The sequence below is a fragment of the Zonotrichia leucophrys genome, chromosome 8 (genome assembly GCF_028769735.1).
Source record: "Zonotrichia leucophrys gambelii isolate GWCS_2022_RI chromosome 8, RI_Zleu_2.0, whole genome shotgun sequence".
NCBI classification, from domain to species: domain Eukaryota; kingdom Metazoa; phylum Chordata; class Aves; order Passeriformes; family Passerellidae; genus Zonotrichia; species Zonotrichia leucophrys.
The window spans coordinates 2517333-2578280 of NC_088178.1; the positions used below are offsets into that span (position 1 = coordinate 2517333).

General features: G+C 46.2%; 5 protein-coding genes across 11 annotated transcripts; 2 read left to right on the forward strand and 3 right to left on the reverse strand.

Moving 5' to 3' along the window:
• Positions 1-10623: 10623 nt before the first annotated feature.
• NUF2 (NUF2 component of NDC80 kinetochore complex) lies at positions 10624-22348 on the reverse strand. 2 transcript variants are annotated; one of them, XM_064719689.1, is made up of 13 exons: positions 22117-22348; positions 21070-21144; positions 20261-20337; positions 20047-20108; positions 19124-19221; positions 18132-18205; positions 16855-16951; positions 15894-15956; positions 15099-15236; positions 14110-14250; positions 13166-13341; positions 11635-11770; positions 10624-11431 (listed from the first exon to the last, which is right to left on the reverse strand). In XM_064719689.1, the coding sequence occupies exons 1-13, from the start codon at positions 22237-22239 to the stop codon at positions 11282-11284; spliced, it is 1410 nt and encodes a 469-aa protein (XP_064575759.1). In that variant the 5' UTR covers positions 22240-22348; the 3' UTR covers positions 10624-11281. The 2 variants fall into 2 exon arrangements, with proteins under 2 accessions (XP_064575759.1, XP_064575761.1); XM_064719691.1 differs by lacking the exon at positions 21070-21144 and having other exon boundaries at positions 22117-22321.
• A 1800-nt stretch (positions 22349-24148) lies between these two features.
• LRRC52 (leucine rich repeat containing 52) lies at positions 24149-26931 on the forward strand. Its single transcript, XM_064719195.1, has 2 exons — positions 24149-24767; positions 26663-26931. Exons 1-2 carry the CDS (start codon positions 24149-24151, stop codon positions 26929-26931), a joined length of 888 nt encoding a protein of 295 aa, XP_064575265.1.
• Positions 26932-28590: 1659 nt separating this feature from the next.
• MGST3 (microsomal glutathione S-transferase 3) lies at positions 28591-33651 on the forward strand. 6 transcript variants are annotated; one of them, XM_064719234.1, is made up of 6 exons: positions 28591-28768; positions 30788-30911; positions 31676-31749; positions 32370-32427; positions 33078-33150; positions 33441-33651. In XM_064719234.1, the coding sequence occupies exons 2-6, from the start codon at positions 30795-30797 to the stop codon at positions 33554-33556; spliced, it is 438 nt and encodes a 145-aa protein (XP_064575304.1). In that variant the 5' UTR covers positions 28591-28768; positions 30788-30794; the 3' UTR covers positions 33557-33651. The 6 variants fall into 6 exon arrangements, with proteins under 6 accessions (XP_064575304.1, XP_064575306.1, XP_064575307.1 ...); XM_064719236.1 differs by having other exon boundaries at positions 30791-30911; XM_064719237.1 differs by lacking the exon at positions 28591-28768 and adding an exon at positions 28965-29108.
• A 208-nt stretch (positions 33652-33859) lies between these two features.
• Positions 33860-41858, reverse strand: ALDH9A1 (aldehyde dehydrogenase 9 family member A1). Its single transcript, XM_064719229.1, has 11 exons — positions 41620-41858; positions 40837-40982; positions 39636-39765; positions 39228-39362; positions 38576-38772; positions 37685-37825; positions 36850-37038; positions 35849-35936; positions 35398-35539; positions 34805-34917; positions 33860-34701 (listed from the first exon to the last, which is right to left on the reverse strand). The coding sequence occupies exons 1-11, from the start codon at positions 41810-41812 to the stop codon at positions 34607-34609; spliced, it is 1569 nt and encodes a 522-aa protein (XP_064575299.1). The 5' UTR covers positions 41813-41858; the 3' UTR covers positions 33860-34606.
• Positions 41859-41969: 111 nt separating this feature from the next.
• On the reverse strand, positions 41970-60729 carry TMCO1 (transmembrane and coiled-coil domains 1). The gene is made up of 7 exons (XM_064719230.1): positions 60506-60729; positions 59708-59785; positions 56208-56267; positions 52766-52812; positions 52100-52167; positions 48487-48631; positions 41970-42296 (listed from the first exon to the last, which is right to left on the reverse strand). Exons 1-7 carry the CDS (start codon positions 60573-60575, stop codon positions 42198-42200), a joined length of 567 nt encoding a protein of 188 aa, XP_064575300.1. The 5' UTR covers positions 60576-60729; the 3' UTR covers positions 41970-42197.
• Positions 60730-60948: the final 219 nt, after the last annotated feature.

Here is a 60948-nt window from a genome sequence, read left to right on the forward strand (position 1 = left end):
TCAGCTGTAGATTAAATTAAAAAAAAAAAATCAAGCTAAAAATATCTGTTTTGAGCAAGACAGAAAAGACAGAAGAGCTATTAAGCAACTTTGAATTACCCAGCCAAGAGTGTCCAAAGCTTGGACAGAATTTGGCAGAAAAAAGGGAATAGATCTCTGTAGCTCCTGAGGACTTTGTGTGCTCACCCTACATATAGATATATATATTTAAAAAAAACACAAAACATTTATAAACATTATCTTAACTATAAATTAATATCACAGCCCCCACACATATATATAGATATCTATATAAAACCCCAAAACATTTATAAACATCACTTTAACCATAAATTAATGTCACTCCCCTCCACACACATATATAGATATATAAAAACCCCAAAATATTTATAAACATTATCTTAACTATAAATTAATCACCCCCCTTAACTATAAATTAGTCACCCCCACAAACACATATATAGATATATATAAAACCCCAAAACATTTATAAACATTATCTTAAGTATAAGTTAGTGTTGTCCCACATATATGTTTTTTTTTAAAACCCAAACCATTTATAAACATCACCTTAATTGTAAATTAATGTCACCCCACACAAATATATATTTATATATTTTTATCTATTTATTTATATATATATATATAAACCCAAAACATTTATAAACATTATCTTAACTATAAATTAATGTCACTCCACATATATATATATTTAAAAAATCATAAGACATTCACTAAGGTTAACTATAAATGAATGTATTGGTTTTGTCGGAAGTATTCACATTACTTTAGCAACAATTCACAATTTTAACAAATAATTTGCACCAAGTCTGTCCCTTTTTCATAGCTTTGTGTGGCTTTAGTCCTGCTCATTTGTGTTCTCAGGACTGCACCTGCATCCACACTCCATTCACACAGAGCTCCAGAACTCAAAGGCAGAGAGCTCCAACAGATCAAGCTGCAGCTCACCCAAAAATATTTCTGCACAAACTCCTGCGTGGTTTTAGATACATTTCTATCTAAAGATCCTACATAAACAAAGTCCTTACAGGGGAATGTATCAGTAATAATAGGGATATTAACCTTCTCTCTGTTTTTGTCCAGGAGATGGTTTGCCAGCTGTTCCCAGGTCAAACATTTCTAGCACACAGAGCACACAGCATCAATAAATACACAGATTTCTTTGTGCCCTGCTGGGTGCCTGCCCTCCAAGGCAGCCAAAGGCCATAAAAAGCAAAAATCTCAGCCTCCCTTCAGCCTTTCAGAGCTGCCCAGCCAAGGTAAGAAGGTTCTGCTCCACCACGAGCAGAGGTGGCCGTGCCCTTGTCCCCAGAGCCCTCCTGCTCTCTGCTGGGGACAAGTTTGGGTGCATCAGCGCCAATTCCATTTTCAGCGCTCAGAAAAAGTGCTTCATAACTCTCAACTTCATAACTCTTCCCATTTTGTCACTCTTAATATTTATAAGCCGCGCAGGAAATGATTGATTTTTCCTTCGGACCCCTTGTCATTCACAGTTGCTTATCTCCTGCGTGGAGGGGGCAATCAACAGATTTATAACAGCCCATAAAAGTTGTTACCAAAAGTACAGCTTCTTTGTGTGTGATCATTTCTAATAACTCTCAGGCATGATAGCAATTACTGACAAAAGTCAGCCTCTGTTAATAGAGTTTATCTCAGTTCATCATATATCCTTTGTCAGTGGAAGCATTTTGACAAGCCTGGGGTTAATTAAAACCAAGAAGACAATAAAATACACCTAATCAAACATTACAGGTACAGAAATCAATTAGCAGATTTATGGCACTTTGGAGCCCTCTATAACGTGCAAAATTCAAAGAAACTGTCAGTTCCATCCCCCCCAAGACAGAGTAATTGAATTTCTAATTGAAACTATTTTTCAATAGGTAACACAATCCGCAAAGTTTGATTTGCATTAAAGTGGCATCTGCAAAGGACAGAAGAATCTAAAAAAAAAAAAAATAAAGAAATCCCATGCTGCTCCTGTTATTACCAGCAATAATTATTATTATTATTTGCATATTTAACATTTTGCTGAAGCCCTTTAGAGTGGCCAAGTCTTTTGCCAAGACAGCTCTAGGCACTGAGATTTCTGTGGGGAGAGTTCATTTGGGTGAAAAGGGGGAAAAAGAAGATTCAGGGTGAGCAGAAATGGGAAAGAAATGGGAAAGAAGGCGGGCAGAAAACAGTTTGGGTCTGGTGATGGGCAGAACAGAGTCCAAGGGGTGATGGTCCATGCTGAAGGGATGGACACTGGGACCAGAGTGTGGCACAGGGCATGCCAGCAGGGAGGGAACAGAAGGACAGAGGGACAAGCTGTGTGCTGGAGGATGCTGCTGAGAGCCTGGGGACATTCAAACACCTTCACTGGGATGTTTGGCTCTTGTGTCTGAGTGCAAACCTTCCCACAGAGCAGTTGTTGGCAATTTGGGGGCAGTGAACACACCCATCTTCACAGGAGCAGCGCAGTTCAGGTGGGACTTTCAGGAGATCACCCAGCTCCAAAGTAGATCTCGACAAGAATAACAAAACAGGTTCTAAAAGGCCAGGGAAACAGGGGTTTTGCCAGAATTTCCCTCTGAAATGCAATGAGACAGAAAGCACAGGCTCTAGTGCCTAATTGCAGTCTATATTATCTATACTTTACACTGCTTCATTTCTCCTGCTGCTTGTAAGACACAGCTAGGAGCTATCTCTGAGTAATTTACTGGGAAATGGGAAAGACTAGAAATGAAAAGTCAGGAGAAATGAAGATACAAGGTCAACAGAAAGCTTTCCAGCACTTGCATCTCTTTCAGTGCAGTGAACCAGATTAACCTCTGATTTCAGCACTCTGATATCCAGAATCCAATATAAACAAAAGTATGGTATTCAAAATGAAATATTAGCTGAACTTGGAGTAAAATGTTCATTAAATTTCTTTATGTTACACAATGAAACAAAAGGAAAAAAATGAAAATTGGCTCTGTTGAAATATTGCAAGCCCAAACTCCATTTTGCTGGGTCCTGCTTTGTGAGAACCTCAGCAGGAATAAAAGATTTTAAGAACAACACCGTGGACAAAACAAAACAGCAAAGAGAAAAGAATGAATCAACAGCAAAATGGGGCTTTCTGGTGATTTTCTGCTGTTTTAATGAAATGCACAAGGCTCTTAAATTCCACCCAGTTTACTTTTCCTGCTGTCTCAGCAGCATCTCATCTGGAAGAAAAGCACCTGCAGAGAACACATCCAGAGGAGCTTCCCAAGGCAAAAACCTTATCCCAGAGAGGAAGGGCATTCCCAGGCAGGATAAACCAGCAAGCAAGGCACCGGGATCTGCTCAGAGGGAGAACAGCCACCTGTGATAGGGATGGGGTTTGCAGAGGAGAGATCCCCCACGTTAGCAAAGGCAGCTTTTCATCTGGATAGCACTCGCTGTGAAATTAAATCCTGGCACATTTGGGAAATGGTCCATGGAGAGGTGATTAATTCTATTAGAGGATGTGGAGGGAACTCGTTCTTATTTCCTTTGTTAAGGAACAGAACAGGAGTTCAGAATTCAGACTGCAGCAGGGCAGATCCTTGCAATTGTCACTGCCAACCTACACTGCCCACCATTCAAACTGTTCTGGAGGTCCCAGATGGCAAGGAAGCCTCACCTTATCATCAACTCCATGAAGGGAGACATTTTCTGGTTTCATTGGGGTTTGAGTTGGCTTTTTTTGGGTTTTTTCCCCCCTTGTTGTGGTTGTTTGTTGTTGGAGTTTTTTACTTACTTTAGTTTCTTTTCCTTCCTCATCTTTCATTCCCTTCCACTACGAGTACATCTTCTATTTGCACTGCTCCTCACACACATTGCTTGTTCCAAAAGAACTGGAGGATTCCTGGCCCTGAGAAATCAAACCTTTCCCCTGGCCATCAGCAGGAGCAGCTCTCAGTGCCAGCCCCCACTGGAATTTGCAGCTAAACCAGAATGAAAAAGGCAGCAGGTGGGGAGAGTAAAAGCAGGAGGGGCTGGGGGGCACAAAGGGCACATCCAGAGGGTTCCAGGTGGGCTGATAGGTGAGAATTGAAGGTTCTGCTGGAGGTTTTCCTGGTATCAGCTTAATTCTCTCCTGCTGCAAGTGAAGTTTAATTTTCTCCCTCTGTAAGGCTTGTCATTACTTATCCCCCAGATCATGATTTCCCAGCTCTTTCCCCATTCTTGCCTTTTGAAATGCAGGCTGCAAGGCTGGATCCGTTCTGCCAGCCTTCAGCAAGCAGCACAGAGCAGTCATATCTCTCCCCCGACCCCACAACTTGCTCCTGACACTCCTATTAATGCTTCCAGGAACGAGATTTCTGTTTAAAGGCACATCACTGACTCACTTGTCTGTGATTCACTCTGAAGCCAAACCCTTCCCTGCAGTACTGCTTGCCTAGGCAGCTGTTTCTCATTTTTTTAATCAGATGTTTCCTCCCTAAAGGTAGCATTTGTCATGAATTTCATCTTATTGATTTCTAACCATTCCTGCTGTATAGATAATATTGAACTCAAAGCTTTCTCTCTGCAGACTGCTGGTAAACTCACACCTCACAGCATCTTCCTGAGGCATTGCAAAGGATTATTTCCTGGATGAGCCAAGATATTCATGCAGGAGAACTGAACTCAGTGCAGGGAATTTGCAGAACTAGGGGAAATTTTTTTTTAATTAAAAAAAAAATTTAAAAATCACTTCTTGACAGTGAGCCAAGGGCAACTGTTCTTTGAGAAATGTTCTTCCAATAAATAAGTGTGATCCCACTTGCTAAGCAAATTCAGTTTATGCTGATTTTACAGTGGTGTCCTCAAGGAGAACCACTGCAGTCAATAGAGGCATTGCAGCAAAGCCCCTTCCCTCACCCACCCAGCAGCCCAGAGGAAAGATTCCTTTTGGATGATCCCCAGTCCAAGGAGAGAGGCTCAAAATTCTTCCTTATCCCACCCAAATGATAACAACTCGATCCTTCCTCTCTGGAATTTCACAAGCCTTCAGAATCCCAGTGGTGTGGTATTTTCTGAGTTCCCCAGATGGAGGAGGAATTGAGAAGCTGACTCCATGTTCTTAGAAGGCTAATTTATTATTATATTATAGTATAGTATATTCATTATATTATATTATACTATACTAAAGAATAGAGAAAGGATACAGACAGAAGGCTACAAAGAATGATAATGAAAACTCATGACTCTGTCCAAAGTCCTGGCACAGCCTGACTGTGATTGGTCATTAAGTCAAACCAATTCACATGTTGGATAAACAATCTCCAACCACATTCCAAAGCAGCAAAACACAGGAGAAGCAAATGAGATAATTATTGTTTTCCTTTTTCTCTGAGGCTTCCCAGCTTCCCAGGAGAAGAATCCTGAGCAAATAGGATTCTTCAGAAAATATGATGGCGACACAATGGCGCAGAGCTTTCCACACCCCAACCACCACATTCCAACCCAGACAAAAACTCTGGTTTTTAAACTTTATTTCATAGAATCACAGCCTAGTTTGGGTTGGAAGAGACCTGAAAATCATCCATGGCAAGGACACCTTCCACCATCCCAGGCTGCTCCAAGCCATGTCCAGCCTGGCCAGGGATGGAGCAGCCACATCTTCCCTGTGCCAGAGCCTCCCCACCCTCACAGGGAAGAATTCCTTCCTACCATCCAATCCAAAGCTCCTTTCCCTGAGTTCAGAGCCATCTGACAGCAGCACGGAGTGCCAGCACAGCAAAGCCTGACCAGCTGACACATCTCCACTGATACAGGGCAGGACAGCTCAGACAGAGCCAACACGTGCTCTGCAATATGTTCACTGCTGGTTTAGAGCAGCACATTACACCAATGCCCCATTCAGAAGATGTCAGGCTGTGTTGGCACATGGTCACAATGTGTTGTTACATGGTAATTTTCCCCTCAGCCCAAATATCTCTCTAGCTCACATTCTGGCCAGCCGCTGCAAGGTAATCCCAGGCAGAAAGAGGGAAAAAAAATATCCCAAATTCGTTCCCTATTGAGTCTGTGTACAACATAAATCTGTCTCATTTTTTTCCCCCTTGGGTTTCAGCTTTTTGCCTGGCTGCAAGGAGACAGAGGTATAAGAGGAATACATTAAAAAATGCTTTCTTAACAACAACCACAAATTCACCTGTCTCCTCAATGCTGATACATTTTCCTTCAAAAGTTTGCATCCTTTGACATCTTTGCAGTCCCTCCATGTTCCTGCTGCTGTTTCTGAGCAATAGATAAGAAAACTTCAAAACCTTGCTCTGCAATAATGAGATTCAAAAGAAAAGATTTTTTTTTCCCAATCTTTCTACATAAAAAAAGGCCTGAATCAGAGCCCAGCAGTGCACAAATATTACTCATGTCATTGACACTAAGAAAAGGGGAGCTGTGAATAAAAAATGTTAAAAATGAACACAAGGAGCATTGTTTGCATATCAGAAAAATTAATCTACATAGAGAAGTGTAAGAGCCTGCAATTCAGAAAGCAAAGAATTAGGACAGCCCAGCTGAGAATAATTTTCTAGCCAGTTAATTTAATTGCATAAATCATTCCTTTGTTAGCAATAAAGAGATATAATTAAAATGAGATTGCTTCTCATTTCTATTCTCTGGAAACTAAAGGAATTGATTTTGGGGAAAGCATTCTTCCAAATACCAGATCGGCAAATTACATTTACCTTTTTAGAAAGGAGAAATTATTTTGCACTAATATCATGGAGGGTTTAATTAATTATAGATCTGCCATATGATCTTAAAGAAATAATTTACTCAATGCCCACAGAACAGAAGTTTGTAAGTGAGTGCATCCCTCTGATAGATGGTGTGCAGATTTTTACAAACAGGTCACAAGTTGAACAGGTGGCTGTCAGGAGAAATAACAGGAATATAATAAATGTTTAAAGATAGGGGAAGGTTTGTGAAGAGATTATAAAGCACTGCTTCCTATTTATTGGCACATACCTGGATTACTGGCCTTTGAACCCCTCTGAATTGGTTTTCTTTTAAATATTGTAATGATGGTTGTTTTCTACTCACAAATCTTCAGGGCTCAATAAGCAGTAACAGGTTAATAACAGAACAACAGTCAGAGAGGGGAAAAAAAAAAACCAAACATAAAGCCCACCAATTAAACAGAATATTGCTTTTGCTGAATATTGCAGGGGTTGGCCACTGCCAGGCCCCTAACAGGGCTGCAACAAACACATCAGACAGGAGAAATTCTTTCCTGTGAGGGTGGTAAGGTTCCCCACAAGGCTTTGGCTGCCCCTGGATCCCTGGAAGTGTCCAAGGCCAGGCTGGACAGGGCTTGGAGCAGCCTGGGATGGTGGAAAGCGTCCCTGCCATGGTAGGGGTGTTGGAACAAAATGAGCTTTTAGGTCCCTTCCAAGCCAAACCATTCCCTGATTCTATGACAATATACTCAGCATCCCTTGGGATCCCTGCCTTCTCGTACCACCCTTTCTTTGTAACTCCTTACCATGCAGAGGACCCAAAACTGAAAAAATTCTGCCTCTTCCATCCCATTTTACCCCTCCAAGGGCAGCCCCTCTTGCAAAGCCTGCTCAGAAGGCAGGGAGCAGAATTCATTCCCTCTCTGCTGCAGCAGGATGGGGCCTCACATCCACTTTCTCCCTAAAACAGATGCTCCTTTTTCGAGGAGAAAGTGGATTCTACATTTTTTGATTCTACAGTTTTGAGACCAGTGGCCATCTCATGAACATTTGTGGTGCTGCCCACTCTCTCAGCTGTCCTTTTTGTCAGGCAAAAGCTGCCACCCTTCCACCTTCCTCCACAAGAAACTCCCCTGGCCACCAAGGATTCCCAATCCCCACAGCTGGGGCTTTTCAAAGGGCAGAACACCAGGTACAAATTTAAATCAGGGACAAATTGGAGTCAGGATGCTTTGATAAACTCTCCAAACAGTCCCACAAAGTCTTCCACAGATCTCAGCAGGCTGCCCAGGATCAGCACACCTGGTAAATCCTCCCTACACACAAAAAGGTGTCTCTGTCTCATAAACTCTTCCTTTTCTGAGTGCTTTGGAACAGAACAGGGGCAGCCTGGGCTCAGGGACGTCGTTCCCCATGGGGACCACCATGGTGGAGTGGCAGCACAGCCAGCAGCAGGGACTGTGCCCTGGAGGAGCCAAGTAAGGCAAGAAATGGGCTCTGCATGCAAGAGTTAAACAGCAGATAGATTAGATCTCATCAGCTGAGTTTTCCAGGAAAAGCATTGTGTTGCTATGGAAACCCCAACATAACCTGGGTTTTCCCTCCTTTTGTTTGTTCATTTTCTACAAACACTGGCCTCTCCCAGTCCTCCCCAGGTGGACTTGCAGCTTGCAAAAACAGTGATTTTTTTTTTTTCCTTCTAATGCCCATTTCTCTTTGCAAGTACATTTTTCAGTGATTGCCTTTCTCAATATCACTGTCCCAGCCTGCAGACTCTCTCTTTGCAGTAAGGACTGGTTAATGTGCTGCCCATTTGAAACTCAGCTCCTGAACACCTTGCTGTCATTTCTTCATGGGGAAAAAGGGACAAAAGCCTCATGGTAATAAAACTTTTCAGTGAAAAACCACATGGGAAGTTTATCTTGTCACACAGTTTCTCCATTTCCAGCATCTCAAGAAACAGCATTTCCTTTGGAAGAAGGAATTTTGCAGGCAACAAGAATTCGGATGTTCAGCTCCAAGTTTTCTCCTTGGTCTTATTCCCAGGTATCTCCAGCCTATTTGTATATAATATATATATAAAATAAATATATATATATATATAGTAAGTGTATATAATGATACATTTATTTTACTGTATCATAATAAGGATTGCCTTTAATGAGCCTGATGGAAACATCAAGAGAATCTTTCTAAAACATGCAAGATGATACATACAAGAGGCCTCAGCACACAAGTGCCTTTATCTGCCAGATTTCTTTACTCTGCACCTCACAACCTCATGATTTTCACACTCCTTCCTACTTCCCCTGCACCAATAACAGGGAACAGGCTCCCAAGTGCAGGCTCCTTCCTCCAGAGCAGCTCCTGCTTTGGCAGCATCAAGGGTCATATCCTTAGATGGAAATATATGTCAGTGAGTTTGAACTTGTAGCTTACCTGGTGCTGGCTAGTCCTAGGATTTATGGAAGCTGAAAAGCTGTTATCCTGAAGCTGAAGATTCAGCAGGTTTTCCTTTGGCTTCCTCAGCAGAGCTGTGGCAGGAATGGAACATGAATCCAGGGCCACTCTCCGTGCCAACATCCCCACCAAGTGGCCAGCTCCCAGCTCATCCCTCTGTCCCAGCAGCTGAAAATGTGAAAATACAAACCTGGCTCGCCTGCTCTCACCCAAAACCTACAAAATCTGACTTTTGAGACAGCTCTGAAGAGCTTTCCAGCCATACTCTGGAGTAAAGGCAAGAGAGGAGTGATAAAGAGATTTCTTTCCATCCCTTAAAAGGTGTCCTGTTAACCCATTTCCCACCTTAGCCACTGTTATTTTTTTCTGCTTGCAGAATTTAATAGCTTGTGTACAGATAGATTATTGTTAATAACTCCACACATTTCAAACAAGTGTGGCCAGCCCAACTTCCTACAAGCTTTATGTTGTATATGAAATACTAAAGTACATTAAAAAAAAAATACCTACACTTTTAAACAGTAGCTAAATCAGAAAGATTAGGAAAAAAATAACAAATAAGAAAATTTTGACAAACACTGCCCTCTTGAGGGAAAGGGAGCTGCATTGCCTCAGCAAAACCCTTCTCCCTTCTCTGCTCTCCAGGCCACACTAAACTCCCCCCACTGCCTTGCCATGTGGCTCAAGGTGGGCAGAAGTTTTTGACAAGCAGCAGTAGGAATCAATTCACACCTAAAAATCAATTATCTCTAGATAAATCATACCTTAGTTTGATTTATAACTATCCTAGGTACAAATAAGCAACATTGAAAGCACACGAACCTATTGGAAATACAAAAAACCTGGGAATCAAGAGTTTTTCTTTCTTCATGAATTGCAGCCTTTTATTTTACCCAAAATCTGAGAGCAGGAACCAGACTCCAGCTTTTTCTTTGTCCTGCAAATTCCTCATCAGTGGGATACACAAGCATCATCTCTCCAGCCTAAGGATCTTGATCTGCTGATTGGAATAATCCCCTGCAGTATCTGTTGGAAGTTTTTGGGAATATCTCATTCCCCAAACAGTTTTGATAAGGAAGGAGATGCTGCTGCAATATTTCAGAGTGCACTGGTGGCACTTGGGGACAGGGTTTAGTGCTGGGTCAATGGCTGCATTTCATCTTACAGGGCTTTTCCAACCAAAACAATTCTGTTACAATGGGAAGATAAAAAAATAATAAAAAAAAAAGCTTAAAGCAAAACTTTAGAAGAGTCTGATGCCTCCATAAGAGCTTTAGAAGGAACAAGCACCTGCCCTTCCTAACTAACCTGCTAGCACCTCTAGAGATGAATTAAAATTTTAAAGATGGCTTAAATCCTCTTCCTCCTTTCATCACAAAAGGCTGCTCATAGCAACATTCCTACAAATGCACAAAGCAACATTTTTCAGCTTAAACCTTATGCCAAGTCACTTAGGGGAAAGACACAAGAGAAAAAGGGTTAAATATCTTTATTTTATTTTTTTTCCAAATAATGAAAACCATTCACAAGTTAAGTACAAAACATCAATCTATATTTAAGAGCATCCTAACACAGACTGATGAACACAGATGAGGGTTCAATACCCCACAAAGCAGACAATTCAAGCACAGAGAGGGAGTGTACTGTTAACTAAAATGATATTAAAATTATACTTCTGAGTATTTACAGTTACAAATATTTATGTTGAGAGTAACTTGGCATTTAGATGGATGCTACTGCTCTGTCAGGATTTCATCTTAATTGAATAATGGTGGTGGAGCATCACCTGGTACTGACTTTTCTTGAACATTCAAGGCACCAGGGGTTCCCAGACCAAAATCTGCAGAACAGTTTCTACAAATGCAGGGCTCTGTCCAAAATGTTGAGCAGTTTGGTGATAGCAATATTATCACTAAAACCAAGTGCAGACTGAAACACCAGAAACTGTTTTCTTATCCATATCAGCAAGCTCATGACATCAGGATCAGCCTGGAAAGCTAAACATGTTCTGACAGAGTTTTGGAGAAAACTGGATTTGCCTGGAATTATTATCCCTCCCATGCAAAGCAGGAGCTCTTGAGTTCAGGTATGAGCACAAACACAATGAAAGTAGAACACAAGTTCAGACAGGCTTAAGAATCATTTAGAGAAGATTGAATGCTGAACAGCCCTTCCCTTATTTCATCAATTTTTTCTGCTCTTGAGGCTGCAGAAGCCTTTACTGCCTTAAGGAGAGATTCATGACACTTGTCCACTACAGCCTTGAAAATTAGGTGTATTTCCTGGAAAGAGAAAATAAAGGGGAAAAAAAATCCATCAGCAAAGTTAAATCTTTATCAAGCACAATGTCAAGTGAGTGGTCTGGTGGACTCAAATGATTTCAAGGGTGTCTCATCCATGGCTTAAAAAGCAGCACTAACAGAAGACACTACAACAGGAATGTAAGAAGATTTTGGAGGGGTAAAAAAAAAAAAAAAACCCTCACCTTGGCTTTTTTTGCTTTTTCTTCACCATCTTCCTTCAGCTGCTCAATTTGGTCCTTTTTCTGTTTGATTTCCTTGCGAATGGCCATAACTTTGTCACACACAGCACCCCTCTTCTCCTGGACTTTGTTGAAATGTCTAAAGGTGACAGAAAAAAAAGTTAGTACTGAGCCTTTTCACTCATTCCAGATGAAAGTGAAGCCCACCACAAGCAAACCTTGCATTTTATGAGCATAAAACCAGCAATGATAAATAGAATTTACTTTCTCAGAAATTAATGTGATTTTTAAACTAGAACAACTTATGTACAAGAAGTGAAACTCATACTTAGCAGGAGCCCATATGCACCTTTCCACCTCAAGGGAACAGTCAGGATATTTCTTTTATTCACCAGCAAAAGCTCTTTTCTTCAACCAAGGTTACCTCCCTTCCCCTCTTGCTTATCAAAGCATTTCATTTTATCACTCAAGGGAAATACCTGACACATTAAAAACAGAAATAGGCAGCAACTTTTGATGAAAAGGAGCATAAGATTATGTTGCTTTCATTGCTAAATTAAAAGCTGCTTCTCACAGAATCATTTAAGTTGGGAAAGACCTCTGAGATCAACTATGAACACCCCCTTGTCACTTTGACCATGGCTTGGTCTTTCCTTGAACACCTGCAGAGGCAGTGACTCCACACCACCCTGGGCAGCCCATTCCAAGGTCTAATCATCTTTCTGTCCAGAAATTCCTCCCAATGCCCAACCTATTTTCCTCCCAAATCATTTCTTTTAGCTGGTACAATACACTAAGTGCCACTCTGCACACCAACCTCAAGCCTGACTAAATCTTACTTGATTTTCCCATCCATGTGCAAGCAGCTCCCTTCCATCACAGCCAATAATGTTCCATATTCCCTTTCCTCTCTATCTGTGTAGATGAAAATGGTTTAAAAATCAATTTTCTCCCTAAAAGCTCAGCACTAAGCTCACAGTGAAGCCAGGACCTTCCAGGGCTGCAGTTTGGTGCTGCCTTCAGCATATGGGAGGAAGGAAGAGGGGCTGAGAGGCTTTGATCAAATGACACTTTTCCTTTTGTTTTAGAAGCATCATGTCAGGATAATGCTCCTCTGAGATGCGAGCCCCATTTCCCCATGGGTCTTGAACATCTTTGATAATGAGCAAAAGTGGCAAGGGAAATTATGAAAAATTCATGAAAGGCAAATGGGGCTTTGTTGAAGTCTGATAAGTTGGAAAATTATCCCAATGTGACATTCTCTTTAAGAAGATAAAAGAATCAAGAATAAGCATTATAAATTAAATTAGTGCTCCAATAAAAGAACTGCTGTCAAGTCACATTGCAATTATTGATTTGAGACCCCAAATCCCTGCCTGCAGCATATTCCTGGTCCTCATACAGAGCTGTCCCACACTGCTCATTTTCCCCTCGGTGCTGAGCCGTGTGTTTGCAGCAGCCATGGACTTTGGCAGCACATAACAAAGACATAAAGCAGCAGCAGCAGCAGGCAGAAACATCAGCCCCTCCGTACTCGAGCACGGCGCACTTGTGCAGCTCGATATCTTCGTGCATCTTTTGGAGCTGGATCTCAGCTGTAGCCAGCTTCTCACGTTTTGCAGTCACCACTCTCTTCAGGGACATTTCATCCGTGTTGGCCTTTTTCAGCTCTACCTGAGAACTCTCAAGTTGGTCCTCCAGGTTTCTGATCTAGAGTACAGAAGTATAGAAATAACTGAAATAGAAATAAATTAAATGGGGGCAGGAAATTATCAACACAGCATAGCCTGTAAATGTGCTAAGATTACAAGTTGCTTTTTGAAGATTTGATTGCCAGCTCCCTGGTCTTTCTCTGATTATAAATACATCCAACTGGACAAAACCCCCTCCCCCAGGACAGCTTTCAGAAGTGACTGTGACTTCTGCTCTAGCTTTTTGCCAAGCCTCATTTGAACACATGCTATACAAATACCCAAAAAGACTCCATAACATTTTTCAATTGCTCCTAACAACTCCATTATCCCAAAACCTAGTGGCAAACAGCAAAGGACTGTATTGTGACAAACATTTCATCAGAGAATGTCTGGCTTAGCAATATTAATAAATTTAAAGGCACTTAAGACATGACTCTTCCTTAAGTAACAATTTTTTATTCTTAGTTTTCACTCTCAAGGCAGAAGAAACTCGATTTCACTTTTCTTTTCCCATCATTTCCTACCAACAACCCCAAGACAGCTCCAACTATTTTAGGTCAGGTTTCTATGGCAACAAAGCCTTTGACTATTCAAAGTGGTCAATAGCTAGTGCATAGTACATTAGCTAGTGCCACCCAGCAAAGCAGCAGCAATGTTTTACTGACATTTTTCAGAAAGAATTTGGAAACTTCAAAATGTCATTCTTTACCGTGAAAAGGAAAGAGGAGAACATTGCTTAGACATCAAATTTTCCCTAACAGGATATAATTTGGATAATACAGACCTCTGATAATACACTGGCCAGTCTCTCCACATTTTCTCCCTGTATTTCCATCTTCTTTTGGTATAACTGCAACTCCGCTTGGCATGATGGCAGAACATCTACTAAATCTCTATAACGTTCATATTCCTCAGTAGCTTCTTGCTTTAAAGAGAGAACAAGACTATCAATAAACAGCTTTAGAGTTCTTTACATAGAATTAAAGCATATTGAACTTTGAACCCTCCCCTCATTGTTTAAAGACACTAGAAGTAATATTTAAGAGGTGGTGAAATGAGCTCTTCATAAAAAAATAAAAGAAAGGCATTTATTTGGAAGCATAGAAATAAAGGTGACATACAAGTGTTTTATACTGAATTAATCAGTAATCAGCTTTTAGGAAAAAAAAAAAAAAAAGCTGTGCAGTGAAGAAATTCTACACTGGTAAAACAAGAGTTATGTAAAACTTCATACCTAAAATTACAGCAATTGAATTTACACCTTTGGAACAAAAAAAAACCTTCAGAGGGAAAGTGCCAACCACTGAAGTGTGAGCAATCTCAAGCCACAAAAATGACTGGAGATTATAATTTAAAAAAAGAATAAATAAATCTAGGAGGGAACTCGGTGTTCAGCATATTAGTGAAGACAGCTATTGATTCCAGAAACAGTGAATAACAACAGAAGCATTATGAAACACATGTTCTAAATCCAAGGATATTTGGGAGCTGACAAAATATTGTCTCCTCTGGAGAGCAAACAGCCAAACAGATTCAAGAGTTCAACACCTGATTTTACAAGTGACTGCAATCTTGCTTTTCAAAAGGAAAAATCAGCCTATTAAAAATACACCAACCTTCAATTTTCTGAGGCTGTGATTTCATTTCAGACCAACACCTGTCCTGCTGGTGTTTCACCATCACTCAAGAAGCAGCTCTAGATGATGACAGTCCAGTAAAACATGCTTTTTCTAACAGAATACCTCCTTGTGTGGACAGAGGAGAAAACCTCACCTTCTCTTTCTTCAATTTCTTAATCTTCTCTTTCATCATCTCATTGTTATTCTTCCATTCTTCTGGACTGTCCACAATTTTGGATTTCAGCTGCTCTTGTTCTTCTTTCAAAGCAGCCAGAGACACTTTGCACTCATTCTAGGTAATGACACAAACACTTTCACTATTAGTGATTAGGTGAACAAAGAGGAATTGTGCAGCAAGGTTTGCCATGGTTTTATGACTAGACAGGTTATTTGGTGTGTAGTCATTCCTCATTAGGAAGTTCTAAAAATAAATTCCTCTAAACACCATTAACATCCCAAATCAAAGCAATCAACAGCCAATTTTGCTTCCCACATTTGCTTAAAGGGGTGCAGAAGAACAGCAGCTAACTGGTGTTTTCCACCAAAAGCCAGCTAGCTAATCCTAGAATGGTTTGAGTTGGAAAAGACCTCCAAGATGATCTCATTCCAACCCCCTTCCATGGGCAGGGACACCTCCCACCAGACCAGGCTGCTCCAAGCCCCATCCAGCCTGGAATACTGCCACAAGCTCTCTCCCTCAGAACTCCTGACCTAGGGACACTGAGGCAGTGACTGCAGCATTCCAGAGCCAGCTGTGTCACCTTGGGAGAACAGCAACAAGTTCCAAACCTCCTGTTGTGCCTCATTAGCCCACTCTATGCATGCAAGGTAAACCCACAGCACCTCAGAGGTCCAGATTTCTAGTGACTTCATTCCAAGGATAATCTGATCCTAGAAAGAGAGATGATTTCTCAGCTGATCTGCATCCAGCAGCCAGACATGTACTCACCAGTTTTTGGTTTCTCTCAGCAATATCTGCCTTCTTTTGAAAAGTCTCTTCTTGCAAAGCGGTCTGAAAAAAGAAAAAAGCACCAAGCTTTCAACAAGCATCTCTACAGCTGCTACCTGCCTTATCCTTTTTTATCATAGATCTGTCCATAGGAGAAATCCTATTTTTGGGTCCTTTGGAATGTCCTAACCAGCAGAAAAAACTGCAATCTGTAAGATTTCAAAGACAGGAAAAGAGAATATTGTCACTAAAACCACTGGAAGCACAGCAGTGGATAACTAGGAATAGGGATAAGAAATTGGCCATCCCTATTCTTATTGACCCTGACAGATATTATACCTCCACAACTTTCTTTGCCAGGGTCTCTCTTCTTCAGGGAAAAAAATGATTTAACATAAAGTCCCAAAAAATAGTCTAACACAAGGTTAATAATGCTAATAACAGAGACATGAGTTGACAAAACAAAAAAATCCTAACCATAGATTATTTTCTTTCTCCCAAAGGAGCTAAAAAAGTTATCCAGGAGACCTGAGAGGAAAGTTTGCACTGCTGAAAAGTTACCCCTGCAGTTAACCCCATTCTTTTTGCCAGGCATTCCCTTGGGTCTCATTTCTTGCCATGGCCCACCTCCAGTTCCAATTTTTGGAATTGAAATAGAAAACAAAGAGGAACATCCCTGTGTTCCTGTTTGGAAGTGTGATGTGCATCTCCCAAGTCATTGCAGAAATGCATTTCAAAAAAAGAGTCAACTATACTTTTGTATTCCCCAAGTCTGATTTAAAGCACATTTCACATTCCTCACAGTGAAACAATGAGGGGCCCAACAGCATTTTGCTAAAATTACCATTGTTTTAAATCAAAAAAGTCCCTTTTATCCACTGAGTTAGATGGAAGGGAATAAAATAAAGAGAAGTGAGGGACCCACAGCAGGTTTTCAGAGAAATACAGAACAAGGCCCTACTTGTTTGCGACGATAGTCCTGCCTCAGCTGCTGCTCCAGCTCCCGAATGCTCTCTGTGAGCTGCTTGATCTCTGCCTCATGCTCAGCTGGGATTGTGCTGAGGGAAAAACAAAGATATTGGGCAGTTTCAGCATCATTATAGGCCAGTCAGAGTACAGCAGATAAAACAATCACTGCCTCCACAGAGTTTACAGCCAGCAAAATCAGTAATCAGTGCAAGACAGTCTCAAGTGAATATATCTTATTTTGCTTTGCTTGTAAGATTTTGCAGTTGAAGCATAATCTAAAGAGATATTTTGGCGAGAAGTGGCACAAACACAAAGGACTAAGTTTAAATATCATGTTAAGCAAAGCATGAGAAAGTACAACACTCCTACCAATTTTGGTGGTGACTTTCATTTATGAAATTTGCATATTATCTGTCATACAAATGATTTATATTAATGCAGACCTATCCCAGCTAGGGAACCCCCAGCACACACCAAGAGCAGCTGTCAGAAAAACAAAACAAAAACACTTTGTTTTGAAAGCTCTCTTGGAAACCAGCCATTTCTTCATCCTATTATCCACAAACAAAACCAAAACTTAATGGTGCAAAGACACAGGCAGTAGGGCTAAATGGCCTGAAAAAGAGATATTGTGGCAAACATGTCAAATAACTAAGGAAGACAACTTTATTCATGTATTAAGTTAAAGATGAGCTTCCTCCAGCTGTTGAAGGGATAAAGACACATCACTAAAAGCTAAGTAAGAGCAAAAAGTTTCAACCTAGTTCACCACACACAAATACAGGATTCCCTCAGTGCAACTATACACTGTAAAAGTTTTTGGGATTTTTTTCTCTGCCAGCAGGGAATAAACCCCCTCAGCTCCCTCTCATCAGACTTGTGCTCCAAACCCTTCCCAGCTTCATTGCCCTTCTGTGGACACACTCAATGTCCTTCTTGCAGCGAGGGGCCCAGAATTGGATGCAGCACTCAGGGAGTGCCACAGGGGGATGCACACTGCCCTGTGCTGCTGGCCACACTTGCTGATGTGGCCAGGTGCCATTTCCTTGGCCACACTGCTGGATCTTGTTCAGCTGCTGTCAGCCAGCACCCCCAGGTCCTTTTCTGCTGAGCCACATTCCAGCCCCTCTTCCCCAAGCCTGTAGCATTGAACCAAGTCATTATGACCCAAGGATGGGGCTCTGCACTCAGGCTTGTTGAGCCCCACACAACCAGCCTGAGCAGGAAAGGCAAGCAGAGCATCTCACAGTGCTCACTCCACACACTCACTTCAGTTTTTCCAGCTTCAGTGTTGCCTCCCGATTCACAGCCTCCAGGTGTTGTTTTTTCTCCATAGCTAATTTCTGCAAGTTAAATATTTCATTTTAGAGAAGTGTGCTTTCTCTCTGGGCTTCTATTAGAGCCTTGCTCATCCTTATTTCACATGAATTGCACCATCTCTCAACTACTGAGATGTTCAGAACAGAAGCCACCTACAACCCAACTTTTCTCAAAATGGTACAAGGTGTCAATCCTTCACTTACCAAGCTGAAGTATTCAATAATTTATTGCAAGGGGAAAGATATATATATACACATATACATATATATGCACATACATATATACACATATATATGTATACACAACAACGTACGTGTGTGTACACACACACACACGTACGTGTGTGTCACACACACAGTGTGTACACACACACACTGTGTGTATATATACACACACATATATGTATATATATGTATATATACACATATATATGTATATATATATACACATATATATGTATGTACATATATATGTGTATATATATACACATATATACATATGTGTATATAAAATATATAATATATACAATATATATTACCTTATATTCACTATATTTTATATTATACCTTATACATAAATAATAATGTATAAGAGATAAAATATCTATATTATATATAATATTTTGTATTATGCATGATTATTACGATATATATAGAGTAATAATAATGTATATTATATAAATATATATATTATGTAATATATATATAATTTATATACATATGTAGTATTTCTTTTCTCCCCAATATATTGGAGGGGAAAAAAACCCCTCTCAGTAATACCCAAAGTAATAATCAGTACCTTCCTGAATTATTTGGCTACATTTAACATCCCAACATGTTACAAAAACCTGAAGTTAAAGCACAATCTTCATGCTCCTGGTTCTAGGTTAATATCAGTTGTACTTTTATAGGTGTTTGAAATAAATCAGCATCTAATCTTACATAGCTCTGTTGCAGCTCCAAGTAGGCCTCACGCCGGAATTCGCTGAAGTTCACAAAGTTGAGGATGCCACTCAAGAAGCGAACTGTCCTCTTGGTCTCTGAAACAGGAATTGCACTGAGCTGCTTTCCAAAAGCATTGCAATGGCTTCCAAAAAGTTGGGCCAAGTGTAATTCAAGGAGACAGAAATTACAAAATACAGTCCAAATTAGTTCTTCCCCCACTCAGCTTGCAAAGATTTCAGACTACACAAAACTAGCACCAAGCTGGTTACCAGCACTTAGCAATTCTGTGTAATTTAACAAATGAATAGTGGCACCTGGGAGAAAAGGCTGTTAACACACCAGCCTCCCATTCCAAGAAAAGCCAGACAGAGAAAGAGTGTCAATCTTGAACTACAGCTCTGAAGAGAGAACCTCTCTGTAGCTATCAGCCAAACTGAAGGCAGCAATTTGAACTGCAGGGACTTTCTGTTTTTATTCCAAGCAAACTTTCTGAAAGATGATTACAAAAGCTTCGAATGTCTTAGACAAGACAGATCCAGAAGTGAAAGATTTCTTCAGAGCAGCATTTTCCAAGCTGTCTGTGTTGTGGCAGAATCACAATTGGGTATTGAAAGGAGTGGAGCACAGGCATAAGAAATCCCAAAGCATTCCAGGGTAATTTTCATCCCCATCTATTATTACACTGTCACAGCCCATCTCCAGACCAGCAGCTCAACAGATTCACAGCATTCAAAGCTGCCCTGACTTACTGACTGCACCAGCCCACATAAGGAATAAGAGCTGTCCACTAGAAGCAGCTTGTTTAAGGGCCAGAAGAGCAGCCAGAAGGACATTTCCCCACACCAGACACCCATCTGGCTATGCCCAAGGAGAAAAAGCATCCAGGAAGGAAACACAAGGATTACAAGGCACTTGCTTACTTGGGCTTAAAACATCAGCAATTTGGAAGTCATTGATCCGGCACATGGGCAGCAAGCGCTCCCTGCAAAGAGAACAAAACACAACCTCAGCTGCAGTGATTTTTGGTGACCATGGCTCTGTTCTTGTCCTGTAACCATTTGCTGCAAATTAGATTTTGTCCTCTCATCCCAGAGCATCTGCCCAGCAAGCACAAGGCATGCATCTTCTACTTACATGTGGATATACAAGTTACAGACAGGTAGAAAGCCTTCATGGATCTGTGGGTACATGATGTCAACGTTGAGGGGCATCTAAAGAGTAAAAAGAGTAAAAAGAGAGTCAGTGCATAAGTAGAGAATACTTAAAACAAAAATTATGCAGCATTTTCCACAGCTCCCAATGATATCCCAATAGATTAAGACACTGAGGATGATCTTCCCACCTACAGGAAAAGGATATTAAAGGCTGAAAATGTCAACAAATAGCACACTATTTTAAGGGTCAACTCTGGCTGGAAAAGACAAAAAAAATACAATAATAACTAAAGCAGCAACATTACAAACTCAGGAACTGAATCAAAACTCTGTTTTATTTACTTCCTCACAGCACAGCTTGGCAGCTGCTGGCACTGTGGGAAGAACAGAGTTATCTTGTGCACATACTACTCCTCCCTTTCAGTTTATCCAGAAAAGCCATGAGGTAAAACTATTTATTCTCACTTTCAAGGATCAGTTCTTGCCTACCAGAGACAGTAGGTAAATTAACTGTTGGTCAATTTAGGTATCAGCCTCTCCTCACTTTCCTCTCAGTTAATGGAGGAGTGGAGGTGATAAAATATAAAAAAACAATATTTACATTCCTTCCAGACCAGTCCAACCTCCTCTGTCAGGAGCCCAGTATGTATTTTCAAGGCAAGGTGTCCCTCCAAAAGCTTGTCCACTCCCTCCTGGACCTTACAGACATTTCTGGCACCCTTAGCATCCCAAAGAACAGGTAAATCCAATATTTTTTTCCTTTCACATCCCTGCCACAGGCAGCCTTACCATGTAGGCGTGCTCCACTCGGATCCCACACATTTTCTGCAGGATTCTCAGGTAAATCATGTGTAAAACTTCAAGCTGCAGGAAGAGAGGACATGAATCAGGATTCCATATGTTTGATTACTCAGGGCTGCCAGGCCAGGCCATGAAAGCATTCAGCTTTTAACACATGAAGGCTGAGTTCACTGACCAACCAAGGCAACCAAGTTTCCTTTTCAACATTTTGCAGTTCAAGCATTATTTGCTGATAATTCAGTTTTAAGGGGCAGCAGTCAGCTCAGGCAATTACAGCCCTGACTGTGTGTGTCTGGCATTGGTTTTCATTACACTGCTACTTGCTGAGCAGTTTCCAAACCAAACAATGCCAAAAAACCTAAAAAAGGTCCCAGAAATGATAATCCTGTAGCAACGACAGCCCTTCATAAATTATTAAAATTAAGATGAAAAAAAATCACCTACAAGCCATACAATTATCCATTAATAGCACTAATCAGTGATCAATTCTGCTTCTTAAAAACCATCTAAACAAGCAGGGCCAGACCCCTCTCACCGCAGGCTCAAAAACAGGCAACAACAGCACCGGGAATCACTCGGAGGCATCAACTCTGCTTTAAAGCCACTTTTCTTCACTCACTAACACTAAATGCTCAGAGTGATGAAAAGGGGTGAAGCAGGGAGGGGTTTAAAAGCACTAAATGGATCCGAAAGATGTTTGAACTATTTTGAGTTCCTGGGGAAGACAGGCCATGCGCTGCTTAAACCTGAAGTTAAAGCACAACCTTCACGCCCCTAATTCTAGGTTAACATCACTTATACTTTTATAAGCATCTGGATTAAAACAGCACCTAATCTTACATAGCTCTGTTGTAGCTCCAAGTAGACCTCACGCCGGAATTCTTGAAGTTCCCAAAGCTGACACCACTGCGCTTCCCAGCGAGGCCCGAGGAGAGCCCCGAGCCCACCCCAGCACGTTCCACCCAACCCCGCGGTCCCTGGGGCCGGCCCAGCGTGCCCGTCCCACACGGGAGCCGGAGGGGCCCCCTCACGCACCTTGGGGTTGCCGAACACGTCGCTCTTGACCAGGTTGCGGGCCTCGGCGCCCTCCAGGATGTGCGAGCGGAGGTAGCTGATGATGTCGTCGGGGCTGTAGCGAGGGAAGGTCATGGTCTCCATGGCGGCGGTGGCGGCAGGGACGCGGCGGTGGCGAAGACACGACGGGGATACAACGGCGGCACCGCTGCGCGCCCACTGCTTGAATCCTTCACGCCCCGCCCCCGCACCCTCGCTGACCTATCAAAGATCGTATCGTCATCGGGAGGCGGGGCTCAGCGCGTTCCCGCCCTCTCTTAGCCTATTAGCGGCCGCTGTGTCTGGTGGGCGTGGCTTGGCAGGCCCCGCCCCGGCGCGGCCGTCGGCCGGGAGGGGAAGGGCGAGGTGAGGCGGCGCTGTCCCTGAGAGGCTGTCAGGCGGGGCTGGCACGCCCTCTGCAAGAGTCATAAAATCCCTGGAAGGAGCGTTAAAGTTCACCTCGTTTTCCGTCTGATATGAGCAGGGACAGCTTCCACTATCCCAGGTTGCTCCAAGCCCTGTCCAACCTGGCCTTGGACACTTCCAGGGATGGGGCAGCCACAGCGTCTCTGGGCACCCTGTGTCTCATCACTTTCCCAGGGGAGAATTTCTCCCTAACATCCACTCCAAACCTGCCCTCTTTCAGTCTAAAGCCATTCCCCTTGTTCTTTCATTACCTGCCCGTGTAATGAGCCACTCTTCCTCCTTTCCAAAAACCCTTTGGATGAGGTCTCACCATAATCCTCTCCAGGCTGCACAGCCCCAGCTCAGCCTGTCCCCATACCAGAGTTACTCCAGCCCTCTGAGCATCTTCATGGCCTGTCTGGACCTTCTCCAACACCTCCACATCTTGTGCTGAGATCCCCAGACCTGGACACGCTACTCCACATGGGATAAAACCTCCTGGCTCCTGGAAGGAGATTTTATTCCATGTGGATGGGACGCCAGCCCAACATTGCACAGGCCTCTTGCCTAACCAGTACCACCCCTTGCAGTGTGACACTGTGAAAAGCGCCAATCACTTGTTTTTAAAAGTTTAATAGTAATAAAATGGTTATGAAAATAGTAATATAATTAGAGTAATAATAATTTGGACAATTTGGATTGGGACAATATGAGGCAATAAAGAGTTACGGACATCCAGGAACCTTTTTCTGGGCAAAATAAGCCCCAAAAAATGACCCACATTAACAGAGGATTAACCCTTAAATGCAACAGCCTGTTGCATATTCATACACCTCATGCATGATGCAGAAATTCCATTCAAACACAGGTTTCTGTCTGATCAGTGTCAGCTTCTTCCTCTTAATCCTGATGGTGTCTCCAGGGCTGAGCAAGGCAGGAAGAAGTTAATTTCTGATAATGGAGCAATAAATTCTCTTTCTCTGAAAGATTTAGGTGTCCTGTGGTCGCTATCTCGCTACAAGTCCTTTCTTTAGAAAAAAAATACCTTACATAGCATAGTTTCTATTTTAACCTTATATTATAACCTAAAACTATATCTACCACACTACTTAAGAAAATTAATACAGCATAACTTTCTAACATAGCACATACAATATCTGAATATTTGTGAAAAGCCAATCATAAAATATGCATTTTTCACAACATCATTTCTGACAAAATTTGGGCTGTTCACATTCTCCCCACAAAGTTCCGATGCTCCCACAGCATGCACAGCTTCCCACACCTCCACCGAGCTGGAAGCAGGCCAGCAAGGTCACAGCAGTGTCCCCAAAAGCAGGCAGCTCCTGCAAGCCACTGACATCACGGAGGTGTCACCTGGCGCCGAGTGTGAGACAGAGACGCTCCAGCCACCGTTCCGCACTTGCCCATGTAAAAGCCAGGCTCGATTTCCAGCTGGGCACTCTGCCAAGGGCTCAGGTGAGCCACAGAGTGCTTCCCGACAGCCTTGCAGCTGGGCACCTCCTCGGTGTGGCTGGGAGGGCCCTGTAGCTGCCATAGGGCTGCCTGCACTCCATGAAAGGCTAAGCAGCCTGAAAGGTCTCAAACCATGTTTCCTTCAGGTAGCCCACGGTCCCTGAGCCTCGTGTTTCTTCTGGGGATGGCATCCCAGGGGATCAGCTGTCCGAGCAGGTGTAGCTGTCAGTACCTGGAGGTGAACTGCACCGGGCAGCAGCTGCAGGAGTTCCCTGTGGACATCCCTCTGGACACCAGGCAGCTGATTCTGGCAGCAAACAACGTCTCGTACCTGCCGCCGATGGAATTGAGCTTCCTGGCTGATTTGGTCTATCTGGACTGCAGAAAGAACCTCTTGGGGGATGACTTGGATTTTACTTTCATTGGCGTGGCCAGGCTTGTCTATCTGGACCTCAGCTTCAACAACCTCTCCCAGGTCACATTCAGCACCTTCTCCCACCTCCTCAGCCTGGTGGTACTGAAGATCTCGGACAATCCCAACCTTGTGGCCATCGAGAAAGATGCTTTTGCCAACAACACCTGGCTGAGGCACCTGGATGTGAGCCGGACTGGCTTGACCTTCCTGGACACCAGCACCGTCCGGGACCTGCCCAACCTGAGGCTCCTGGGGCTCAGTGACAACCTGTGGCACTGCAACTGTTCCTTTTTGGACTTCATCACCTGGATGATGGAGAGCGATGTGCATTTTCCAGGTGAGGGTTGTGTGAACACAGATGTGTGTGGAACAGAGAGAGCCCTCTGTCCTCCTTCCCAGAAGTTCAGTTCACTGCATGCCATTTTCTGCTGTCACACAAACCAGGGATGGGAGCAGCTGGGTTACACACATGAAAAATCCCCCTTGTTCACACCTCAAAGGTGTAGTGTGCAGCTGGGACAATGCTGCTTCCCTAAAACACCTGGATCCAGCCTCAGGTGTCCCTGTGCCTGCACAGCACCCCATGGCTACAGCATCAAGAATGAGGAGCCTCCCACAGCTCTAGGGAGATGTGCACTGGGAAAATCATTGCTGTGAATTTCCTGCCTTGTCTCCACCCCAAAGTCAGCTCATATTGAGAGATTCTATAACTGGGCCTTGGAGAGGCTGAGGCAGGGCAATCACCAGTTCCCTTTCCCATAAAAACACTGGTCCCAAGGGTGATATTTTGCTTTGCAGCTGCAGCACATGGACTTAGCTTTTCCAGACTGGAAAGAGAGGCAGCACAGCACACATGAAAAAGAAAATCTTTGGTTTCAGTAATGCAGGGTACAATGGTGAGAGAGAGCTGCAAGAGAGAATTGGTTGAGAAAGTCTGTCCACTGAATAAGAGAGGGCTACAAAAGAGCCCAAGGGGAAAAGACGGAAGGGCAGCTGGAAGCTGGTGTTAGGACAGAACTGAATTAAAGACGTCTCAAGGTCTTTATTAGATGTAGTAAGCTCCTTATAGACAATAAAGGGTTTCTTTTTCCACATACAGACAATTATGGGACAGTGGAATAAAGTACAGCTCTCAGCAGTGAGATTGGAGATAACCCACTGAACCCTGCAACAGGAGAATAAAGCTCATTGCAGGCTGTTGGGGAGGGGAGGAGTAGGAAAGGCAGCCTTAAACTGAGGGTTGTTCCAGGCCAAAGGGATACTGGGACAGAGCTCTGGAATCTGCTGCAAGCAGACCCCAGCCTGGCCTTTAGCAACGCTCCTGACCTTCAGAAATGTTTGTGCATCAGAGTTTTGACACAAAGCTGCCCAAGTTTGGCTGCACTTGGGTGACAGAGAGATAAAAGCTCTTCAGTTTTACTCAGGGCCAGTATCAAGATCAGCACGAACAACATCACTCAGCCATATACAATACAGTGTAATGCAATAAAAATCCCCCTCCACCACTCCCATTCCATCCCATGCATGGAGCAGTGCTCCCTTTCCCTCAGGCTCTTCCATCCTGTCCATCCAGGATGTCCCCACCACAGTGACCGTGTCTGTGGGGCTCAAAACCTGCAGAGGATGGCTGGGGGCACACCCTGCACCACACTGATCCTTCGCTAACTTGAAAGGGAGCAGGCAGCATCTGCTTTATCACTGCAGATGTTGCAATATGACAGGGAATGGTTGTTATTTCAGTGGAACTGAATCATTGATGAGTTGCCTCACAGAGCAGGTAAGGCTGTGCATGACTGCAAACCTTGTCAAACCTAGAGCAGCCTCATTATTCCAGCATCATTTAGGCTGTAAAGGTGTTTGAGATTTAAAAAAAAAAACAGCAAACACAGGTGCTCTTATGTGAAGATGAAAGTGCTCAGTCAGCAGAGATGAGGAGGGCAGGGACAGCAGTTTGCCACAGTTGCATAATCCAGTGGGCAATATTATCCTATGGAGCCAACACAGCAAAAAATATTCTGAAACCTGGGAATTGTGGTTTGGCAAGGGTTTTAGCACAGGTTTGGCATGAGTTTGGCTGTCAGATTTTACCCAAGCCATGGGGGGGGAGGGCATGAAGTCTGCAGCTATTTTTCAGGCTTTTAGCAAGCACTCCCATAATTTTTCTACCAGCACTCCTATTCATTAAATGATGATACAGGCTAGAGAGTCCTGCTTCTGCTCATCTCTCTGCAGATGCTGACAACATCACCTGCTACACCCCAGCAGGGCTGCGTGCCCTGAGGATGCCAGCAGCAGAGGCACAGCTCCACTTCAGCTGCCTGACCCAGCTGCACAAGCAGGATTATGTCTTTCTGGGCCTCGTTGGCTTCTGCATCTTCCTTGCTGGCACCATGGCAGCCTGGCTGGCCGGGGTCTGTGCTGTCATCTACGAGGCCCATGCCTCAAAGGGAGAGGAAGAGGAGGAGGAGGAGGAGGAGGAGGAGGAAGACACAGCCACTTAGAATCAGTCCTCCTGAACTCCCATTGTGGGAACCAAAGGCAGGACCTTCCTGCCTGATTTCCCATGTTGTCCTACCCTGGATTTTTTTTTTTTTTTTTTTTTTTTTTTTTTTTTTGGGAAGTGAAATAAAACTGCAAGAGAAGGAAGTATCGGTGCTCCAGTTTCACTTGCTGTTCTCCAGTTTCACTTGCTGTTCTTTACCCAGTCTTCTGCCACTGGGACTCAGGATATTGGCGAAATGTTCATTTTGGACAGGTGTGAGAGGTGTGCACGGTGCCAGGCATTTCCACTTCCACCCTACCTTGAGAACAGTAGGGACATAAGAACTGGCTTGAAAAGGTACTGAAATACAGGAGAGGTCCTGGCACTCTGCTGTAGCCAAGGAGGTCACCAGGTCCTTCCTGGCCAAAAAACCCAGCAGGGCTTACAGGGATCAGCCTACACAGCTGGGGCCCCAGGGAATTACTGGATTGCTAGAGCCCCAGAGAATCCAAGAACTTCCTGCTTTGGAAAGGCAAAGAGATTAAAATCAGCACTTTTAGGAGCCCAGGATCCCACTGCTTTTTCCTTTCTTTCCCATTACACTGGTGACAGCAAAAGAACCCTCTGTGCTCCTGCAGTGCAGCCAGACCGCCTGTGCCTCCACTGTTGTATGAACTGGAAAGTCCAGCTCTGCTTTTGTGTCACACAACTCTAAAACTGGAATGTTTTATAAAGTAAAAATATTGCTTACACGCTCTCCAAATGTTCTTGGAAATGGGTTGTGTGTCCACACCAAAGTGTCAGAGTTACATCCACAAGGAGATGTAAGATCCTTGTTACCACCTACGTTGGGAATTGCCAAGGGAAGTATCTGCTTACATGACTGTGAAAAATGTCAATCACTTGTTTTTAAATTTTTAAAATTTATTAGTAATAAAATGGTGATAAAAATAGTAATATAATTAGAGTAATAATAATTTGGACAATTTGGATTAGGATAATATGAGACAATAGAAACAAAGAGTTACGGATGGTCCAGGTACCTCTTTCTGGGCAAAATAAGCCTGAAAAAGGACCCACATTAACAGAGGATTAACCCTTAAAAACAATAACCTGTTGCATATTCATACACCTCATACATGATGCATAAATTCCATTCAAACACAAGATTCTGTCTGGTCAACTTCTGCCTCTTAATCCTAATAGCGTCTTCAGGGCTGAGCGAGGTGGGAAGAAGTTCATTTCTTCTGATAATGGAGCAATAAGTTCTCTTTCTCTGAAAGATTCAGGTGTCCTGTGGCTGCTATCTCAGTGTGAGTCCTTTCTTTAAAAAAAAAAAATCTTACATAGCATAGTTTCTATGTTAACATTTTGTTATAACCTATAGCTATATTTCACACACTACTTAAGAAAATTAATACAGCATCAATTTCTAACATAACACATATAATATTCATTTGAATATTGCTGAAAGCCAATCATAAAATACGCATTTTTCACAGTGATCCAGCACAGCAACTCCATGTGTGAAACACTCTGCAGGGTCTGCTGAGCTAACAGGGGAAACCAGGAGATTTCAGCAAGCACGGGGTGAATTACCAAACCCTGAGCCATTAAACTGTAAACTGCGAATGGGTAAAATGGCAGCAAGGCTACGGGGGGAAGGCCGAGGCTCCAGCAAACCCCTCAGCAACGCCCACCCGCTCTGCCCCGGCAGCACGAGGCCGATCGCGCCGGGCCGAGCGCGGGCCCCGCCTGCGGGCGCTGCTGCTGAGGGGACGGGCCCGGCACCGCCCCCGCCCCGGCTCCCTCCTCATCCCGGCTCCGTCCCGCCGCCGCTCCGCGCCGCGCTGAGGGTGAGTGCGGGCCGGGGGGCAGCGGGTGCGCCCAGGGGCAGCTTGTCCTCATGGAAAACGCCGTGGACAGCTCCCCGCCGGGGCAGGCTGCGGGGGAAGCGGGTGCGGGACGAGCAGGCCGGGCAGGGCTCGGCCCGGCCCCTTTTTGTCGCTCTGCCGGCTCGAAGGGCTGAGCTTACATGGGCTAATCCAGACCGAGTCCACGCGTGGGGCTGCTCGAGGAGCCTTAAGGCGCTTTGCTGACTCACAGCAGCTGCAGTGTTGTGGCAGACTTGGGAAGGACCCTTTTCCTCCCGCTCCCGAATCTCGTGTCTGTGGCTCCCGATGGAAACATCGCAGGGTAAAAAGGGAGAAATTGAGTTTTGTGCACCGTGACAGCAAAGGCCTTGCGGCTGCGGGCAAAAGTTGTTGAAACGCTCCGGGCACCACAATCCGGAAAGGAAAGTGGGAGTCCTGGTGACTTTGGAGTGATTTATATGGCACTAAATTACCAGGGCAAAGGCTTGAGGTACACTTTGATATCAGTCGTGTAAGAGTAGGAGTTTTATGACACACCCGGTTTAATGCTGTGCCGTGCTCTTTGCTCCCAAGATAAACCCCCAGGTTATAACTTCCTGCTGGAAGACAAAATGCCCGGTTCTCCAATAACCTTGTAATTTGAAGGGGGAAATGTGACCACCATCCTGCTCTACATGTTCTATTTTCAGTGTGTCACCTGTCAGGTGCTAACCTCAATTACAGGTGCATGCAGTTGGCTTTTCTTCATTACTTCAGGGTTTTAATATTCTTACTGATAATTGTTTACCTCACTTGCCGTGGACAGAGCCAGCTGCTGTCTTCACCTTGCTCCATCAATGATAATCCTTTGCAAATGAGAAATAAAACCCCAAAAATCCCTTGTGAGGGGTGCAAGAGGAAGACTTTGCAGCAGTTCCCTGAGGTGGCCTGTTTTTCCCTACACTGACAGATTGTGCTGGTGGGTCAGTGCAGGGAGGCACCAAAACCTCATTACAAACATCGTGGAGGCACCAGCTGGGGTTTGATTGGGAGAATTATCTCCGTGCTCTCTGCTGTCTTTTGCTGGGCTGTGTCATGCAGCACTCTCCAGAGTGACCCAGTCTGAGGTTTGGGGTTGTGCAGGATGGTTGTGGGGAAGGGCCCTTGTGCTCTGTGGCAGCAGGGAGGGAGCTGGAGTGAAGCAGGGCAGGCTTGTGGGGGCTGCTGGGCAGGGAAGAGTGAGAATGTGGAATGTGGGGCACCATGGCAGAGGCTGCAGGCTGCACCTTCTGCCCCATGCTTCTGTCTCAGGCCTGCATGAGGGAGCACAGAACCATTAAACAAAAGCCACACAGGCCCTGGTGTCCCCTGGCCGCTGGTGTAGATGTCTGTAAATGCCAGGAGCTGTTCACCAGTTTATGACTCTGAGAGGCTTCCTGGGAGCTGCAGGGCTGAGCATCAGTCATCTGGCCAGTGGCTCTACCCAAAAGTTCAGTTATCATTGCTGAGGTGCTGGGTTTTATTAGTATTTTATATGAGGATGATCTCATATAAATACAATATAAATGTAATTAATCACTGATGTAGCCCAGCTCCTTCCAGCTCAGGGGATTTCTGAGCCAGGTTCTTTTGTAACTCCCAACTTACCTTTTACTCCCAGGACTCGCCCAGTTTCCTGTTGAATCTATGAGAAGTGCCTGCACTCACAATGTCCCTTGGCAAGGAGTTCCACAGGTGTGGTTCCCAGTGCATGAAGAAGCATCTCTCTTTAGGGAGCAGGCTGGAAATAAACTGACTTCATGTGGTGGCCCCTAGCTCTGGGGTGATTTTAAGCCGTGCTTGACAGGAACTATGCAGAGAACTCCTGGTTTGTGCAGGTACAGAGAGGTACAAAAAGCACAAATTCCTTCAGCCAGTCCCTGTGCTGGTAGCTCTTGGAGTCCAAGCTCAGCAACTCTTCCATGCATGTATTTCACGTGTTGCCACTTCCCCAAGCATTCACAGGCTCCCTTTCTCTGGCAGCAGCACCATGGCTGTTCTCTCCAAGGAGTATGGCTACGTCATTCTGACTGGGGCTGCCAGCTTTGTCATGGTCACACACCTCGCCCTCAATGTGAGCAACGCCCGCAAGAAGTACCGTGTGGAGGTGAGTGCTCTGTGGGGCATGGCAAGCTTGCTGACACCTTCATCGGTTTGGGGTGACTTGCTGCCATGGCTCTCCTGAAAGCTTAACACAGCTTGGGATTTGGGGCATCAGGCTGAAAGAGCTTGGCAGCACTGATGGGCAGGAAACTGCTCAGCCCTTTTTCCCTGCAAATGAGACTTGATGCAGCACTGGGGGAAAGGGGTGGTAGTGGCACAAAAGTGACAGGAGGCTTTCTCAAACTCAGGGGGAACATGTAGGCGCTGTCACAAGTCTTTCAAGTGACCTTCCCTCAGCATCTGTTGGGGAGCCGTTGTGGCAGGCAGAGCTGTGGGCTGGGTGGGGACAGCTGTGAGTCAGGCCCATGGCATGCAGTGGCTGCTGTGCCACTTGGCTTCAGCACAAACCACTGCTCCTTTGCTCTTTCACCACTTCACTCATGGAAGTGACAGGCAGGGGTGAGCAGGAGGGCAGCTCCAGCTGCCTGTTGGGGTGATCCCATTCCTGCTGCATCAAGGCAGGATTGGAGCACGTGTAGCCAGTGTGTGTGGTGCACAGAGGGCTGGATTTGAGGCCTGGGGAAGCCTCTGCAGCCAGACAGCAGCTCCAGGAAGGCAGTGACCTCGAACAGAGCCCCAGGGCAGGCACGGGTTCTAAGCTGCCATTGCAGGCTGGTCTTGCAAGCACCCAGGCAGCTCTGGGCTCCTGGGGAGAGGAGCTGCAGGCCTCCCTTGCTGATGCTTTGGTGCTGGTTTATTTTTTGGCAGTACCCAACCATGTACAGCACGGACCCTGAAAACGGGCAGATGTTCAACTGCATCCAGCGTGCGCACCAGAACACGTGAGTGACCCCTCTGAGCAGGGGCCTGGGGACACACAGGGCTGGGGACAGGGCCCATGGCCCCAGAGGTGCTGCTGCCTCTGCTTTGATCCAGGCTCAGCCTGCAGAGCTTAGCAGGAAGGCTGTGCTGGCTCCTTCCTATGCATTAAACCTTGGGATGGTGCTGTGAAGTTGTCTCCTCTTCCCCAGTTCCCACCAGTTTGCTTCCATGGGTAGATGTTAAGATGTGAGGAATCTTGTTTCCAGAAGGTTCTGATTTGTTGTGCTGCCCAGGTCTCCCTGGGGAGAGGCCCAAGTCTACCCAGCTGCTGTGGACAGGTTGCAGCAGCACATCAGAGGGGTGCTGGGAAGCACAGCTCCTGGGGAATGTTTAGAGTGGCTCAGAGAACAAAATGGAAAGGGTGGGTGGGTGTCCTGGGAGAGAGGCACAGGCTGGGAGGAAGCCCCTAAAATTGTGTGCTCAGATCTCTTCTTTCCTCAGCCACAGCGCTGAGCACAGAGACTCGTGATGAGCCCAGAATGCCCTTGGCAGGGAATGTTTGCAGTTTCTGCCCTCTTGGAGTTTTGTCTTTGTAAGCAGCCTGAGCACAAACACAACCTCCCCTCACTTTTATTTTCAGATTGGAAGATTACCCTGCCTTCCTGTTCTTTTTAGGCACTAGTGGAATCTACCACCCGGTAAGTGATGCAGGACCGTGCTCTGGCTCCCTGACCTGGGCAAGGTGGGGGGCAGGAGGCCAAGACAGCCCCTTCAGTAGCCACATCACACTTAACAGCAGTGCCCCTTCTTAAAATGTAGTTGTAGAAGGTCTCCTGCAGGAGAATCACAAGTAATAAACTCATTACTGCTGTTTTCAGCTGTTAGAGCCCTTCCCCTAAAGGTGCCTTGTTAGACAAAGCAAAGCATTTGCAGCCTCCACTCACTGAGTGGGAAGAATCCTTCAGGCCAGTTTTTCCAAGCCCTGCCAAAGGAAGTCAACAAAAGCCTGGATTATTTTTAACTGAGAGATGCAGACAACTTGGGAGGAGATAGACCAAATCCAGTAGCTCTGTCTTTGCCATCAAAAGACAAATTAGGTCTTTCCTGCAGACAGACTCCTTTTCCAAGAGGGAAGGAAGCAGTGTAAACACATCTGGCGAATGGGAGTCACATTGGAATGAGCTCTAAATGAAGAGTCAAGGTGGAAGTTTGGAGCAGCAGCTGCCTCCACCATCCTGCTCCTTGCTTTGGCTAAGAAGCCAGGGGTAAAATGAGGTTGAGCACCTGGTTGCCTGCACAACTTTGCTCAAGCCTCCAAAGCCTTTTAATGCTTCTCCTTTCTCTGCAGCGAGTGGCCACAGGGCTTGGCATGACCTGGGTCCTTGGGAGAATCATCTATGCCTATGGCTACTACACGGGAGGTAGGACTGTGCCCTGCAGCACACACTGTTGACACTCAGGGCTCCTACAGTGACCTCAGGACTTGGCTCCCAGCCAGGTGTGGAGGAAAGGGTGCAGATCTACAGGCTGCCAACACTGCAGCATGCTCTTCCTGCTCCTGGGAAGAGCTCTCCTCCAGCAGGAGTGCCTACCCTAAGAGGCCTGAGCTGTTTTGCTCTTGGGGTTTCCCTTTAGTTCTGCTCCCTCTTCACTCTCCAGGCTGGGCTAGTCTTTTAGTGAACTGACAAATTCTGATTTTTCTTTTTTCCAGAACCCAAAAACCGAAGGAGAGGGTCCTTTGCTTCCGTGGCACTCCTTGGGCTGGTGGGCACAGCTGTCTATGCAGTCTATGAGCAGCTGGGCTGCCAGTTCGTCTGCAGATGCTAAAGGGACTTTTCTGTTTTCTTTTAGAACACTTGGCTTCCTATGTTTTTTTCCCTTTTCTTTCTCAATAAAAGGAAGTTGTCCATTCTTTATTTTCATTCTGTAGTTACAGAGGGTTTTCTTAAGAAGCTCTGCAGAATGCTAGAACTATTCTGGTTTTGTGGGACTACAGAAATCTGTCTGTCAGGCAGAGATGTTCCTTCTAGCTTTTATGATTTTAGTGATCAAAAAGCCACCTTGCAGCTCATTTAACTCATACAGCAACAACCCCATTTCTGGACCCCTCAATTAATGTCACACTGAGAATTTGTTCCAGAGTGAGTATTTATTTGATTGCTAAAAAAAGACATAAGAAAACAATTGAAGTTGTTGCTTCATCATGTGTATAAAGAACAGTAAGTTTGCAGGAAGGAAGTGAGATAGCTTTCACTATTCCGTGCTGGAGCTCACCCCCTCTCTTGTGTGGAGGTGATTCTCAAGGCCATGCCTGGCCCAGGCAGCATCAGCCAACCCTCCCCACAATGTTTTGTCCCACTTGTGAGTAAGGTACAGATAGAAAAAACCAAAAGTTGAGGTTACCAAGGGTCTAGAGGGAATAAACAATGATGCATTTAAGGCTTTTATGTGGTTACAGAATAGACAGGGTCAGGATAGCTACAGGATATAATTGTGTCCAAGAGCTCAAACCTGCATTGATGTAGGGTCCTAAGCCAGAAGTGAAGCTGATGGAGGGTGGAAGGCAATGGGAATCAAGGCACACAGCCTGGGAAGCCTGGCCACTGCCAAGCCTCTGGTAACACCTCTGTGGCTGCAGGAGCTGCTGCCCAAAGCCAGATTGGTGCCTCCTGCTCTGAGCTTCCCACTGTCCAGCAGAGCTGAGCCCTGAGTGTCCAACCTCCCCCTGCAGGAGCAGGGTGGTTAAACTCTGCTCCAGCTCAGCTTCATCCCCCCGGGCACTGACAACTGTAGGTACTTTATTGCTGTGTACATGATCCACATCTCTGGCTGGCAGCAAGGAGCTGCCTGATGCTGCCCTGACAGGCCCCAGAGGCACTAAAACACAGACTCCACATCCCCCATCTCCACACAGACAGTCTTCAGCTGCGAGTAGTACTCGATGGCTGCCCGGCCGTTCTCCCTGCCAAATCCTGCAGGGAAGAGCTGCAGTGAGGACACAGCTCCAGGCAGTGCCAGTGGCCACACACAGCCCCTGGAGCTGCCAGGTACCAAGAGAGGGCACACAGAGCTCACCTGAGGACTTGTATCCCCCAAAAGGCAGCTCCACTGGGCTGACGTTGTAGTTGTTGATGAAGCACATCCCAGCCTTGAGAGCAGCCACTACCCTGTGAGCCTTCTGGATATCCCTGCAGGAAAAGAGCAAATTCAGCTGGACCCCCTCCTTCCCAGCCAGGCAGCTCCCACTGCAGAAAGGCCAACAGGGCTTTTTGGAGTCCAGCCTGCCTTGCTCTGCCTTTGCCTGCTCCAAGGAGGCAGCACCACTTCCCAAGGATGCTCCAAGAGCATTCAATTCCAGAGGGCAGGACAAGGACACCAGCAATACAGCGTGGGGCAAGTAGCCAACAGCAGCACAGCAGGCTCCTGATGCATGCTGCAGGGGCAGGAAGGCAGGCAGCAGGCCAAGCCAGGCTGGGAGGAACCCAAGGGACAGCAGGGCCCACCCAGCACTTGGGGAAAAAAAGGGAGATGTGCAGTCATTTACAGATTTCCCTTTTGGCAATGCCTTGCCTCAGCTTTTCTGGAAGCCCAGGCACTTCTGGAAGAGGAGCAGAAATCACTGCAGTATTTCAGTCCCCAGAACGATGCCAAACACTGCCCAGTCATACCTGGTGAAGACACCACCTGCCAGGCCAAATTTAGTGGCGTTGGCTCTCTCCAGAACCTCCTCCTCCGTGTCAAAGGGCAGGATGGCCATGACAGGCCCAAAGATCTCTTCCTTCACACACGTCATGTCATCCTTGCAGTTCCCTGGAAGCGTGGCAGAGCACAAGGGCTTCAGGAGGAAGAGCAGCAGCACAGCCTGTGCACTCAGCAACCCACACAGCCTTGGAGACAGCCCCCAGCATGGCAGAGCAGCCAGGCACACCCTGCACCCCAAAAGCACCAACAGCACAGATTTCCCTGCATGCAGCTCTTGGAAGCCTCAGCTCTCTCTAGGACCCCCATCCAAGTGTCCATCCACGCTGGGGCCATCACAGAGCCAGGTTACAAAGCTGAACTCATTTCTCAGGAGAAATCCCACAGCATCCATGGTACCATGGCTGAGATGGAGCCTACCTAGCACACAGGGCCTCATGTAGTAGCCATTCTTCAGCTTCGGGTCATCTGGCACGTACAGGTCCCCACCACACAGCACCTCTGCCCCCTGCAAAAGAGCCAAGAGAGGAATGGATGCAGGCACATCCAGGAGCATCCTGCCCAGCTCTGGCTGGCCCTTGGCCTATCCCAGCAGGCTCTGCTCAAACATTTGTCCCCATGTTTCTTTAAGTGCCTGTTATGTACTGAAATCCTGCAATCAGGTGTACCCAGAGCTTTCTCCCCTCCAGGCTAAACCACCCCAGCTCTCAGCCTTTCCTCATGTGTTTTTCCTGTACTGAGGATTCCAGAGCTTGAAGTGGTGTCTCAGCAGAGCAGGTCAGAGGGGCAGAATTCCCCCTCATCTGCTGCCTACACTGCTTTGGATGTACCCCAGGGCACTGGGCATTTCTGGGTGACAGCACACATGGCTGGGGCATGTCCAGCCTCTCATCCACCAGTCCCTCCTTGCAGGAAATCCTTCCCTGCTCCATCTGCTCATCCCTCAGCCTGGATTGATAGCAGGGGTTGCTTTGACCCAGGTGCAGCACCCTGTACTGGGCTCAAATCACCTCTCTGTCCTCCATGTGCCTTAACACAACTTCCAGGAGGATCTGTTCCATGATCTTTGCACAGTCACAGCAGTGAAGCTGATGGGTCTGGAATTCCCAGGCTCTTGTCCACCACCCTTTTAGAAAATGGGTGTTTTTCCTTCTCCAGTCACTTAGGACTTCACCTGACTGCCATGACTTCTCAAGTATCATGGAAAACAGCTCAGCAACTACATCAGCCAATTCTCTGAGGACCCAGGGATGCATCCCAGCAGATCCCACAGACTTCTGTATCTAGTGGTCCAACACACCCACTGAGTAAACCAAAAACAACCGAATAACCCAGCTTAACTGAGAAGGCACAGGGCAGGAGGGCAGCTGGCAGTGTGTCTGTCCAACAGGAGAGATTTCAGGGCAGCATCACAACCTCACCTGCTCCTTTGCCTGCTTGATGAAGCCCTGCACACGATTCAGGTGGGGCCGGTTGATGAGGGCTCCCATCCGCGTGTCCTCCAGAAGAGGGTCCCCAATTTTGATTTTCTGGGTGCGTTTCACCACCTCCTTTGTGAAGGTATCCAGGATCTTCCTCTCCACAAACACCCTGGTGCCATTGCAGCACACCTGGGACACAGGACAGGCAGCTCAGAATAAGAAACACAGCACTCCACAGTCCTTCCCTGCTTGGAAGAGGCTTTTGGAAAAGCTCCTTGTCCTTTGGGGACAAGGAACACAAGGAGATCACCCTGGGGCTGTGACTGCACTCAACAGTCCTTGCTGGACACGTGGTTCTGATGCCACCAGGTGGCAAAAACGCATCAGGTCACCAGCAGCAAAGACCTTGAGCTGACTCCTGAATTCCTAGAAATAACCCTGCTGAGCAAATTTGCCAACAGGATTACACAAAACCTGCAGCACGGGGGGATATCCCGAATTTGGGAAGGACAGAAGCCTGTCCTCAGGCTCAGCACATCAGGCTGGAACCTGCTGCCCCTGCAGGGGACACCAGCACAGCTTCTCCTGAGCTGTGAGTGCCACACTGGTGCCCAGGGCACAGGGGCAGCTGTGCTGAGCTGGGTGCTCGGTGCCAGGGAAGGACAGGACACTGGCTAAGTGTGCTAAGGCACACTCTGCTGGGACACCCTGGCTCCTTCCAGGGCATCCCTTGTGACACTGCCCAGGGAAAGGTGTGGCAGGATGGGAGCCCCAGGGCACCCCTCACTTACAGGAGGTCACACCTGGCCCCACCCCGCCCCACAGACACACACACCTCGCCCTGAGTCAGGAAGTTGGCCATGAGGGCTCCCTTCACAGCATTCTCCAGGTCAGCATCTGAGAAGATGATGAGGGGGGATTTGCCCCCCAGCTCCAGGGTGACTGGCTTTATCCCTTTAGCTGCCATCTCCATGATCTGAGGGGAACAAGGACACAAGAAACAAGTGATCCACTGGCCAAGGGGAGGCTGGGGGGGAGAGGCAAGAGAGACACAAAGGGCTAATCACCAACAAGAGAAGCAGCACAAAGGGCAAGATGGGCTCCCTAGATGTGGTGAGTTCAGATGAGGACAGCCACAGAGGGTCTGGGGGTACAGATAAAGCCAACAAAACATGGAGAGGCATTTGCAGGAAGTCTCGTGCTCAGTGTAAGCTGCAGGCAGCTTTAGCTGCCATCTGTCACTGCAACCCACAGGTACACACATGTAGGGAGTGTTCATGGGACATTTCCCCTCCTTCAACTCAGAATTTATTCCCAAAAGTCTTTCTTTAATTTTGGAATAATAAACTGAGGGTGAGAAACTCACAGAAACTATCCCCTTGCTTAAAAACAGTAGGTTGCATGCAGCTTTAGTGCTTTATAGCAACCAGAACCACATTTTTCTAGTGCTGCTGTTTCATGTACTCTCCTCCCAACATCAACACCCACCTGAGCAGCTCAGAGACTTCACTGCAAACAGCAAGTGAAGCTGTCCAAGGGGTTTCTCCCCCAAGCTCATGCCCAGCAGGTTAACTGGATCCCCAGCATGACCCTCTGTGTGCTGCAAGCTCCTTGCCCAGCCCCAAAAATGCTGCCACACTCAGAAGCCCCATGCAGAAAAGCTCAAGGAGATATCAACTACAGACTGATTGCAGTTGATACAACCCTTGTCTCAAGGTGTCTTTACCTTCATGCCAGTTGGCACACTGCCAGTGAAAGAGATTTTGGCCACATCTGGGTGCTGGCAGAGGAGCTGGCCCGTGGCAGCCCCACCCTGCACCACGTTGAAGAGCCCCTTGGGCACTCCAGCCTCTGTGAAGATCTCTGCCAGCCTCACCACAGAAATAGGGGTGAAGGGTGAAGGCTTGAAGACCATCGCGTTGCCTAAGGGAACCCAGACACAGGCGAGGTGGGGTTAACACCCAAACTGCTTCAGGGAAGAAACAACAACAATCCCCACCCCACACTGTGAGTTTGTCTCAACAGAGCCCAGAAGTTTCCCCCAGGAGAGGAGGAAACACTTTTAGTTGATCACTGCTGCTGGGGAGAGGCTGGGGGACATGGGGCTGCTGGTCTTGCCCTGCAGACATTCCCAGAGACCTTCCCCATCTGGTACAAAGCCAAGCTATTGTGTTTTTCTGGATGCACTCCTAACTTCTCAATATCTGACATGTTCCTCCTTGCATTTCCCTTCCCTTTCTGCCAGAGGAACTGCCTGAACACTCTGCTAATCCTTCAATACTTCAAGGTAATCATAGACTTCATCCCAGAGATCACTGTGCCCCACAGGATCACTTGGCTTTGAGGAGACACTGGGGTGGGCAGAAAGGCTCCATTACCACAAGCCAAGGCGGGGCCAGACTTCCAGCAGGCAATCTGGAAAGGGTAATTCCAGGCTCCAATGCCAACACACACCCCAAGGGGTTCTCTCCGAGTGTACCCAAAGGATCCCCCTGGAAGCTGGATGTGTTCACCTGCAAAGAAACAGCCAGGGGGTAGAAAAGAGCAAAGTCCCTTCTTGTCTGGTCAGAGCCCCCAGGGGTCAGGTCTGGCTTTGCCTGGGAGCAGAGACACAGTTTTACCCCAGCAAGCTCACAGAAGGTGTGTGAGTGCTTTCAGAACCCTTCCAAGCCCTTCAGGAATGGCCCATCTCTCAGGGAAATCAGCAGCAAAGATGGCTTTGTGCCATTGGAGTTAGCAGGGAAGGTGGGACAGAGAGCAAAGAGCAAACTGCAGTGACTCCTCACCCGCCAGAGATCCTGCCAGCCCTGCGTAATACTCCAGGCACTGCCAGGATATGTCGATGTCCACTCTGGCCTCAAAGATGGATTTCCCATTGTTGATGGTCTCCATGGTGGCAATTTCCTCCCTCTGCTCCTGTGAGCAGCACAGGACAGAGACAACATGTTAGAGAGGCTGAGCAGAACACCCCAAGGAGACAGCACACAAATCCCAAACGAGATCCTGCCATGAGAAACGGCCATCTCCAAAAGGGACATTCCCTACTGCTGTTCATCAATGTCCCCGTGGTGACTGAGTGCAGGGCAATGTCAGAGGGAAAGCTGCAGGGGTTCACTGCTGGTCCAGTCTTGTTTAACAACCCTGTTTATCTAAAAGATGAACAAACATGAACTTAGAGAAGCCGTCTGGCAAACAATGATAGAATTCGCAGAACTGAACCGGGAAGAGCAAACAGCAAGATCAGGATGGAACCAGAGGCCAGTGAAGAGGGACAAAGCAATGCAGCTGGGAGGCATCCTTTAACAGAAATGTCACCCTGCTCTGGAAGTCTGCAAAAAGCAAAAGTTTGGCATAAAGGAAAGTTTTCTCATGACTTATACACACTGGGGAAAGTCTGGGTTCTTACAGATGTGTAAGAACTTAATGGAGATTAACTTGATGGAGATTAACTCTGAAGCCCAAGGACCTGTTTTCTTAGAAAGGAGTCTGAATTAAAACCTCACTTATGTGCATCCTCCCATGTGTACTATCTGACAGATAAAAACCAGTACTCCTACTTTCTCTAATTGCCAGGACACATTCCAGTCATGTAACAACAGCCTCCGACAAGCCAAAAGTTCAGCCATGCCAGTTATGCAACTTCAGCTCTGAAACTGTGTGCAGTGAAATTTAATCTTTGCAGCTGTTAAAAGAACCACAAAGCCTGCAAGATGCCAAATGGGCCGCTTCAGTTTTATGCTGTCTAACAGAATTCAGCTGAGAAAGCACACAGTGGCCTTGAATCCAGTGATAAGGCCAAAGCTGCAGGCACGGATGCTGACTCCAGTGATAAGAGCAAAGCCCTGCCTGAGACAGCCTCCTGTCTCTTCTGGCCAAAGGTGGGTTTTAACTCCTGAGCAACTCCTGGAGCTCTGCAAGTCCTGCTGAAGCCTCCAAGAGCCACAAGGAAGCTCAGAGACAGAAGCACCCCTGTCCTCCCCAACATACCCGAATAATTCTGGCAGCCTCCAGCATCACTCGGCACCGCTCCATGCCTGACATCTGACTCCATATTTTAAAGGCAGCTTTTGCACTCTGCACAGCCAGATCAACTTCCTTCTCCCCAGAGCAGGGCAGCTTGCACAGCACACGACCTGGGCACGTTTTTGAACAGGGAATAAATGAGATAGAAATCTCAGAAAAGGGGTCCAGAACGCGGTTTACTTGCACCAGACCCCAGATACTTCAGTCAAGCCAATTACACCAGGCACAGAATTTCCCACTGAAACCCACTGATTTGTCATCAAAATTCAGCCAGAGAAGAGGTGCTGCAATTCAGCTGGTTCCAATTAAAAGAGCTGACATTGCCCACAGTCGTGTTCTGGTTACTAATTACCTCCAGTTGCTACAAAATCCCTGGCTTTTCCAGTTGAGTTTGTTACACTTACACCACCCTCTTCAAGGCTCTCGTTACACATTCCCCATGGGGGTTAAACACTTAGAAACGATTCTGCTGAACGCTACACACCGATAACTACAATTACATAACTACAGAGATATTTAAATCGGGGAGGTTTGCCAAAATCGGGCAGTGACAGAGCGAGAGCTGATTTCTGCACGAAGAACGATGATGGCCAAACACTGAGGCAGAGCTCCGCCACTGCAGCAGGGGCGACCGAGGGGCAGCAGGACACCGCATATGTGACACCCGGGTGAGCTGGGGGAAGCCGAGGACACCGGGCCCTGCAGGCACAGAGCTCTCCCAGCCCCCGGAGCTTTCCCGGTCGGTACCTGTGGCCGGCTCGAACACCTCCTCCAGCTGCCCGCCGTCGGCGGGTTGGACGCGGGCTCCCGCGCGGTAGTTGAGGGGCTGCTGCACGGTGAGGGTGCCGGTGGCGGAGCTCATGGCGGCGAGGCCGGGAGCGACTGAGCGCAGCCGGGGGAGCTGGAGGAGGAGGCTCGGGAGCCGGGACTGTGCCAACATCGGCGGGATGGATCCCGTGAGGCGCCGCGGCCGGGAAGCGCCGCCTCTCCCTCAGACGCCTTTTCACAGTCAGGGCCCGCCCCGCCCGGGGCGTGCCGCCCGCCAGGCAGCCGGGCCCGCTCCCCAGCACCCAATTAAGAGACGTTCTTAACATAAATTAACATGCCCATGCCGTTTATTACTCAGAAACAAAGGTCGCGCTATCTTCCGAGAGTAGTTTCTTGGTTGGATGAACGAACAACTGCTGGTGGAACGCTCGGAATGGATGATGGTGTCAATACTGCATAGCCGGGGTTCACACGGGCGATGCCTGGCGCAGAATCCCTGTTGTCACCTCCCCAAGGCAGGCTGGTGGCACTGGCCAGGCTGCCCTGAGGGCTCTGCTTCAGGAGAACTTCCCTGCCTGAGGTGGGGGGCCAAGGAAGCCTCCTGCCTGCTTGGTGGCAGCCCGGGAGGGAGCGAGGCCGAGCATCTTCTGGATGTTCTGCAAGAGCAACAAAGAGCAGGGCAGGTCAGAGTGTGGCAAGTGTGAAAAACGCCAATCGCTTGTTTTTAAAATTTCCAAAGTTTAATAGTAATAAAATGGTTATGAAAATAGCAACATAATTAGAGTCATAATAATTTGGACAATTAGGATTAGGACAATATGAGACAATAGAAACAAAGAGTTACAGACAGCCCGGGTACCTTTTCTGGGCAAAATAAGCCCGAAAAAGGACCCACGTTAACAGAGGATTAACCCTTAAATGCAACAGCCTGTTGCATATTCATACACCTCATACATGATGCATAAATTGCATTCAAACACAGGATTCTGTCTGGTCAGTGCCAGCTTCTTCCTCTGAATATTTAAGGCATCTTCATTGCTGATCGAGGCAGGAAGAAGTTCATTTCTTCTGATAATGGAGCAATAAATTCGCTTTCTCTGAAAGATTCAGGTGTCCTGTGGCTGCTATCTCAGTGTGAGTCCTTTCTTTAGAAAAAAAGTATCTTACATAGCATAGTTTCTATTTTAACCTTATGTTATACCTTAAAACTATATTGAACACACTACTTAAGAAAATTAATACTGCATAACTTTTAACATAACACATATAATATTCATTTTAATATTTGCAAAAAGCCAATCATAAAATACGCATTTTTCACAGCAAGGAAAACGAAGAGCAAGAAATCCCAACTCTGCTCACAGAACATCTGGGGTTGGATGGAACCTATGGACATCATCCAGTCCAACCCTCCCAGCCAAGGCAGGGTCACCTGGAGCAGGTGACACAGGAACACATCCAGGTGGGTTTGGAATGTCTCTGGAGAGGGGGACTCCACACCCTCCCTGGGCAGCTGTTCCAGTGCTCTGCCACCCTCATTGTAAAGATTTTCTTCCTCACGCTGGGGTGGAATTGTTGTTTAGTTCATGGCCACTGCTCCTCATCCTGTTGCTGGGCTCTACTGAAGAGTTTTGGCACCATCCTCTTGAAACCCACTTCTGAGATTTTCACATGATAAGATTCCCTCTCAGTCTTCTCTTTGGACTAAACAGGCCCAGCTCCTGTAGTCTCTCATCTTTAGAGATGTTCCAGACTCCAAATCATCTCTGTGCTGGACTCTCTCCAGCAGCACAAGTAAAACCTCCACATTTGTTTTAACAGATTCAGGTTCTCACCCACATAATCTTAATCCATCATATACTGAACCTCTCTCCCTATGTGCTCAAACAGCTCAGCATGGAGCCAGACAAGAATGGCTGGGCCACTCCTCCCCACCTCAACAAAAGCCCCTCAACACCAAATCCGTATTTTGGACAATGATTCTTTCCCATTTCCAGCTACACACCCCACAGTCAGCTGTCTTCACACACCCTATTTCCATAAAATCCCACTGCAATTTAACTGCAGTGCAGGCTCCCAGCAGTGCTCATGGGCAGAGTCTGCAGCCCTGGGTTTTCCCAAATTCCAGAAAGCACTGCTGGTGCTGGCCATGGCAGCTGGAGCCTCCTAATGCAGCTGGAATTTGGGACAGCAGCATGGCAACCAGAGCATGTGCCAAGTGCAAGTCAGGAGCTTAGGCCCAGAATTAACATGAATGCCTGTTAATTGTTCTGCACACAGAACAATGGGGCACTGGAGACATGCAGGACAACAGGACATATGGAGCAAACCCCAAAACCTGACTATTGGGATGACCTCATCTGCATCTGAGCGGGGTGTTTCAGTGGAAAACAACAAACAGGGGAAGAGATAATTAGGAGAGCCAGGCATAAGCCAAAAAAAATCACAGCAAAATATTTAAATGTGAATGTTTTTCTTGATTTTTGTGAAATTTCTTTTAAATTTCACATGAGTGCAACTACAAAGAGCTCTCAGTTCTTTCAGTTTCATCCTTCCCTGTAAGGGAGTCCAGCTCAAGATGCTGCTCCTGGAGAAAGAAGAAAACCACTGTGTCCTCCTTGTGTCACCACCTGAGTGCTGGCTGCCAAGACAACAAAAAGAGGAAGGATTCTCTTCAAACCTGAGTGTCCTCTCCAAAATAACTGTCAGGATAGCTCAGACAGCAAGGGCACAGAGCTCTTGAACTTTTTTTATCATGGAAGGAGAATAAACTAAAGAAGAAAACAAGGGGAAAAAAGGAAAAATGGAGGGGGAAAAAGGGAGGGGAGGAACAAAAAGGGGGGGAAATAATCAGATAGTTTTGCAATTCCACAGTAGCTAAAATAAGATAGAATCAGGATTCATTTCAGCTGGAGATGATGAAAAGGAAGGCTTCAACCCACACACAAGGAACACAAGAAGAGGAATTACATCACGTTTAGCCCATGGCATACATAAACCAGCCCCTGCTTGATGTTCAGCAGCTGAATGTGTTTGAGAGCATTAACTCCTTGCTCTGGCTGCCCCCGGTGTTTCCTGGATCAAGGCACGGACACAAAGGAGCAGCCAAGGGGCAGAGCGAGCACAGCAGAGGGTGCTGCAGAGCCAGCAGGAGAGGAGCCGGGTCCTGTCAGCCTCAACCCGCGGAGCAGAGATCCAGCAGGGATCCAGGGCACCGAGGAAGCGTGCACTGCCTCCTCCCTGCTCCTTCTAGCAGGGACAAAGTGGAGAACTGTGGTGCTAAAGTTCATTCCAACTGCTTGAAGATGAAGGGACAGTCTCCCCCTGCTCTGGAAGGCAGAAGGCATCACACACCAGCTCCAAAGCATGTTTTGCTGCACAGCAATCCTGAAATCTACACCTGCAAACACCAAAGATGGGGCAGGGTCCAGCAGAAACCTTGTCACGTCTGCTGTGGGCCACGCTGGACAAGGAAATCTGCAGAGTTTGCTTTCAACACAAGCATGATCATCACTCTCAGGAGCAGGGAGGGAAGAGTAAATATTTAGGGATCCAAATCCCTCATCTGAGCTCTTCTGATCTTCCTTTAAATGACTGAAGGAAGCACAGGAGCTGCTCTGCTGTGGTCTTCAAACCCAGAAGGGACCTCAGACAAGGCAGCAAGCAGCTCCCTGCCCTAAGACCAGGCTCTGTGGGAAAGCACAGTCCTGGCATCAGGGATGATTGCTGGCTCCCCTTCCCACATTTGGTGATTTCTGGTGATTTTTTTTGCTTCTCACCAAAATGTGAGCACCCTTTGGACAGATACTTTGCAGATGTACTGCAATACTCCTGGGGACCTGCTCCTGCTTTGGTCTTCAAACCCAGAAGGGACCTCAGACAAGGCAGCAAGCAGCTCCCTGCCCTAAGACCAGGCTCTGTGGGAAAGCACAGTCCTGGCAGCAGGGATAACTGCTGGCTCCCCTTCCCACTGGGAATACATTTTGGTGAGAAGCAGCCTAATCTACAGCTCAGATGTGTGTGAAAAGGAAGTGAGGAGCAGCAAACAGCCCAGGAACAGCAGCACATCCCTGTTCCCAACCAGCACAGGTGAAGGCTGGGAGCTCACAACCAGGAGCAGCCACAGAGGATGTAACCCTGACACTGCAGCTCCCACCCAGCACAGCAGCAGACTTTCCCAGCTGAAATCCCAGCAGCTCAAGGACCCTTGGAAGGCCTCTCCCAGCAGCCCTCCTCTCTCCAAACAGGAAGGCAGGAGGAACTGGGGGACAGGATTTACGTGCCAGGGAGAGCTGGGAACAGCGCAAAGGAAGTTACTCACGGCGAGGTGACTATTTTGGGAGATGCTGGCCAGGTCACAGGCAGCAAAGCTTCCCAGTCAGTGTTTGAAGAGTTTCTCACCCCCACATGAAGAGAGTCCCTGATGCTGCTCCTGCCTGTCCCACTAATGTCACTTTAATCACCGCCCAGGCAGCCTCCCCTGCATTTCCCACCAGGTTGCTGTTTTTTCACACACAGCCGAGTTCCTGCTCTACCTCTGAGCTCCACAGGAACATCTCTCTTCCCTGTCTTTGATGCTTTCACAGGCAGCTCCAGGATTTAAGGAAAAACTGAGGGACTGTGGCCTCCTTGCTTTGTTCACAACCTTTTCCCTGATTTTTGGTACATCTGCACTCCTCCTCTTGTGTGTCAGCTGCATCAAGCCAGACACCAACTCCCACACCACTTGTCCTCCCCTGGGCCAGCACCAGTTTCAAAGCCAACCTGGCAAGATTTCCCCTTCTGCACACAGTGAAATACAAAGGCTCACAAAGCCTTCACCACCAAGGTCACTGAGAGCACGAAGTGCAAGTCTCTGGCACCATTTTAAGCCCTTAATTACTTTCTTGCCCTCTCCCCCAGCCTGTCACAGCTCTGCTCTTCCCAATGCTGTTATCACCTAGGTGCTTTCAAGTGGCAATAAAGCCAAGAGCAGGATGCCAGCAGCAATCACAGCTTCAGTTCTGAGCTCTTGTGCAAACTGAGGTGACCCTGCCCTTCCCTGGAGCAGCAAGGAGGAAGGAGCTGAGCTGCCTGACAGCTGGTGGAGTGCAGGAATTGTTAACCATGATCACGTAGATAATGCAGCACTGTGAAGATTGCAGTCTCACACCCTTCTCCAGAGCAATAAACTCACTCTCCTCCTCCACAGGGAGGACATCATAAGGAACTCTCAAGCACAAGGGCAATTTTTTTCCAGGAGTTTATGGAAAGCACAACCCACTGCAAAGAGCTTGGCATTTCTGCCCCTCAGTTCATGGTGCTCACAAATTTCACCACATAGAACATCAGGAAATACCCAGCATTAGAATTAATCACAGGAATTATATTTTTGGACAAAACAAATGAGGGATTTTTTAGCAAGAGAATTCCCCATGCAACCCAAACCATAATCTGCAACACTGAAAAGAAAGGACTTTCCATGTAACAGGTAACACAGAGCAGCACCAGCCAAGATTGCCTGAAGGAACAGCATCACACCAGAATTCCAGAATTCTGGAAGGTGATCTTAAGAGCTCAGTGCTTTCAAAGCAGCAAACTCTTCTCTACCACTGGGAAGTGAAAGTTTGTCTTGCAGCAAAGACAGTGAGGAAGGCCCTGCCTGGCCTTTGGTGAAGCTGGGCCTGCTTGGGGTGAGGGGTGAACCCCCAGATGTTCCTTTCAGCAGAAATGATTCTACAATTCATTATCTGCTTTTGGACAGGGATCTGAGATCCAGTTCAGCACAAACAGCCAGTACAAAGGGCTATGGGGAATTCCACCCACCAGCATGCACTTTGTGACTAAAGGAACTGTCATGGAGCTGCTCCACCAAGCTCAGCCCAGCTCCTGGCATTACACACCACCTCCCTTTGCTGATCTAAGTCTAAATCCCTTAGTCTAAGTTTCCTTGGCACCCTGAGCAAAAGCAACAAGGCGGTTAAGGAGAAAAGCAGCAAGAATTCAGGAAGTGAATCAAAGAAAAGGGAAATATGAATACAGAAGGGAAGGTGATTTGCAGCTACTTGCACCAGCATTCATCCAGAGTATATGAACCTATCTCCAGCACCCTGTGGGGAAAGTGGAAAACAAAACAGACTTCCTGTTGCACTGAGCAGTTGCTCCTGTCCTCCCCAGCCATTCTGCCACTTGAGCTGCCAGTGAACCCTCCTGAAAAGATCCCTTATCCTCATCCTCTTCCAAAAGATGGGACTATGGAGCTTTGCTGGAGAGCTCTGTGGAGCCTGCTCTTGGCTACCATACCAGACCCCTCTCTGTGCCATGTCCCTAATGTGGGAGGGACTTGACACCAAAGGTACAGTTCTTAAAATTCTGAAAAAAATCAGGCAGCCAGCAAAAATAGGAAGGACAAACCCAAAAGAGCAGCTTTAACTCTTTCCTCACTTTTCTAGCAACTTTATGGACTGCTGAAACTTTTATAGAGCTGCAAACCACCTAGAAAGTTCCCCCTAAAGATGCTGCTGCTTGTAAAGATGAACATATTGCTGTAAAAGATGTAATTACTAAGGAGCAGGATTTAGATCAGCTTCTGATGGACACAATCTCTTGGTATGGCAATCCACAAAGTTATCACACAGCTCAGAAATCCATTTCTGCCAACTCTGTCCCAGAGCCCTGGTGCAAGTCTCCAGCCAATCCTCCAGGCCCATCCAGGACAGCGATTTTAATGATCCCAACCTAGAACTGCTTGGAATATGAGGCACAGGAATGAAGACAAACACAGAAACCACACACAGTTCCAAGATTACACAACTCCTCTTCCTGGATGGGGATAAGCCTTCCCTGCTCCAGGGAAAGTGTACTCACCTGTCTGATTGACATGGTGCAGAGAATGTAGAGGAAGATGAAGGAGCAGTCGGTGTAATCCTCACCCAGGAGGTTGCGGTGGGAGAGACCTTGGATGTACGACAGGGGGATAAACGGAAGCTTTGCCACCACTCTGCCATCAAATCTGGAAAAGAGAGCACTGGATCACCACTGCAGACAGCAAAGAGCTTTGGGATATGGGAAGAACAAGTGAGCACCTTCAACAGGCCACCAGAGCAGGTAAGGCAACAGGGAAGGCTGAAAGGCTTTGCTGCCTTCTCCAGCCCCTCTCCACACACTGCACCAAGGAGTGTCACAGACATCTCATATGAAAAATCCTTTCTTTAAGATTTTTCCTCTTGAGAAGCTGAGAGGCCTCAAGAACAAAATGTAAACATTGATTATCTGCTGCTGTAGAATGCAACAAGTAGATTTTTGATTGGCCCATGTTGGATCTTTCTAATTAATGGACAATCACAGCCCAGCTGGCTCGGACAGAGAGCCGAGCCACAAACCTTTGTTATCATTCTTGCCTATTCTACTCTTAGCCAGCCTTCTGAAGAAAACCTTTCTTCTATTCTTTTAGTATAATTTTAATGTAATATATATCATAAAATAATAAATCAAACCTCCTGAAACATGGAGTCAGATCCTCGTCTCTTCCCTCAACCTGAGACCCCTGTGAACACCATCACACAAGGATGATAAAGACATCTCTCTCTCCAAGCCCTCCACAGGGTAGGATTCCCTCAGGAACACTTTTACCATAATCAAACTGTTTCCTAGTGATTGAAGTGATCAGCTGGACAAGCTGCTGCTTCATGAAATCTTGGTGTTTTGCAGTTTTCTGGTGCATTTTATTTCCAAGTCAGATTTAGCAGATCACTTCCCAGAGCACAGTCAATAAAAGACGAATGACTGTCACCCTGCTGTACTGCAGTTACTGCAACAAGACAGACCCTCTGCTTCAAGCAAAACAGCATTTTTTAAACCAGAGCATAAATCAAAGACACCTTTTCCTTCCCTGGAGTAGCTGTGCTCCTCAGGATGCACAGGAGAGCCACCAAGGAGCACTTGATAGCCCCAGTTTGTCTGCATTAGCTGTGGAGATGAAGGCAGTGCAGGGGCAGGATGATACTGCATATTCCCAGCACATATCCTACTCCTGGAATCCCTCCAGGCCCACATTCCAGGGCATCAGGCAGAGTGTGAATTTTGGCCAGTTAGCAAAGATTTCTCCCAAGCCAGACCAGTCAACCCAATCTTTTGATGTAGATGTGTATGATGCCTCATCAGCATGTGCACATTTGGATGTTATTTTCTCTGCATGTGCTGATTTTCGAACAGGTGTTTCTTGTTTCAAGAGATCCTAAATGAGCTTTCTTTCCTGTGGAGATGCATTCACACAGCCACAGCTCAAACACACGCCAACTTTGTTTACATCTCACAGGCAGTTTGGCAAAAGAGCTCAGAACGGATGTTTATCTCCCTGGAACATCCCCCAGTGGCTTAAAATTCTGCGTTATTCCTGCTGGGAGAATGACAAGTACTTCAGCAGTAGCACCCTCAGGTACCTGCTTTTAATTCCAGCAGGTTTTCACAGTTATTAAGAGGTACCAGAATGCACAACTCTAAGAGTAAGGCAGGGGAGTGATTGCATGAAAAAGTTCCTGGCAAGAGAAAATTGAGACACACAGAAGGTAATTTCTGCCCCAGGTGAAATCCCTGGTGGCTTGGAGGCCACTGCTGCTGCAGATCTCAGTGCCATAATGAACCTTTTAAACAACAACAGTCCCTCAGCTGTTTGTTTTGGGCACAGAATTCTGCTCTTTGGGTTTAAACCAGCCCTGCTGACACTTCCAACCTGCTGCCACTCCAGGAATGACAGGGGAAACCATAAACCATCCCAGTGATTTCCAGTTTGGCTAAGGGGACACCTGGCAATGAGGTGAGGTGCTCAGACAGAGCACAGCATCTGCACAGTACCTGTCCAAAGGGAGCTGCCTGCACACAATTCCTGCTCCTTTTTCCCCAGCAGCCATGAACTCATTCAAGAACAGGAAAAGCAGCAAATGTGGCCACAGCCATTGCAGGTGTCAGCCACCCTTTTCCTCCTTTTCCTCCCACACCCACAAGTGCCTCCATGGATACTCCTGCTGCTCACACTGCCTCTAAGGAAAGAGGCAGTTAAATAAAAGATAGGCCCCAAGGCTGACATCAATTCTCTGCTCAGCAGCATGTGGGCAGGAATCCTCTAAAGAGGAACAAGACAAGTAAACTTGGTAGAAGTTTTTTTTTTTTTTTAATATCTATGAAAGGAGGAACAATATAGAATTTAACCCAAATCAACCCCTTCCTAAAGTTCTTAACAAACTTACAGTTCTGTAGTACTTGTTAGTCACAGAATACTCAGAGGAACTGCCTCTTCCCCCTCTAGGAAAGAGGGCATAGTGGGGTAAAGCATTTTTAGTTTGTTTTTCAGTCTGCTTTAGGGGCAGGTGTTGGTGTTTGTATTGTACCCAAAGAGCAAGGCAAGCACTTGGAGGTCTCAAGTGCAACCCTACAAATGCCCCCTCATTGCTCTTGATGCACCTCCAGCCCTGCAGTGAAATGAGACATCACTGACTCAAGACTGAGCCCAAATTTTAACATACTCCAGTGCTGGGCTGCTTTGCTCTGCTCAGAATGCTGAAGTCTGACTAAGCTGAATAAATAAAGGATCCACACAGTGGCACTTCTGTTATTATGTTACCCCATGTTTGCAATTTATCCACCCACAGATCTCCAGTAAAATAACAATTGACTGTATCCTGGGGACTGCCAGCACAGAAGCCAAAGGCTTTGGTGCCCAAGAATGTAAATTCCTGTTTGCAGGGCAAGGATATTTCCCAGATATCAAGCAGTCTCCTAAAGGTTATCCTAACAATATTCATGTCATCTTCAGATTTAACAGCCAACAGTTCATATTTCAAGGAAATCAAGGTTTAAAAGCCAAGCACAGCCTCTCAGATTTGCATATTTGAAACAAAGCTGTGTCTATAACCGTGCAAACCAGTTTGAGGTTTCTTTTCTGTTTGTTTTTTTTAAACTACACCCTTCCCAGGTCACTTTTAAAACAAATTAAGTTGGAGCCCATGCCTGGACCTGTTTATATCTGGGCTCTGATTTCCTCAAGTAGGGCAACAACAAACTCAGCAATTACAGCTCATTTCTAAGGGCAAGGGAGCTGACCCAGTTTTGTTTGCAAGAGCACTCTTTGGTCACACCATCACAGCAAAGCCACAGCAGCTGAAGACTGAAGATGATGTTTGCCTGACATGCACCAAACTTGCCCTAATCAGGATGTTCCCATGCAGAAAAGATATTAAAGCTGTGTCTAGACTGAAGGCAATTTGTTCAGTCTGCTTGTGCTCAGTACTCAATGTTCCCCTTAGAGCAGAAAATGTATGTGATGACCAAACCACCACTTCTCCAGATGAAATATGGATCCATTTATTTATTTGTGGTTCTTGGCTGGACAATGTCACTCTTAACATTTCAAGTGATGAAGGGAAGGTGGAAAATATGTTCACAATAAAAATTTCAGAAAACAATGCAGGAAGCTGATACTTACATGGAGTTGAACATTCCCATCAAGGCAGTGAAGCAGAAGCCAATGGCAAACATGGATTTCATCCGAACCTGTGAGTAAAAATTCAGAGAGATTCAAAACAACAGACCCACACTGAGGTATCATGATCTCACACCCTTAAAAACAGGCTTGGTACAGATCACTGTAATCAACAGGGAAAAAGGATGGCCCAGGACACAGAGGGGGTGTGAAAATGACTGGAGAAATCCTCAAGAGACTGGGTACAAAGGCAGCCACTGATGGGAGGTGCTGCTGCAGGGAGAGAAAACCAACAAGTGCTCAAGAATTGTCCTGTCACCTTCCCCAGGCTGGTTTTATTTTTTCCTTAAGCTTATAAAACCCACCAGGGAGATTCCCAGGGGACTCCCAGCAGGGGATCATTACAGTGACCAAAGCTTTAGGAAGCCACAAAAATTAATTCTACTTTGAAAATCATCATGGAGATTTCTAAAGATGGAAATAGCTAAGGTTTGGCCTGAGATGAGGCACTAACTCTGTGTCTCAAAATAAAATCTCTAGTTATCAGAGAAAATCCAGAAGGACCTTTCCAGAGGAAAAGCAGCTTTCTTTGCCAATTGAACAAAGTCTTTCTGTTGGGAAACTGACTGAAATCTCCAGCAGTTGGGAACTGGCTTTAAATGTTCATACCATTGACAAGTCCCTGTTGTTATTCTTCAGTTTCTCTTCTTGTCTCTCTGGAAAGACAAAACCAACAGTTATAATCAGTTATGTCAACCTACAAACCAGAGTGTTTTCATTTCCAGGAAAACTTAACCTCTTTGGCTCTCCAAACAAATAACATTTCCAAAATCAACTCCAGCTCTCTTTGCCAGACAGTAGAAAGTGAAAAACTGCACACAGCCAAGTGCTTCTCCAGCACAGCAACATGCAGCAAGTCAGGCACAAAGAGAGGAGGCGGCTGGAATCACACATTCAGCATTTTTGAAAGAAATGCACCCAAAGTCAGATTTGCTAACTCAACCAACTCACTCAGGAGCATGAGCACTGCTGCCAGGAAACAAAAGCAGTGCTCCCCTAGCACAGTTCCCAAAGGGAGCAGTGATCAATTTGCTGCACACCAGCATAAATACATTAAATAAATAAAGATTTCCTTCTGGAAGCCTCCAAAGGGAAACCCATGCACAGAGCTGGGAGCTGCACCTCAGCAATGCCAAAATCCTGCTGGTCTTAGCAATGAATTTTGCACTCTTCTCACACCTAGGAGATTCTCCAAAGAGGAAAGAGATTTCCTACATGAAATTCAATAATGAGCGTATTACTGGGCTTTGCAGGAAATATTATGGAAATTTAGTCTGTCCTTAAATCACCACAGACTTCAAAGACACTCAGATTTTCAAAAGAGCATTTTCCAAGTCTCTCAGTGAAGTGCTGCTCTGGCCTTCAGCATCATCCACTATCTGTCACCTTTCCTGTCCCTTGTCCCCATCATGCCTTGGATGGATCCAGAGGGGCTGGGAAGCAACAGCCAGCTGAAATAAGGATGTGGATAATGAAGGAATACCCAAAAAACAGCATCAGTGAAGAGGGGAGGATGCAGGACTGCCAAGGCCTATCCAGCATGGGAATTTTGAGGGATCCTCACTGAAGTTTCAGTACCAGAAACTTTCAGTATCAGAAACTTTCAGTACCACAGCTCAGAAACTCCAAAATTTCTCTGCCAAGCACAGGGATTCACAGATTCTGTTATGAAAAGCAACAGCAGCACCCCTACCCAACTCCTCAGAAGCCTCTTTGCTATTTCCACTTGCTCCTAACTGCAAACCACCCCCTCTGGCAGGAACCTTTCAGACACCTGTTTCCTGAGCAAGGTAGAAAGTTGTGTCCTGGGACATTTCAGCAAGCACAGGCCAGCTCTTCAGGAATCACATTTGGCACAAATACTTGTTTTTTCCCCTCTGCTGCATAATTGACCATCTATTTAGGTGGGTTAAAGGTTACAGGGAGGAAAGAACACAGCTCTGATTGCTCAATATACCTGACCTGGCTCTCACCTATTTCTACAGATTCAAAATGAACACATTCTGGGTGATCTACCAACTTACATCAATGGTCTGTTCCTCCCCAAATCACACATCAGCACTTTGCTGGGTAGTTTAGAGTTGGGAAAAGGCACAGAGAAAGAGGACTGGGTTACCAAGCAGCTCCCTGGAGTCCAAAATCATTTCACTCAGCTCATTGGAACACAAACCATGAGGACACAGGGACAGAGATTTGCCAGGACTGGGGATTTTTATTTTGTTTTATTTTGTTTTAGTTTTGCTGTCCATCCAGCACTGGTGTGCACTCCTGGGAATCTCTGTCTTTTCTTCCAGAAGCACATGGATACAGAAAGCAGTAGCAAGGTTTAAGCTAACAAATCATCCCTTTAAACTGAAATAACAGAAGGCAACACCAGTGCTAAAGGTGTCCTGTTCCAGCAGTGCCCAAAAATGTGACAATCCATTTATTTTAGCTAAAAATAAAGGTTTTTATGTAGGAAACACCAAATGAAGCCTTCCCAAGCTACTTTCCCCCTACCTCCTTGTGCACAGGCATGATTCATCCCTTATGAAACCAAGTAGTATCATCCACACACCTCCTGTCTTATTCTGTGTGCAGAACAGATGGCAACTGAGGCAGGTCTGTACCACAGCTGTTACTTATCCATAAAGCCTCAGCTCAATATTTACTTTTTGTTAACTAAAATGGCAGAACTTGGAAGAACTCCAGCACAAGTAGATTTGCTGTGACAACAATGCCCCATCTTGCAGAATGATTTGACATCCAGTAAGTTACTGACATCAGAGATTTTAACTTAACAGCTCTGAGTCATTCTCTGGAAGTCCAGTGTGACATTTAGGGTCTGGTTTTTCAGGAACACCAAGAATTCATCTTTGCCTGAACACAAATGAAATATTGAAGTTATGCACACTTGTTAAAAAAAAAGAGAAAAAAAAATCAGTGTCAGAATCTTAGGCTTGGCCAGCAAGCATCACAGCAAACAAAATCAGTGGTCATTTCCTAAGTTCTGATCTTTGTCCCTTTGTGCTTTGTTTTCCATCTGCAAAACAAGATTATTTCAGTGTATAAAAACTGGTGGAGCATCTGAAGTCCTCAGATTCTACTGTTTATTGGTTTAGCCCAAGCACAAGTCAAATATTGTCTGCTAGGAACACAGCTTGGATGGTGCCCTGCAAAAAAGTCATTGTCACACTTTATTTAATGTTATCTGCAGTTATTCCACATGGTCACTTTCAAAGCTGCCTTTTCCACCAAGCAGTGTTCATCCCACCAAGGGATTAGTCAAGATTAAGAAGTGAAATGCACAAGAGGAAGCATTTTGGCTCCTGTCCCTTCAGGAATCTAACGACAACAGGTTTTCTACCTAGGAAGAGCTGTTTGAAGATGTGTTTATAATTCCCAAGCTTTGTACAGATCAAATGACTAATCCAGCTACCTGGTGTTACAGAGGAATGAGGAAACCAACTCCCAGGAGCTCTCAAAAGTGTTCCTGCCACAATCTCTGTAATAACTGAACTGAGCTTTGCTGCACGTTGCGAGTCCTGCAGATGGCAGATCCTCCTAAAACCTTTCAACATCTCTTCACCCTGGTCTTGCTTGGGTCAATACTTACCCTAACCCTGAAAGAATTCAGCTTACTGACAATGAAAAAGAATGGAAAAATAAATTACTGCCTAAAATTGAGCAAAACTGATTTATCAAGATTGAAATTAATCTAAGCATGGTTATAGTTAACGTGAACATCTTCAGCTCTAAAATGTACAAATGAGGGGGGGAAAAAAATCATAATTTGAGTCCTACAGCTACAGCACTGCAGCAAAGACTTGGGCAGCTGAAGTTAGTAACAGCCATAGATATCAAGGCTAAAATGGGAGGAAATGTCAGGGAGCTCAGCAAGAGGTGCTGCTCCTCCCAGTGATCTGACCAAAACCAGCAGGAGGCAGGCTGGCTGGCTCTCTCCTGCCTTGCAAGAGTAAGGCAAATGAATAAACAGCCTTGAAAGGAAGGAAAGGATAATCACTTCCATCAGTTTCTCAACTTTTCACCATTCCTGAGGTGCCAGTCTTACCTATCTTCTTTTTCTGCTGTCGGCCTGCTGATTCAGTTATGGTTTCCTTCTTCTTTTCCACTGCAAAATGAAAAGATCCTCCATCATTTCTGCACAGTGATACCACCAACAGAACATTTTAGTCCTCTGCAGAACAGGGGCACAAAAACCAGCTAAATAGGACTGATAGCATGTTCAGAATCAAGAAGTTATCAACTACCTACACCAATCACTTTTTAATTAAAAAATTCAAAACCCTGGATAAGATACAAATATATTTAAAGGGTTAATTTTGAACACTGTCAAGAGCCCATGGCACTGTGGACTGAGCAGTCTGGGGACAAATTTGGCTCAAGCCACCCTTGCTGATTTGTCATTAGCATCAGACAGTACTTTTGATTCAGCAAGTGGGATGAAAAGAGCTTTGTGGCAAGCTCTGCTCCTGATTATCTGCAGTGGGAAGCAGAATACAGCAAAGTCTGTGTTCTCCTACATCCCTTCTTCACAGGCAGGCATTCTCAGGGGAAATGCTGTCCAAGCAGGCAGCCACAGCCTCTCCATTCTTCAATTCATTAGCACTGAAGCATTTCCAATATTTTAAAGCAGAAGTCTAAGGGCAAAGGTACTAAAACCCCACATGAGACATGCACCAACCACCACTGCAGCAAGGCAGGCCAGCAGAGCCAGCACAGGGACATGGAACACAGCAAATGTGCTGCAAAGGAGGTTCTGGGACAGCAAAAAGGGCTTTTCCAGGAAGAAAGAGACACTTTTATTCAAGATCTATAATAAGAGTACTCCAGAATGCAAGGATGATGAAGCATGACCATGTTCTAACAACTTTTTTTACTTTAAACTCAGTGTATTTATGCAAAGTGCAGGTACCATATCTGTCACAGACATCTTTTATGAAAAATCCTTCCCTTAGGATTTTTCCACCTGATAAGCTGAGTGGCCTCAGGAACAAAATGTAAACAATGATTATCTGTTGCTGTGGAATGCAACAGGTGCATCTGTGATTGGTCTCATGTGGTTGTTTCTAATTAATGGCCAATCACAGTCAGCTGGCTCGGACAGAGAGCTGAGCCACAAACCTTTGTTATCATTCTTTTTCTATTCTTAGCTAGGCTTCTGATCAAACCTTTTCTTCTATTCTTTTAGTATAGTTTTAATGTAATATATATCATAAAATAATAAATCAAGCCTTCTGAAACATGGAGTCAGATCCTCATCTCTTCCCTCACCCTAAAACCCCTGTGAGCACGGTCACAGCATATCCCAGACAAGAGCCTGGGCTCAGTGTGAGCTCACAGACACCTCAGTGCTGGGGCTGCCCTCCCTCATGGAGTACCAGCTCAGCACAGCCCTGATTTCACAGCCCAGGGGAAATGAAGCCAGCCAACCTTCCAAGCCACACCAGGATCTGCAGAGCTGCCTTGGGAACGCCTGTGAGTCAGTCACAACTGCTGAGAAAATCACAGCAGCCCAGACAAGCCACCTCAACATCATCCCTCCATGGCAACAGAGTGAGAAACAATTGCTGTTCCCAAGGAACAAGAGGAGCTGTGGTGAGCAGGGAGGAAAACAGGGAGCTTGAGTCCCCAGGGAATACTGGGAGAGGTGTCAGATGCCACAATGCACTCACAGAATGGTGTGTCCATAACCTTCCCTGTGCCAAATCCAGCTGGGAACCCCATCCTGCCCTGTGCACATCACCCCACAGCCCCAGCTCTAAACCTTCCCTGTGCCAAATCCAGCTGGGAACCCCATCCTGCCCTGTGCACATCACCCCACAGCCCCAGCTCTAAACCCTAGGCAGTGCTGCTAAAACTCGTGCCAAGCCCCAGGAGCTGCCAGCCCCAATTCCCATGGGAACATCCACACCAACAAATCAGAAATTCCAGGGACAGCTTTCAGCCCTGTCCATTTAGCCTGACATTCACCCAGAACGATCCCTGCAGGCCAGGCTGAGCCTCTCCAGAGGAAGAAGAGGTCAGGAAGAGATGAAATTAAGGAGTAACAATGTCTGCTCAAGCACACTGGCCAGGCCCTTTGTTTTTGCAAATCCTAAGGATCTGCTAGGGCTCTCACGGGAGAGCTTAAAGGTCTCAAATGTGTTTTTTCCTGTTTCAGATGTGTTAGATAACAGCTGAAAGGTGTGGCTCAAGTGGTCCACTTGGCAAGCTGCAAACCCTCAGGTCAGCCAGCTGTCCTCAGCACAAGAGGGGAAGGGAAAAAAAGCAAAGCTGAATTTTTACTGACTCCTTATTCAGCTTCATCTTTTTTGTTGTTGTTGTTGTTGGGGGTGGGGAGTCAAACAAGGAGCTCAGAAATTAATTGAGACACATGAACCCTTCATCACTCCCTTCACAGATGACAGCCTAGACACCAGGAGGGCTATAAAAAATAACAGCATTAAACCCTTTCAGCACTCATTAAACCCCAGAGATTAAGCCCTGCTAACTGCTTTTGGAGCTGAGCAGCACAAACACAAGGGGACACTAAATCTGCAGCTGGCTTTCAACTCCTTCTCTAAGTTGCTCTTCTGGGGCTCATTCCATCCCATACACAGGAGCAGTGGGATTCAAGTGAGGCAGGCAGGGATGCAATCCCCATCTGCTGCTGCTGTGGTGACAAAAACCCCCAAAATTGTGGGAGCTGTGACACAAACACGATTGCACTGCAGCTCCTGGGTTCAAACTGCCCAGGGGAATGTGGAACAAGCTGGGCTGCAAAAGCAATGTGGGATAATGTTGTTCTCCCACTGACAGCATCATGATTTATCTGTAAGGTAAAACCAGCTCTGCTTTGGCCCCAGCTGTCCTGTGCTGTCTCTCACTGCTGCAACTTGGGCAGGGTGCACACAGGTGAGGCTAAAAGGGCAGAATTTCTCTGAATCTGAAACTTGGCTTCTGATACAGACAGACTCCATGCTCCTGTTCACCATTTCTCTCAATATTTGATGCAGATCTGACTGCTCACCCTCAGCTCCCCTCTCCCCTCACACTTTGTTTACCTCCTCTCTGTGGAATGAACTAATTCCCTAATATTTCCTAACCTATCTGCTTCCAGTTTACATTAGGATAATTTGGTTTTCCATCAGCTGATTGCTCAGACCTTTCTATGATGGCTTTGTGCTTACTCACCCCCTACCATCAATCACCACTGTTAACCTTTACATAAAATGCTTTTTCCTCATGGTATTCATTATTCAACCCTGATTTTTTTCTTTCTACAGAGCTCAGATTCTCCTCTTTGCCCCTGAAAGGCAGAAATTGCATTTTTGAACATTTCAGACATTGTGAATGTATTTCAGACATTTTGAATGTATTTCAGACATTTATTTCAGACACTGGCTGCTGATGTGCATAAAAAAAGAGACCACTACCAATTTCTTACTCCCTCCTGTCCTCCACTGATGGGAGAGGCAATTTACACAAGGGAAAAGGTCTTTGGCTGAGCTTCTTCCAGCAAAAAAAAACAGAATTAAGGACAGAAACAAGCCCCTGGTGAGTACTTACATTTCTTGCTCTGCTTTTCCACTTCAGCCTTTAACCTCTTGTATTTGTCTGTGCGATAGACCAGCACCCAGGTTATACCTGAAACAAACACTCAGCCAGGAGCCAGGCAGGGAAAAACCTCCGTGTATGGGAGGAGCAAACCCTGCAGCAATTAAATTTATGTTTACAAAACCCCTGTACTGCCAGAACCCAGCTAAGAGAGCACAAAGCAGCAGCAAACTGCACCATGCCTTCCCTTCAAATCCCCATTCCAAGTTCCATGTGAAATGGAATGGGGAAATAAACCATGAAAGGAGCTGTAGGTGTAAAACTGAAACGAGTTTTTAGTTTTTATTTGTATTGATAAACCTGTTTTGGCGGTGTGGGATGAATTTAGGGACAGGGGTTAGAAGAGGGATTTAAGGATACGGCACAACACCAGAAGTGGGACCTGGGACTTGTGACTATCCCAAAAGACACTTATGCAGCACTTCCCTAAAAATCTGCCCCTGTTTCAACCACTGACATAAAAACAACCTTTTCCAGCAGCTAAAACCACCATCACTGCCAGGGCAGGCGATTCCCTCCCACCCTTCCCATAACAGCTATGGAGGAACCATTCCGTCCCTTTTCACCTTCCAACAGCCTCCCTCCCTCCTTCCTGCAAGGAGCAACCCCAGCTCCCAGCGCTCCGCACCGCAGCTCAGCGCTGACCGGGGCCATTCCCCGCCAGCCCCGGCTGACCCCAAGCCCCATTCCGGAGCCTCCCTCCCCTTGCCGCGCTGCCGGGAGCTGCCGGCCTCGCCCCGCCCGGCTCACCCTCAGCCAGCAGCGCGGTGCAGACGGAGATGAACACGATGAGGAGGGTGTCGGCGAACATGGTGCTCATGATGCTGCTGCCGCCGCCCCCGACCCGGTAACAGCGCGGCGCACCCGGAAGTGCACCCGCCACCCGGAAGCTGCGGCCCCTCTTGCTTAGCAACGCCCGGAAGCGACCACCTGCACTTCCGGCTGGCGCCGCCGGCTCCGCGAGAAGCCGCGGGAAAGGTGAAGGGCGGGGAATGCGCGGCGGGCGCTATTCTGATTGGGCGATTCGGCTGTCAATCTGCCGGTGGCGGCGGTGGCCCCGCCCCCCAGCGGCGCTGAGGGAGGCTCGTTGTCGTGCCATTGTGAAAAACTCCAATCACTTGTATTTAAAATTTTAAACGTTTAGTAGTAATAAAATGGTTATAAAAATAGTAATATAATTAGAATAATAACAA

Coding starts and splice junctions, on each gene's coding strand:
- NUF2 (XM_064719689.1), bottom strand. CDS start 22,239: ATGGAGACCATGACCTTCCCTCGCTACAGCCCCGACGACATCATCAGC. Junction 21,145..22,116: donor ACGTGTTCGGCAACCCCAAG/GTGCGTGAGGGG, acceptor CTCTTCCTGCAG/CTTGAAGTTTTACACATGAT. Junction 13,342..14,109: donor TGGCCAGTGTATTATCAGAG/GTCTGTATTATC, acceptor TCTGTACTCTAG/ATCAGAAACCTGGAGGACCA.
- LRRC52 (XM_064719195.1), top strand. CDS start 24,149: ATGTTTCCTTCAGGTAGCCCACGGTCCCTGAGCCTCGTGTTTCTTCTG. Junction 24,768..26,662: donor GAGCGATGTGCATTTTCCAG/GTGAGGGTTGTG, acceptor ATCTCTCTGCAG/ATGCTGACAACATCACCTGC.
- MGST3 (XM_064719231.1), top strand. CDS start 30,617: ATGCAGAGAACTCCTGGTTTGTGCAG. Junction 30,912..31,675: donor GCAAGAAGTACCGTGTGGAG/GTGAGTGCTCTG, acceptor ATTTTTTGGCAG/TACCCAACCATGTACAGCAC. Junction 31,750..32,369: donor CAGCGTGCGCACCAGAACAC/GTGAGTGACCCC, acceptor TTTTATTTTCAG/ATTGGAAGATTACCCTGCCT.
- ALDH9A1 (XM_064719229.1), bottom strand. CDS start 41,812: ATGTTGGCACAGTCCCGGCTCCCGAGCCTCCTCCTCCAGCTCCCCCGG. Junction 40,983..41,619: donor GGTGTTCGAGCCGGCCACAG/GTACCGACCGGG, acceptor AAACGTGCCCAG/GTCGTGTGCTGTGCAAGCTG. Junction 39,363..39,635: donor GCTGGCAGGATCTCTGGCGG/GTGAGGAGTCAC, acceptor GTTTCTTTGCAG/GTGAACACATCCAGCTTCCA.
- TMCO1 (XM_064719230.1), bottom strand. CDS start 60,575: ATGAGCACCATGTTCGCCGACACCCTCCTCATCGTGTTCATCTCCGTC. Junction 56,268..59,707: donor GGAAAAGCAGAGCAAGAAAT/GTAAGTACTCAC, acceptor TTCATTTTGCAG/TGGAAAAGAAGAAGGAAACC. Junction 52,813..56,207: donor ACAGCAGAAAAAGAAGATAG/GTAAGACTGGCA, acceptor TTGTCTTTCCAG/AGAGACAAGAAGAGAAACTG.